This window comes from Gopherus flavomarginatus, chromosome 1, assembly GCF_025201925.1.
Source record: "Gopherus flavomarginatus isolate rGopFla2 chromosome 1, rGopFla2.mat.asm, whole genome shotgun sequence".
Lineage (NCBI taxonomy): Eukaryota > Metazoa > Chordata > Testudines > Testudinidae > Gopherus > Gopherus flavomarginatus.
The window spans coordinates 4,316,667-4,388,151 of record NC_066617.1 but is presented as its reverse complement, the minus strand read 5'-3'; the positions used below and the strand labels follow the sequence as shown (position 1 = coordinate 4,388,151).

General features: G+C 46.6%; 2 protein-coding genes across 2 annotated transcripts; both read left to right on the top strand.

Moving 5' to 3' along the window:
- The first annotated feature begins 8,645 nt into the window (after positions 1-8,645).
- On the top strand, positions 8,646-11,720 carry LOC127039213 (outer dense fiber protein 3-like). Its single transcript, XM_050932538.1, has 4 exons — positions 8,646-8,802; positions 10,413-10,534; positions 10,725-10,865; positions 11,646-11,720. The coding sequence occupies exons 1-4, from the start codon at positions 8,646-8,648 to the stop codon at positions 11,718-11,720; spliced, it is 495 nt and encodes a 164-aa protein (XP_050788495.1).
- Positions 11,721-23,008: 11,288 nt separating this feature from the next.
- Positions 23,009-47,055, top strand: LOC127032842 (claw keratin-like). The gene is made up of 3 exons (XM_050920447.1): positions 23,009-23,262; positions 23,301-23,405; positions 46,747-47,055. Exons 1-3 carry the CDS (start codon positions 23,018-23,020, stop codon positions 46,913-46,915), a joined length of 519 nt encoding a protein of 172 aa, XP_050776404.1. The 5' UTR covers positions 23,009-23,017; the 3' UTR covers positions 46,916-47,055.
- Positions 47,056-71,485: the final 24,430 nt, after the last annotated feature.

Here is a 71,485-nt window from a genome sequence, read left to right as displayed (position 1 = left end):
CAAATCCTTTGAGTCTTACAACAAAGGGAAATAAACCTTTTCCCTTCCCCCCTCCAGGTGTTCCTGGAGAGATACACAGAAGCAAACTCCGTGAATCCAAACAGAGGGAGTCCACCCTCTCTATTTCCAGTCCTGGAAACACAAGCACTTCCCTCTTCACCCAGAGGGAATGCAAAGTCAGGCTAGTAAATCTAACACACACAGATTTCCCCCTGACTTCTTCCTCCCACCAGTTCCCTGGTGAGCTGCAGACTCAATTCCCTGGAGTTCCCCACTAAAGAAAAACTCCAACAGGTCTTAAAAGAAAGCTTTATATAAAAAGAAAGAAAAATACATAAAAATGGTCTCTCTATATTAAGGTGACAAATACAGGGTCAATTGCTCAAAAGAAATATGAATAAACAGCCTTATTCAAAAAGAATACAATTCAAAACACTCCAGCAACTGTAGACATGTAAATACAAAACAACAAACCATCTTTGTACTCACAACTTGGAAACAGAAGATTAGAAAGCAGGAAATAAAAAAATTCACTCCTCATAGCCGAGAGAGTAAAGGCAGAAGACCCAAGAACAAAAGGCTCCCACACAAACTTCCCTCCACACAGATCTGAAAAAATCTGGTTTCCTGATTGGTCCTCTGGTCAGGTGTTTCAGGAACTTCTTTCTAGGTGTAAGAAGCATTAACCCTTAGAGGAGTTTGAGGTGGGACACTGGACTGAACTCGTTCGTCCATAGAGATTATGGGCTAACAAGGAAACTAGCACTATTAATGCTATTCCAGCCATGTCCTATGTGACATTTTTTTAAGGGACTGGAAATCCCAAGCTGTGATAAAGGAAGGGGCGGGCGGGGGGGGGGGTGTAGCTCCCTTTTATGGACACCCCACCAACCAGGAGCTATAAAATGCCTCTAAGTAGCTGATCTCTAATTTATCTCCCTAAAAAGGGTAAAAAAGTCTCACTGCTCTGCATAGGTAAAGAGAAGTGAGTGGACACCTGGCGAAAAGAGCCAATGGAAAGGTTAGAACTTTTACAAATTGAAACAAGACTCCCTCTTTTCTCTGTTCGTTGTTGTTCTCAGGGAGAGGCAGACAGGGGACAGTTATGCTGTGAGAAGCTTGGGCCAGGTATGAAAAATCATCAGTATCATACCTAGAAACTATTCATCTAAACCCCCAGATATGTAATTAGATCAGGAAATGTCTAGTATGACACAATTAGGTTTGTCGATTTTATTTCTTTTTGGCCTGTAGATTGCTCAGTGCAAACCCCAAGTGCTTTTGTTTTACTCGAAACCTTTAGTCTGGCTCTCAAGAGCTATTCCTGATGCATAATCTTTGTAGTTGTGGTTTTTTTTTAAATCGAGCGAAAACCTGAGTTCCCAGATGTATTTTCTTCTTTTTTATTAATAAAATGTGTCTTTTTTAAAGAACAAAATTGGATTTTTAAGTGTTAAGAGGTTTGTGCACATGTTGTTTAATTAGATGATGGCAACAGCTGATTTCCCTTTTTTTCTCCTCAGTTCTTCCCAAGAGGTCTTGAGAGTATCCCACAGGAAGGAATTCCAAGTGCGCCTTCCCGGGTTTTCAAAGCGGTTTTGCTTTGTCAGTTGTGATTGAAACATACTTTGACCAAAGAGTGGGTGTTTCTGCTGGCCAGTAGATGAGCACATGTGGGCAAAGAGCCAGAAAAAGATTAATGTCACTGAGTTACATAAAGCTAAAGCTAAAGATACATATTGGTGGAAAGGATAGAGCAGACGGGGTCTAACTCTCCTTCCTAGCAAAGTCTCTTTCTTCCCACTCTCAAGCGATATAAAATAATAATAAATGGACCTGATTCCCATCTTAAAGCCCTATTTCCTTTAAACTGCGGAGTGACTGTTAACAGCCTGCCTATAATTCAGGTCGAGTCCACAGGTGAAAGCGAGAATCAGCATGCGAGTGGGAAAGCCTTGGCAGAAAGAGTCATAAAGCGTAACATTAGAAATGCAGCACGGCTGTCAGCCCAAGCTGCTGAGCACACACAGCTGCCACTGAGTTCATCTGGAGCCCTGTTTGCCCAGCACTTCTGAAAGCCATGCCCAAAAGCTCAGGGTTGAAGATGTATCTTGCTGTTCATTTCCTGGTTCTTCCTTGTTCAACAAATATTCCTGATAGGTTTAACATGGCCCACACTTTCCACGGAGGTACCTATGGCAAGATACGCCAGAGCACATAATCCCCCATAACCATAACAGCCGCTGTAACCAGCGTATCCCCCTAAACCATACAATCATCCGTAAAGGCGTCAATAGCCATACAATCCCCCATGACTGAATGAGCCCCTGAAATCAGGTACTATCACAGGTGCTCCTACAGCTTCCACTTCACTCTCCTAAGAGAAATGGTTGAGAATTGGTCCTGGGAGGGTCATGACAACCGGTGAGGGTCTGATCACCACTTCGGAGACAGGGCACTTCCTAACACGTGGTTTGTTGGAGCTGCCAGTGACTGGACTGGGGCGGGCCACCCCGCCTTCTGGATAGCACAGGCTGGCGAAAGTCGTCTTTCTCGGATGGAGGTAAACCTGAAACACACAACAGGGACTAGAGTCAAGAGAAGGTACAAGGGCTGGTGGAAGAAAGGCTTCATAGCTCGGGGTGGCCCAAGAGAGAAAGGAAGAGTGGACTATGTCCTCTGTGTTCATGGCCATGTCTTTCTTTCTATAGCCTCTTTCTACACCTCTTGTCCACTCGCACTAAACTTCCCTCCCAAACGTCCCCCCTTGTACCCCTTGAAACGGCTTGGTCTGAAAACGTTGAATCAACACACAGGTGGGAAAGCCTTGGCAGAATCCCCTCTGTAAAATCGGGACGGTAAGTACTCAATGGAATAGCATGAGGAATGCAGTTGGCCAGTACCATCTGATGATGAAAGAAAGATGAAGGGTGCAACATGCATGTCATGCCCTCTGAGGCTCAGATTCAGCCTAGAATCGCAACTCCTGAGGAAAACAGCTGCATCCAAAGGAGGATTTTGCAAGACAATCAAGTTTATTTGGTAATGAATTACAACCGCCTCCACAAACACAATCCCAGAACCTCCAGGTAGTGCTATGAACCATGTAAAAGCACTCATCACTCTGGGCTCTTCTACACCCTTCTCTGGACTTCAGCTCCTCATTGAACTGGGTAAGTCCAGTTCAACTCAATCGCTTTTGAACTCTAAGGATGTGATAGTAGGGGTTATTTTCAGGGATAATCGAGTCTTACATGTAGTCATGGTGATATTAATCAAGGATCAGGGTGTTCTTCCATAATTATCTTGGTGTAGTGATTTAGTTACAGGAGCTGGTGGATTCATGATTTATTTTAGAGCAACATATGCAATTGGGAAAACTATTTCCTCTTAACTGGAAATAGATTTAGGGTACTGAAACTTTTTCATAACTTTAGAAAGTTAAAGCTTTAGAAAGTCATTGAGCCATTTTCACTTAGCCATATTAGGAAGAAAGTTTCCCAGGTTAGTGCAGAAAAGGACTCTTCGGAGGTCTTTTACTTTCTCAGATGGCAGTTGTTACTGATCACTATTGGAGACAGGAGAATGGATTAAGCTGACAAGTGGTGAGATTCAGTCTAGCAATTCTTATGCTCTTTTCAGCAGAAATACCCATTGAAGGTGCTTTTCCTCAGATGGTGTAATTTAGTGTCCCTCCATGGAACTCAGTGGACCTGAACCCACCAACTGAGGAGCTTGTCCTTAGTGATTTCTTTGGAGAAAAGTAAAGCTTTCTGTGTGTTGATTGACAAGTACTGTTGACTCACAAGCTTTGGAAACTCAAAGAAACAACGCTGGGATACCAGACTCAACTGGTTTGCATGCAGAGGTTAAATCCTCAGACGAAAGGATACAATTACCATTATCCCGGTAATGTTCTCTTTGAGAAATGTCTAAAATGGGCACAGAATCCCTGGAGTCCAGCATAGAAATAGTGACACTTATTCCAGTCAATGTTTTTCCGACCAAGCCATTTCAAGGAGCACAAGGGGACCGGTTGGGAGGGAAGTTAGTGCGAGTGGACAAGAGGTGTAGAAAGAGGCTATAGAAAGAAAAGACATGGCCATGAACACAGAGACATAGTCCACTCTTTCTTTCTCTCTTGGGCCGCACCGAGCTTTGAAGCCTTTCTTCCACCAGCTCTTGTACCTTCTCTTGACTCTAGTCCCTGTGTGTGTTTCAGGTTTACCTCCATCCCAGAAAGACGACTTTCTCCAGCCTGTGCTATCCAGAAGGCGGGGTGGCCCGACCCAGTCCAGTTACTGGCAGCTCCAACGAGCCACGTCTTAGGCAGTGCCCTGACTCTGAAGTGGTGATCAGACCCTCACCTGTGGTCGTACCTGCTTTCAGGGGCTCATTCGGTCATGGGGGATTGTATGGCTATGGATGCCTTTATGGATGATTGTATGGTTTAGGGGGATACGCTGGTTATGGCGGCGGTTATGGTTATGGGGGATTATGTGGTTATGGGGGATTAGGAGGTTACCCGGGCGGTTATGGTTATGGTTATGTTATGGTGTATAGGGAGCCTCCCAGGGGAAAGAAGAATTCCCAAACGGCGGCTCGCAAACAGCTTGTGGTACCGGAGAGTTGCCGCAATGAGTTGTTAAAGTTGGCTCATGATGGTCCATTTGCAGGACATCTGGGAATAGGCAAAATGTGTGACAGGCTGGAGCAAAATTTCTACTGGCCTCACCTCTTTGAGACGGTGAGAGATTACTGCGAAAGCTGTAAACTGTATCAAAACATAGGAGGTTGAAGGGACCTAGCAAGGTGCCCCTCCAGTCTCTGCCCATTATAGGGGAGGCTTTTGCCAGAGTGGCTGTGGATATTGTGGGGCCATTCCCAAAACCTTCCAAGAATGGGAAAAAATACATCCTGGTACTGGTAGACTTTGCTACCCGATATCCTGAGGCTGTAGCCTTGGCTAACATTGAGGCAGAGACAGTGGCAGTGGCCTTGTTCTCTGTTTTTAGCAGAATGGGTTTTCCCAAGGAAATACTGTCTGATCGTGGGTCTAACTTCATGTCTGTGGTTTTCAGGCAGTTGTGGGAATTATGTGGGGTGAAGCACCTGAAAGCTGCTCCCTACCACCCCCAGACTAATGGCCTAGTGGAAAGGTTCAATGGGATCCTGAAGTCTATGTTGAAAATGTACATGGATAGATGCCAGAATGACTGGGATGTTCTACTGCCATATCTATTGTATGCATACAGGAGTGTACCCCAAGAGTCTACAAGGTTTGCTCCCTTTGAACTGCTCTACAGAAGGCAGGTCCGGGGGCCCCTAGATTTGGTTCGTGACTCATGGGAGGGTCAGGTGGAGGATACAGAGCAGCCGGTGGCTGAGTATGTGGCTCAGTTCAAGGAGAGTTTGCAGCAGATGATGAAGTTGGTTGAGCAAAATCTGAAAGAGAGCCAAAGATGCTCAGAAAGCCTGTTATGACAGAGATGCTTAGGAGATAGCATTTGAAATAGGGGGTATGGTGTTGGTGCTAGATCCTGTCCGGAGGAACAAAATGAAGGATGTTTTGACTGGATCCATGGAGGTAGTGGAAAGAATTAATGAGGTAACCTACCTGGGTCAAAAGGTGGGCAATGGGCGACTGCGCCCTGAGCCTTCAAAGGTGGAGGCCATTAAGAACTGGCCTATCCCAAGAACTAAGAAACAGGTCCAATCATTCATTGGTCTAGCCAATTATTACAGGAGGTTTGTTCAGGGATTCAATGACATTGTTGCGCCCATCACAGACCTAACGAAAAAGGAAAAACCAGACCGGGTGCAATGGACGGAGGCCTGTGAGCAGGGATTTCAAAGCATAAAAAGTGCTTTGGCCAAAGAGCCTGTGCTGGCCAACCCAGATTTCAAAAAAACTTTTTTGCTATGTACAGACGCTTCCAATATTGGGCTGGGGGCAGTGCTAATGCAAGAGGGGGCGGGGGGTAAGAGGCATCCCATGGCATACTTAAGCAAAAAGTTATCCCCCACTGAGCAAAATGACGATACCATTGAGAAGGAATGTTATGTCATTGTCTGGGCTGTCAAGCAACTTAAGCCCTATTTGTACAACCAAAAATTCACGATGTTGAGTGATCACGCCCCTCTGGTCTGGCTGCACAGGGCCAAAGGTACCAACTCGAGGTTGCTGCGCTGGAGTTTAGCCCTTCAAGAGTATGAAATGGACATAATCCACATAAGGGGGAAGGAAAATATTGTAGCTGATGCATTGTCCCGAATAGGGAATCCTTAGGATGCAGTCAGAGATGTCTGTGTCATCCCTTCCTGCATCAATTTTGCATTGGAGGTATGAAGTTATTGATATAAACTGGGACCATACAGAACATGGTTTGCAACCAAGGTCCTGTAGTGGCACCATATCTTATGTAAAGGGGGTCATATAAGGTGTCTAAGACCAAGTTATGACTTACTGATTATGATTATGCTGTCTGTATATCTGTATCATTTTGTAGTTGAAGTTATGAATATTGGCCGTATACTGTCTATATTTCAAACTTGTGCTGTGTTACTGCGAGAGATCCCAGAAAAGTTGGTGTTAGCTCTCCTTAGCCTGCTTGATGGCCCATTAAGGACCATCAGCTACACAACTGACCCATTGAGAGGAGGCAGATACGCCTTGTGACTCAGCAGGGTGTGCAGAAACTGGCCCATGTGACTCCAAACTCCATTTTGCTGTAATTTTCCACAGTAAGAACAAAGAAGTGTTCTTACACTTGGAAGTGCCTATATAAGGCTGATGCCTCATCTCCATCTTGTCTTCAATCCTGCTTCCTACCTCTGGAGGGACTTTGCTACAAGCTGAAGCTCTACACAAAGGACTGATGACCCATCCCAGCAGGAGATGTTCTCCAGAGACTTGATTTAAACCTGCAGTTTACTCCATCACTGCTACAAGCCTGAATGAAGAACTTTGCCATTACTGTATGGAATTGATTCCATTTAACCAATTCCAGCTCTCATCTCTATCTTTTTCCTTTGATGAATAAACCTTTAGATTTTAGATTCTAAAGGATTGGCAACAGCGTGATTTGTGGGTAAGATCTGATGTGTATATTGACCTGGGTCTGTGGCTTGGTCCTTTGGGATCGAGAGAACCTTTTTCTTTTACTGGGGTGTTGGTTTTCATAAGCATTCATTCCCAGGACGGGTGGCACTGGTGGTGATACTGGGAGACTGGAGTGTCTAAGGAAATTGCTTGTGTGACTTGTGGTTAGCCAGTGAGGTGAAACCGAAGTCCTTTTTGTCTGGCTGGTTTGGTTTGCCTTAGAAGTGAAAAAACCCCAGCCTTGGGCTGTGACTGCCCTGTTTGAGCAATTGGTCCTGAATTGGCACTCTCAGTTGGGTCCCGCCAGAACCGCATCGTCACAGTGTCGTGCTCTCTTATTTGTCAGTGTCTGATTTTGCAAAGGGACACATTTCTGTTTAGCCAAAGTGAGCAGAGATGCCTCATACTTGTGTGAAGAGTGCAGATAACATCTGCTATGTTTGTGGTGAAGTGACTTTTGCATCACAAAAGCGCAGTCTAACCACTATGGTTAAGAAAGCCTTTCACCTTTCTTTTGGCTGCAAAATTGGAGATCGGGACAAGAGGTGGGCCCCACACATATGCTGCAACACTTGTGCAACAAATCTTCGCCAGTGCTTGAACAGGAGAAGGAAATCTATGCCTTTTGCAGTGCCAATGATTTGGAGAGAGCCAACAGATCATACCAGCAATTGTTACTTCTGCATGGTGCCTCCAGTTGGGAAAGGTGTGTCAAAGAAGAAAAAGTGGACTGTGCGTTATCCAAACATTCCATCAGCTATATGCCCAGTACACCACGGAGAAGGACTGCCGGTTCCTGATGCACCAGAATCCTTCTCACTTGAGTCAGACGAGGAAGAGGAAGAGGATGAAACTTCTGGTCCTGAACCATCAGTGACACAGGACCCACATTTTCTCCCATCCTCCTCCTCTGAAGCACACCTCAGAACACAAGGTGAACTGAATGACCTTGTCAGGGATTTGGAACTACCCAAGAGTAAGGCAGAGCTGTTGGTCTCCAGGCTACAGCAGTGGAATCTCCTGGCAGGCTCTCAGGGCAAATGGAGCCCATCAATGCTTGCAGACTATTGCTGGACAGTGACAAGAGATGCTCCATTTAATGAATACAAGAGACAAGCCAAAAAGCGCCAAGTAGACACTGAATAGGACTAAACTATGTACATAATAGTTTTTTGCCTTTTGTTTCATAATAAATTTTATTGTTATAACCCTTTTGCTGATTTTTAAAGTGTTACATAAACAGGACAGGTGAAATATTATCATGTATAGCAACCATAAACACATGAAAAGACCTAGGTTTACAATTTATGATTAAAACTCTACTATCTATACAATAGACATAGACATAAAATGTAAAAACTTAAATATCTTAGAAACAGTAGGCAATCAGTTGTTTTAATTGTCATATTTGAATTCAGCACTTCAAAATACATAATAAATATCACATTTTATCTCTGAAGCAGATGACTTCTCAAAAATTGTAGACCAGTGCTATCAGTGAGCTCCCAGCTGCTTCAGTCCACGGTTTGCCAATCAGTGTGGTATGGGGCGTGTCCCCCCTCTCCATGCTCCAATATTATCCTCCCTCTTTGTTTCATGTCGATATTCTCCAGAGAAGGCAGGGAAATGGACCTATCGCTCCGCGCCCATCTATTCGCTCGCCTCGCGCATGAAGGAGTTTGCGAATGACCAGACTCCAGGTAGGAGAGCTCATGACCTAGCTCCTGCCCCCATCGCCCCACTGCATCACTGGCCAAACACCTCGAGGTTCCCAGGCACAAATCAGTGACCGATGGCTCAGACATTTGTCTGGATTTGTCCCCATCCTCCCCTTCCCATTCCCGGGAGCTCTGGCTCCCGCACGTGCCTATCTCCGCACGCAGGGACCCTAGAGCCAGTTCACTGCTTTTCCAGCCTCTTATCCAAAGTGGGTGCTACTGGGCAGGGTGGCAAGAGACTGTCAGAGGGGGGGATCAACCCACTGGTTTGGGGTGCGAGTGGACCCTGAACCTGGCAACTGCTACTGAATGCTGAACAGAGGCCAGAGCCGCTGGCTACCTGAAAGGGGGTCCAAAGAGGATGGATCTACACTGTTCTCAGTGGTACCAGATGACAGAACAAGGAGTAATGGTCTCAAGTTGCAGTGGGGGAGGTTTAGGTTGGATATTAGGAAACACTATTTCACTAAGAAGGTGGTGAAGCACTGGAAGGGGTTTTACTTGACTAACTTAAACTTAAAATTCAAACCTAATAAACAAAGTAAGAACAAAACTTAGGGAAACCGAGCTCTGCTTAGTTTTTTTTAAACTTAAAGTTTCAGAAGAACAAGTGCAGCCTCCTAATAGTAGTAGTTCTTGTAGCTAGATAGACTCACTAGAGATCAAGTAGAAATAGAATGGAAGTGAGAATGACAGAGCAGAGCGCTGTAGCGAGGTGAGTTACCTTTTCTACAGGGCACATGTGCTGGGGGAAAAAATTATGCCCAAAGTTTACTTTTTAGCCACAAAATGTTGGGGTGCATTTACCCCATAGGCTAGTATGTTTGTGTGTATTGATGACATGTACATACACACAGAAGTGTCCTTGGGGTGCACCAGTTAAGTTTGTGGGTACAACATTGAAACCCCCTGTGCCATTTTTCATTGTTTATTGGTCTAGATAAAAGGTCACAGACATTGGCGGGGGTACTTATCTACTTAGGTAACAAGCTGTAGGTTCACTTTAATTTTTGAGTAAAAGGTTTTATTATCGATATGCTCACTTTGTCTTACCTTAACATACAGGAAATGGCCTGTAGGTTTTTTGCATTACCGCCAAACCTACTTTAATATAAATTTATAAACCTATTACAATGCATCAAACACTTAAACTATAAGAAAAAAAAATATATATATATATGCAACCAAGCAGGTTAGTCCTATAGGCTACACTTCCTCGTCTCATCTCACTCCTGCCCTCCCCACCCCTCCCCATTCTCTTCTGCCCTCAGCCCCCCGAGCCCTGCCCCTCTCCGTCTCACCTCACTCCTGCTCTCCCCACACATCCCACCCTTCTCCTTCTGTCCTCACCCCCACTGAACCCTGCCTCTCCCCAGTCTCACCTCACTCCTGCCCTCCCCACACATCCCACCCTTCTCCTTCTGTCCTCACCCCTAGTGAACCCTGCCTCTCCCCAGTCTCACCTCACTCCTGTCCTGCCCTCCCCTGCCCTCCCCCGCTCCCTAGAGCAGCCCTGTCAGATTTCTGATTTGTCCAAAGTGGTGGTTGAATGTCAGTTCTTTCCCTCGCTGACCCCTCTTCCCCCATCCCAGGGCCTGCCGCCTACGGGGTCCCCCCAGTGATCGGGCCCAAGGTTGTCGGCAAGAGCTCTGCCCCAAACTATTCCCTCCTGGGACGCAGCTTGCTTGGCAGCTTCTATGAGGACCTGAGCAAGGTGAGAGGTAGCCGCGGAGCTGGGGAGGGGGGTACTCAGATGGAAGGGGGTGAGGGAATGGGGTGGGGGACACACTGGTGATGGGGAATGGGGGTGTAGGATGCCAGCTGGGTTGTGGCTCGGCCTGCTTGGGGGGAGCACCCCTGGGAATGGACTGTTGGCGACTGAGCTCTGCTCTCCTTGTGTGCAGACGCCAGGGCCCTGTAACTACCGTGTGGTGGAACCCAGCGTGTACAAGACCCGGGCCCCCCAGTACAGCATGCTTGCCCGCAACATGCTCCCTGGGGACAACACGCAGAAACCAGGGCCCGGGGCACACAGCCCGGAGAAGGTGAGGTGGGGGCCGGGACCCACACACACATGGGCTCACAAGAGTTGTTGTGACAGGGAGGTGCTGAGAACGTGTTGGCTGGGGGAGAGACTGGAGATCTCATGGAGAGATTTCCCTGGCAGTGAACAACCCGTGTGTGTGTGTGGGGGGGGCGATGCAGTATGTGCGGGGGTGATGCAGTGTGTGTGTGGTGGGGGGTGATGCAATGTGTGTGAGGGGGTGATGCAGTGTGTGTGTGGGGGTGATGCAGTGTGTGTGTGTGGGGGCGATGCAGTATGTGTGGGGGTGATGCAGTGTGTGTGTGGTGGGGGGTGATGCAATGTGTGTGAGGGGGTGATGCAGTGTGTGTGGGGGGGGTGATGCAGTGTGTGTGTAGGGGTGATGCAGTGTGTGTATGAGGGGGTGATGCAGTGTGTGTGAGTGCATGTGTGTGTAGCGGGAGAGCTAAGGTCTCACACAGGATTGTAGTCATGGGGGATGTTGAGATCTGATGGGGGGCACGTGTGTTTATAACATGGGGGGATGTATGTGTGGGATGTAGTGTATGTGAGAGGGGGGATGCAGTGTGTGTGTGTGTGTGTGCGCATGTGTAGTGGGGGAGCTAAGGTCTCATGAAGGATTGTAGTCGTGGGGGAGCATTGAGCTCTGATGGGGGGGGCGGGGGGAGTGTGTGTTTCTAACGTGGAAGCCAGGATCTCCGTAGGGTGCCAGCAGGTGCTGGGGGGAGGAGCTGAGATCTCATGCGCTGATCCTGCGGTGTTCTGCTCCCTCTCCCTGCAGTACGTCCAGCAGCGTGGCCAGACCTTTGGGATCCGCCACTCCGACTACCTGGCGCCCCTTGTCATAAACAGATAGCTAAGGGTTAATGTCTCTCTCACCTGAACCACCTGACCAGAGGACCAATCAGGAAACAGGATTTTTTTCAACTCTGGGTGGAGGGAATTTTGTGTCTGAGTCTTTGTCTGTCTGCCTGCTTTTCTCTCAGCTTTGAGAAGTGATTTCTGTTTTCTAATCTTCTGTTTCCAAGTGTAAGTACCAAACATGGTTTTGTTGTTTTTGTATTTACATGTCTATAGTGGCTGGAGTGCTTTGATTTGTATTCTTTTTGAATAAGGCTGTTTATTCAATATTCTTTTAAGCAATTGACCCTGTATTTGTCACCTTAATACAGAGAGACCATTTTTTATGTATTTTTCTTTCTTTTTTATATAAAGCTTTCTTTTAAGACCTGTTGGAGTTTTTCTTTACTTCAGGGAAATTGAGTCTGTACTCACCAGGGAATTGGTGGGAGGAAGAAATCAGGGGGAGATCTGTGTGTGTTGGATTTGCTAGTCTGATTTTGCATTCCCTCTGGGTGAAGAGGAAAGTGCTTTTGTTTCCAGGACTGGAATTACAGAGGGTGGACTCCCTCTGTTTAGATTCACAGAGCTTGTGTCTGTGTATCTCTCCAGGAGCACCTGGAGGGGGGAAGGGAAAAAGAATTATTTCCCTTTGTTGTGAGACTCAAGGGATTTGGGTCTTGGGGTCCCCAGGGAAGGTTTTTCAGGGGGACCAGAGTGCCCCAAAACACTCTAATTTTTTGGGTGGTGGCAGCAAGTAGCAGGTCCAAGCTGGTAACTAAGCTTGGAGGTTTTCATGCCAGCCCCCATATTTTGGATGCTAAGGTCCAAATCTGGGACTAATGTTATGACACCCCTCATCGTGGACGTAGTGGATTAAGCGAACGCGGTCGGAGAAGCAGAGGGAGCGACTGGTTGTGGGCGTTAGAGAGAGGGACGGACTGGACAAGAATTTTGCATTTGAAAATCTTTGCTGACTTAACACTCTGTTCAGTCGCCTTTGGCAAGTCAGCCTCCAGCTCCTCAGGCCCTGGGAGATCCGGGGAGCTTGGGCCTGGCATCTTCCCAGACCCTCAAACTACATTTCCCTTTGTGCAGTTTGAGCCCACTCCTCCATATCACCCTCCCCCTTTATCATGCTGATTCCTCTCCCTGTTCTCCTGCTGCCCCTTGGTTATCCCTTAGCCAGCCTCGGCAGGGTTAGTGCTTTCAGCTTCCCCACCCCACAACTCAGTGGCCCCTGGCCCTCAGCAGTGTATCTGCTCTTATCTGAGTTCCTGCCACTGTGTTCACATCTTTTTGGCGCTCAGATCCCTGGAGCTGAGCACAAGCTGGGCTCTCCCTGGAGCTGCGCAGAGAGGGCCCCTGCCTGCATTTGGATGAGAGGCCCAGAGCTGAGCGTTTCTCCTGCTGAGCTGCGTTTGCAACTCCCTGTCCCATTCTGATTTCCATGTGCTGAACCTTTTCTGTCTTCCTTGTGTCGGGACGGATCCCATTGCAATGTGCTGCACGGTCTGTGCTCCATGCTGAGGTCACTCAGGATAGAACTTGGATCCTCCTGCTCCAAAAACACAGACTGCACCCACGTGAGCTACAGGAGAATCACCCCTTAGCTGTCCCTGTAATGGGCTCACCACACGCTATTGTGCAATTCTGATTCTGTCCAGTAGAGGGCAGTGCTCTCGCCATCATTCTCTGTGTCACACACTAGTTAGTTCATTACAGACACTATATATTTATACCCAGATGTGGTTATAATAACCACATCCCCATCTCTGCAGGGAAACTGAATGCAAAAACGAGCTCCAGGCGAGGCACAAACCACCTTAGAGGGTTCTGGAGAGGCAGAACCTGCTCTAGCTCACAGAGCAGTGGGGTTACCTAGGCCCAGATGCTAGAGAACAGACAGCTCAGTCTGGAGTGGGAAGTTACAAATATTCCATGAGAGCAGACTCCCACTCCTTCCCTGGGAGACAATTCACCAGCCCCATAGATCATAAACATTAAGACCAGAAGAGACCCAGCCTCATGCAATTGTTTCTGCCTCACGCCCAGATCTCCTGATTGAGCTGATGCATATCCTTTAGAAAGGCATCCAGGTTTGACTCACTGCGTCCCTAGGTCAGATTTTCCAATGGTTAATTACCCTCACTGTGAAAACATGGCAGCTTATTTCTAGTCTGAATCTGTCTGCCTTCAGGTTCCTCCTTTGTCTGCCAGCTTAAATAACTGTTGACAGCTAGAAATGTCTTCCCCTTGGGGGTAATTGTAGATCATGGTCAAGTCCCCTCTTAACCTACCCTTGGATAAACTAAAGCGGACACGTTTCCTTAGTCTCTCACTATAAGCCAGATTGTCCAGAGCTGAGATCCTTTTCCTGGCTCTTTGTTGAACTTTCTCCAATTTTTCAACATGTTTTTTGAAGTGTGAACACAGAACTGAGCACAACATGCACTAAGGTGGAGAAGCCATGACTGTATCTGCCATGGGTCAGCATCCTGCCTCCTCAGCCGTGGGCAACACAAATCCCCCCCTCTCAGCCTACGCAGGCTCCGCTGTCCCTCTGCTGGTTAGCAACAGGCACACCTCAACCTCTGAGCCCTCCGAGGGGCTTCTTGGAGCATCCCGCCCTGCTCCACTGGACACTCACAAGATTCACTGCTCCCGAAAGAACAGCCCAGCCCACCTCACCAGCTCCACCTGAGATCTCAGCACCATTGCTTCACACGCAGCCCTTGGGCACGTTTAGCTTGAAAACAAGCCGAGTTTATTTAACAAAGAGAATCAAATGGTAGCAAATAGAAATCCTGGAAACAAATGGTTACATATAAAATAAAAGCAGAACCTGCATTGTGAAACCTGGATGTATTTAACTAACGCTCACCCAAAGACCTTGCAGTGCTCTGCAGCCAGGCCGTGCTGTGCTCTGTTTTTCACGAGGGAAGCCACACTACCAGCTTGTCTCCTCGGTGAAGGGTGCCGGAGGGGAGGGGTAACCTCTGCCCCCCTGGAATGCTCCAATGCTCCCTTCTCTTTACTCATTGACAGGGTGCTGCCCTGCTGGTTGCTGGAGGCTTTTTCCCTGCGTGTCTCTTTCTTGTCGGTTTGACAAACTCTTGATCAGCATTCAGCTCAGTCTGTGGACAGTCTGTGAACAGGCCTCCTTTGTGAAGCGGGCAATACCCAATACCCAATACCTGCCTGAACTCCCAGACCTTAAGAATATGGTTTCTGGTACAGATACGTAATTCCAGAAACAGTATCTGTCCGTACGCTTTGCAATGAGTATGATGACCAGCTCTGGGCAGAGCCCTCACATGCCACCCTTTGGTAAATTTAACATGTACACGTCCAACCCAAGGTATCTCTGTAAAACACCATGCAACTCCGTGCCTGCTCAGGCTCCTGGATCACACCTCCCCTCCTACGCTGACTCTTGATTCTGCCACTGGCTAATGTATATGTCAGCTTGGAACTCTCTTGCCCAGACAGTGCATCTGCCACCACATTTCCTTTGCCTTTAATATGGACAATTTTCATATTATATTCCTGCAGCGCTGTGCTCCAGGGCATCAGCCTGGAGTTGGACCTTCAGCCCTGTGTACCTGTACCAAAGCAGAGGGGGCTCCTTTGGAAGCTTATTCCAATACTCAACTATCTTTATAGCTAGCAGGTTTTTCCCAATATCTCACCTAAATCTCCCTTGCTGCAAATTAAGCTTGTATTGTCCAGGAGAAGCTGAGCAGTACAGGACATCCATTTCTGAGGGAAATAGAAGACTGGGTCTGTGCTGGCGTCACCCTGCAGTATGAACAAGGCTGGGAAGAGCTGAGCTGTGCCTAGCTGCAGATCACACACGCACCAAGCTGGAAGTGGCTGACATGCTGGAGCCTGTTGGGGAGCAGCCCAGGACTGGAGGCTGCAGAAGCAGAGCAGTGTGCAGGGCACCCCAGGTTAGAGCCCGGGTGACACAGCTACTCACTAGTCTAGACTGTGCCCTGGGTCTGTCACACTCTCATGGCTTTGTCCTGTTCAGGTACCATTACAATAGGAGAGGCCCAGGGGCTTTCTGACTCAGCGATTACCCCCGTTTCACGCAGGCTTTCCACCTCCTCCAGAACTTGTTGCTGCATTTCCCCTCCAGCCGGGGATGCTCTGCTAGGAGAGGGCGGGGCCCTGAGGTTTGCCTGGAGTCTGCAGTCTTGGCAGTTAAAGCTGGCGAGGAAAATCCTGTTTGTGGTGCCTGGAAAGGGCCGGCGTATCCTGCTTTGGGGGTGGATCTAAACCCGCCCTGAACTCAGGGCTTTCCAGGGGATTCTCTGCCCTGCTCTCCCTGACCAAATCCATTAAAGGGATGGGGACAGTTTCTTCATCAACACAACAAATCATATTTACTGCCATCTCCTTTGGACGGTAAGTTTTACTCTATCGATATGCACAATTTGCACCATTCCTCTGCTGCTGGGCTTCCTTACATCAAATGTGACGACCTTCACCCCTTCAATCTCCTTCCAATGTCCTTCCTATAATCCTGCCTTTTGCTTCCCCTCACTGGGGTCAGCACTAACAGCAGCTCAGCAGAGTCAAATGATCTTTCTGCAGTTCGCCCATCGTACCAAGTGTGCTGAGTTCCCTGACCTTTTTCAAGAGTCTGTCTCCCTCAATTCCTCATTACCTGTAAATTCTCCTTAAAACGAGTGACATACTCCCCTCCAGGCTGTCCTCTTTCCTCAGTGCTGCCCTCCCCAGAGCCTCCAGTCAAATCTAAGGGCTTCTTGACACTGGCACTTTTCAGCACTGCAACTTTCTCACGTAATGGTGTGAAAAAACACCCCCTTGAGCGCAGCAAGTTTCAGCGCTTAAAGCGCCAGTGTAAACAGTGCACCAGTGCTGGAAGCGCGGCTACGCACCTCATTGAAGTGGCTTTTTAGAGTTGCCAGTGTAAATTAGCCCTAAGGGTCCCCTCGCCTGCTTCCCACACAGGAGATCAAAGGGGGAAAGCCAGTAGATTCTCGGGGAACACTTCTGTCCACACTGAGCAAATGATTAATTAAAATGTCCCAATCATTCTCATGCCTAGTGACGTACGTTCTTAGCACAGCTTTTACAGTTCCAAGACATCTTTCCGTTAACCCATTTGGTTCTGGGATATAGGGAGCAGCCTTTATATGCTTTGCTCCACGTCAGTCCCGTGACTTTTGAAAGACTACAGACGTTGAATTTGCACCACAGTCTGTCAAGATTTGTCTGGGAAAACTAATCAGCTAAAAATAGTGAATAGAGCTTTACCCACTGGTTAGCCTATTCCAGAGCTTAATTACCCTTACAGTTAGGTTTTTCCTGATAGCTAACCCAATGGTCTCCAATCTTTTTACACCCAAGATCACTTTTTGAATTAAAGGGCAATGCAAGATCTACCCCGCCCCTTCCCTGAGGCCCCGTTCTTTCTGCAAAGCCCTGTCCTGCTCACTCCATCCCTGCCTCTCTCCGTCGCCTACTATCCCCCACCCTCACTCACTTTCACCAGGCTGGGGAGGGGGTTGGGGTTTGGGAGGGGTGCGGGCTCTGGTTTGGGCCTGAGGGATTCCCTGTGTGCACTGAGCCTGGGGCAGAGGGTTGGGGTGCAGGAGGGGGTGAGGGACTCAAGCTCTTGGAGGGAGTTTGGGTGCAGGAAGGGTCTCCAGGCTGGGGTGGGGGGTTGGGATGAAGAATGGTTTACAGGGTGCTGGCTCCAGGAAGGGTCTCAGCGCTGGGCGTTGGGATGTGGCCTCAAGCCGAGCAGCTCTTACCTTGGGCGGCTCCCGGTTGGCTAAGGCACCCTGCCCCCCACACCCCTGGGGCCTCGCTGGCCACATATAGGAACAGTATGGGGCCAGGGTAGGCAGGGAGCCTGACTTAGCAGCAGCCCTGCTGCGCCACGAGAGTGCGCAATTGACTGGCAGATCCTTAGGATTGAGCAGTCCATCACCATGGACCAGTTGGTGACCCCTGATCTAACCTAATCCTCCCTTGCTGCAGATTAACCCATGTCCCTAACAGGGAGCTGTCTCTTTAAGAGCTCTCTGGTGTGGGCAGGGTGGATAGGAGCGAGTTGTGTCTGGGTCGTTGTTGCTAGGCAGATTTCGCACTCCCCAGCCAGAAGCTTCTGGAATTGGTTGCGGTCGTTTAGGGGCTGCTCCAGTAGGTTCCCTGGTGCTGGGATCAGACCCCATGAGGGCAGCAGTCAGGGCAGCTGCTTTGCGCCAGGCCCTGTGCTCTGTGCGGCAGGGAGAAGCTGGGCCCAGGAGCAGGAAACAGGCTGTTTGCCCAAACTCGGAAGCATGTTGCAGCAGGTCAGTGATTTTGTTACAACCCTCCAAGAGGGAAGCCTGAGGAATGTAAATTACAGGGGAAACTGGGAGGGAAAAGTTATTCCTTTTATTTTAATTATACACTTTGAATTTTTGATTTTAGCCAAACACTTTTAATTAAATTGTCTCAACGTGTGTGAGTCACCAACTTTTCTGTAAATGTGATCGTAGGGAAGAGTCATTTATATTTTGCTGTTTTCAGTTTTGCATTGACTTGTAACAGAGTTGGGTTTTTTTAAAATCTATATACTTAATGGGGTAGTTGGTTAATCAGTTATCTGATTGGCTAACAGTATTTTCAGCAGAGGAGGAGAATGAGTCTGCCTGGATTCCAATGGAAGATTCCTGAAAACAATTGGAAGGAAGATGTTGCTTTTGACTCAGCAGACTGTGTAGATTTAGTGATCAGAGACTTTAACTGAGACTCCAGAGAAGTCAGCCTAAGCTTTAGGGAACCCAAGATCCTTTTCAGCTATATTACCACCTAACCAGTTGTTCCCCATTTTGTAATTGTGCTGTGATGCTGGTAAACCAAGTGTCAGCTGAGAACTGACAAACTCACAGCTGGAAGCCAGGCCAGTTCACTTGTGTATAAGTATAAATGAAAGTGATTGTTCAATATCTAAGAATCTATTTGGTGTTTAAACATCCTGACAACTAATGGGATGGTGCATGCATTGTTTTCACTTACCTGTACCCAGTTAGAAGGTAATAGCAAACATTTACATTGCATATAGCCCTGTAACTAAATCACCCATCCAATGAGAACGAAGGCTTGTGTAATGCAAATGAAGACATTTAACGGGAAGGTGGGAATTCTTGTGCATTTGAAGACAAGTGGTCACTGTGTGTGCTGATCAAAGACCTTAAATGCATCCTTCTCCCTCTGCCAGAGAAGGAGCCCACATCAGTAGTGACTCAATGAGCTTCTTTATCTGAGAAGAAACTATAAGTATGGACACAAGGGAAAATTCTTCATCTCTGGACTGGTTGGATTCTCACAGGCAGAATAACCAAATGAGAAGAAGAGTTACTCTGAGGAGCCTGAAAAGACTTTTGGGAAACTACCAGTTTCCCAAATCTCTGCTGCCTTTAGGAATTCTAGACTGTGACTAACCTGTACATATATTTTTATCTGCTTTAACATCTCAATAACTCTCATTCCTTTCTCTTAGCTAGTAACTTTAGTTAGTTTAGTGTCGAATTGGCTATCAATGTTTTTCATGTGAGATCTGGGATGCAAATTGAGCTGGGTGAGTGTGGAACTAGATACAATGTGACTATTTTCTTGATTTTTGCAGGAAGTCACCACCATTTAGCACACATTCCAGCTTGCCGGCAAGGCAAGACAGACTGGAGAGTGTAAGAGGACTGTCTGTCACTCCATTGTCAAACTATTATAGTACTTTGGAAGTTTCACACTTGATACTTATAATTATAGACATAGCACCAGCTAGGATCTCTGCCCTGGTTTTTGACAGTCTACCCTGAGGACCAGGAGTCTCTCCAGACAGTGTCTCGTGCACTGGATTTTTTTCCTAAGTGAAGTACTTTGCACTTGTATTTACCTTTCTCCTTTTCCCTCTCTTTAATCAGAGTGTGCTGATGGCTGCTCTGAGAAAACCGTCTCTCTGTCCTTGCCTCCCTCAGGTCTTCAGCGAGAGCCTGCCCCAGGGACCATCTGATCACCTGCAGAGTCTCGGGCTCCTCGTTCCCCAGCCACATGCAAGCAGGGCAGATGACCAGGAGACCACCCTGTGATGGGTTTGGTCACAGAGACCTCCTTGGGATTGTCATCTGATTTGCTGAAATTAGCTTTGATCCCATTTTCCCTGTCAGCTTGGGACTTCCAGAGCCCTGTCTTGTTGAGCCAGAGACACTAGCCTGCTGCAACCCAGATCCAGCGTCTGGTCTATATCCCCAAAGCTGCAGAATTCACTGAAAACAGCTCAGCAGATTATTTGTCTCAAGCCGCAAACCGTGCAGTTGCCAATGTACCTCAGTCCAGTTCCATACTTCAGTAATATTTTGTGCCCTACAATTATGGAGAGGCATTTTATGCTGTTCAGGTTAGAAGAAATCCTGGCGAGGGTCAATTTTGCACTTTGAAATCATTCTAATTCTGGCTGAAAAACTTTGTCGGAGAAGGGACTTCCAGAATGCCCTAGGTTGATCAGACTTGCAATTAATCCCACTGCAATCTGACCATTGAAGAAGTTCCCCTTAACTCAGTCCTTTTCTTTATTAGCTGAAGTCTCTCACAAGACCCAGTTCTCTTGGCTGCCCATGCATGGAGATGCAATGGCTGATGGTTCCCATTGATTTCACTGTATATTAGATATGAGCAGCTGAAGGTGGAGGTGCAGAAAGGTTTTCTCTAATCCAAGGAGGGTAAGGTGCCTTCCTTCAATCTCAAATGGATGGAACTGTCCTCCTTTACGCTGGTTCAGCATCTACCCTTCAACTGTCAGATATATATAAATGGGAAATGCAAAGTTTCATTGAATGAAAATCAAAGAGCCCCAATTTCAGAGGTTAAGACTCATGAACTGAGCACTGGAATGACATCTGAGACCTTGACATGCATCTTTAAAGAGAATCTCATCTTCATTATTGGAACATTTAATCCCATTAAAAAGTTACTACTATTATAATAATACATCTCTTTGGCCTTATAAAACATGATGTGTGTTTGTAAAGTGCTTTGAAATGCTTAGATCAGAGGACACTTCAGATGATCCACCCTGCATATTACAATTATACCTGTTTACCATGGCACATTTTAGTGAAGGTCAGACAGGGAGTGATTGGCAGAGTCAAAAATGAACCCCCACTTTTTCAGTGGCATCGTCTAACATGTGTACTCCTCTAATACATTACATTTCATGGCTTCCAAATAAATCACTAACCTGAGAGCAACTCTTAGAGAGGCTCATTCTGGATTTTTTCTTAATTTTTTTTGATGTTTTTTTGGAGGATGCTTGTGGTGAAACATCTTCTCATGTAAGACTGAACAACAATCAACCACCTAAAGTGTTGCCATGGACTTTAATTCTCTTTGTTTGAAGATTTAGCCTCAGTGGTGGGTATTTACACTCCGGCAGACACATTGTATTGTCCCCAAAATTTTTCTGTTTGAATTCTATATTGAGATTTGTATTCCTATACTGCATATGAACAAGCTTGAATTCCATCGGACAATTATTATCCTCATATGTAAGGAAGGAAATATTACTGAGATAACCTACCCTGTGCCTCGTTTCACAAACCTAGAAGAATTCATTACCATTGCGTTCCTGTGACCCATTAGAGAGACGTGTTTCCAAGGAAAGAAAAAGTAGCGCACATAGACCACCTCCCAAACAACATTCTGGATCTAAATCCACACAATCTGGTGCTATTTAATTTTCATTCAAATATAGTTTTGCATGTGGTATTTTGTGAAACATTTTTATTTGAAAGTGCAGGCTCTCTCTTGGTGTAAATCAGCAGAGTTGCTCCAACTTCAAAGATGTTCAAGCCCTTAAAATTAAAGGAGGATCCTTCTGCCCTCTTCCCTGGCTGTGGAACCCTCTCTTGGGGATATCTTTTACGTTCTAAACAATATTCTGGTTCAGAGAGAAATGCTTTCTGCAACTTAAACCTTATCTACAAAAGAAGATTGAATCCTTTCACTCGCCATCATCCCTACTTTGACCCGTGAGCAAATCTGTTCTAGGCAGCCCTTTGTGACCTCATTAGTGACACAAGTGGAGGTCCAATATTAGGTAAAGTTTTACTCACCGTAGAGTAAGATTCACCCCAGCAGACGACCATCACAAAGGCCCATGCTCCGCTTAGGTCCCTGCTAAGTTCCAGTTTAAAAGTGTAGTGGGACTAAAATAGTTCATAGGGCATTTTACTATACCCCTGCCAGCAGGTGAATTTCCAATGTAAGGTCCTGACAGGAAACATGCTGGAGGAATTGGAATGATTCCGACTGACTTCAAAAGGAATTGGATCTGACCCAGTGAGATGGAGAAAGGTGAGAATGCAGAAAAATGGCTCCCTCCTTCCTAGCAGGTTTACAATGAACGACCCAAAGCCCCTAACCACGATCAGCAAGAATTGAAAGGACCAACCTGGATTCCTTCCATCAGAGCCAGTTGTGCTATTGAGGCCGCTCAAAATCACCTTCACATTCATTCTCACTGCAGGCACAAAAAAGTCAGTAAAATGACACAAGGAATGCAGTTGGCCCATACAATTTTAAGAGGAAAGAAAGATGAAGAGTGCAATGTGCATGTCACATCCTCTGAGGCTGAGATTGGCCCAATGATCAAAGCCCCTCAGGAAAACAGCTCCATCCAAAGGAGGAGATAACAAGACAATCAAGTTTGTTTGGTAACTAATTAGGACCTTCACCACAAACAGCATCTCAGATGTTCCAGGCAGTCCTAGGGACTGTAGAAAAGTGCTCACGACTCAGGGCTCTTCTAGTCACTCCTCCAGACTTCATCTCCTCAGTGAACTCGGTAAGTCCAATTACACTCAATTGCTTTCGAACTCTAGAGATGTGACAGTAGGGGCTATTTTCATTGAAGACTGAATCTTGCTTTTACTGATGTGATTTTTATGAGGGATCAGGATGTTCTTCCATAATTACCTTGTGTAGGTATTTAGTTTCAGGCACTAGTGGATTCATGGGAAACATATTTCCTATTAACCGGAAAAAGAATTAGGGCATTTCAATCTATTCAGTAACTTGAGAAAGTCACTTAACCATATTTCACTTATCTGAATTATGAATACATTTCCCTAGGTTAGTAGAGAAAGGGCCAGTTCAGTGCTCTCCTACTTTATTCTGAACCAGCTGTTACTCCTCACTATTGAAGACATAAGCTGAAGTCTTTGACCGGCACTTGTACCTTCTTTTGACTCTAGTCCCTGTTGTGCATTTCAGGTTTACCTCCATCCCAGAAAGATGACTTTCTCCAGCCTGTGCTATCCAGAATGTGGGGTGGCCCGACCCAGTCCAGTTACTGGCCCCTGCAACGAGCCATGCGTTAGGCAGTGCTCTGACTCTGAAGTGGTGATCAGACCCTCACCGGTTGTCGTGACCCTCCCTGGACCAATTCTCAGCAATTTCCCTCAACACAGTGGAGTGGGAGCTGTAGGAGCACCTGCGGTCGCATCCAGTTTTGGAGGCTCATTCAGTTGGGGGGGATCGTACGACTATGGAGTTTAGGGGGGTTATATGGTTACAGTGGCCATTACGGTTACGGGGGATTATTGGGCCATGGGGGATACGGCGGTTACCCAGGTCTTTATGGTTACGGGGGATTATGGGGATATGGGGGATATGGCTGTAGGTATCTTGGTGGATACTGTGGGCCATGCTAAACCCAGCAGCAACATCCGTGGAAGAAGGAAGAACCAGGAAATGAACTGCCAGATACAGATTCACCCCGATCTTTTGGGCATAGCTTTCAGAAGTCCTGGGCAAACAGGGCTCCAGTTGAACTCGGTGGGAGCTGTGTGTGCTCAGCACCTTGGGCTGACAGCCATGCTGCATTTCTAATGTTACGCTTTAGGACTCTTTCTGCCAAGGCTTTCTCAACATGAATTACACGCAGGCTGTTTACACTAACCCCACCGTATAAAGGGAGTCTTAAGATAGATATCACTTACATATATTGTTAGTTTAAGTCCCTTTAGAAAGGAAAAAGAGACCTTGGTGTGAAGGAGAATTAGGCCCCACATGTTCTATCCTTTCCATCACCACGTATCTTTAGCACCTCATTTTGACCTTCTCTGTGGCCGACATACAGGGAGAAGTTGCATAATTCTCTGTTCTTATTTTGTTTTGTCTCATTTCTCACCAACTTGGGTAAAACAAGGACCTTAAAGTGGTTGTAAAGGGGACTTGTTTGTCAACCTCTGCAGCTGCACCAATGCAAACAGAACATCTTGTCTGAAATACACCCACTGAGGCCTGCGATCGGTCATGGCCCTTCTTGAAACACTGGAAATACATTCTTTCTGCTCTGTAATATTACTTCCTGTAACTGTGTACTGCCAATTACATTTGCATTAAAAGCTCTGCTGCATCATAATATCGGTCTTCTGGTTCTCCTTGTTCCTCCCTCTTTGCTTAAAAATTGCAAAATTCCTCCCTGTGGAACCGGCAGCACCGGACATTTCTCCAGTTGCAATTTTCAAAGATCTGGAATGATGGGAGAATCCGCCCCTTGGAGTGGCTAATAGCTTTCTGCAGGCCCTGGGTACCAGGGTGCAGTTCCTCCTTGCATTACCTATTTTAGCACAGAGTCTTTTCCTGGAAATACCTAGACCGATTTTCACTTCAAGAATGTAAGCTTTTCCTTTGGTATCAAGAAGACTAATCATATGGTTCATGGTGAGCATCTGGGTGAAGCATTGAAGGACAGTGACCCAGGTTTTTGTAAGTGTCACCTGGCCTCAGTGGGTCACAGCTGAGAATATCAGATTCAGGACAAACTGCTGAGGGATATGGCAGACTCACCTCATGCTGGTGGTTATTCTGACGTTAGATACCAAGCTAGTAAAAAAGTAAATTTCTGTCTCATCACAGTGGTTAACAAGAACTCAAAAATGCAGTCTCCAGCCCTTATTTCACACCCCAACGGTTTATGATGACTGGCTATTAAAAACCAATTTCACCGTATAGAAGGTTCTGCTTATCCTAAGAGATCAGCCACGTAGCCAGGCCAATATATAGCTCAGATCTAAAGCAGTTCCCCACCAATGGGAGGAGCAGAGTCAGTGCTGAGGGTGGGGGCAGCGCGCAGAGCACCCTGTTCCTTCCCCGAGGGCTGCCGGAATATGCTGGATGCTTCCTGGAGTGGCGCAGGGCCACGGGCAGGCAGGGAGCCTGCCTTAGATTCACTGTGCCACCTACCGGGAACTGCCTGAGGTAAGGCCAGTCGGAGCCCACACCCATTATCCCCCCTGCGCCCCTGCTCCAGTCCAAAACCCCCTCCTGCATGGAACACCCCCCACACACAGTCTGGAGCGCCATCCTGCACACAAATTCCCTTCCAGTGCTTGTACCTCGCATCCCTACTGCACTCCAGCCCCCTGCCCCAGGTTTAGTCCCTTCCCACGCTTCCATCCCCTCGGCCGCAACAGAGCCTGCATCTGCTCCAGTACCCCAACTCCCAAGCTCAGCCCCATCAAAGTGAGTGACGGAAAAGGAAAGCAAGTCATAGAAGGAGGGAGGATGGTGTGAGCGGGGTACAGCTTCAGGGAAGGAGTGAATTGGGGGATGGGGCATTGGGGCAGGGGTAGGGCAACAGTGTTTGGGTTTTTGTTACTGGAGAGTTGACAACCCTATTAGGAGCCCTCGTACCAAATGAAACCCCATTTCCATCATCACCGCTCTTCCAGACACTAAGGGTAAATGTAAAAACCAATGTATCTCTGGCATGTCATTTGAGAGCATTTTGGATAATAAATTCTCCAACAGAGACTCTGCATAAACGTAATTATGGAGTCAGCAGCCGTCTCTGAATAATTCCTCTTTTTCCAGAACATTCTTCTTTTCTCCTCTGATGTCCAGTGACATGGAGCATGTAGCATCCATCTGGAAAGCCGTCTTTTAGGGCAATCTACTGTGTGTCGGTGAAGGCGGAGATTAAATTCAACTGAGTGAGGGTCTTGACATGAGCTTTGAACTTACTTTGCAATGGTGGAGCTGTAGGACAATGGGGCAGAAATAGATCAGCCTCATATTGAGATTTTTTTGATTTCATTGCACCAATATAACTCAATGAAATTAATCTTCCTCTCATTCTTTGCCCTGATGTGTTCATCAACTGGTTAGCAGCAATCTCCACTCTTTGCTCAAATGACACGACCAAAAGTTGATTTCACAAGTATGTTGCAAACACGCCTTTTCTTTTCTTTAAAGTGGAATGGCTAGGAAATCTCATCCTTTGAATTCCAGGGAGAGCATTTCACACAAGAATTCAGACCTAAGGGAATTGCACCTGGGCTAAATAAGACAAACGTCCAATGATCTCACTTCCGGATGGAGCTAAGCCAACCTCTTTCCAAAGGAGCCTTTGATTTTATATAAAAGCCCATTTTTCTGAAGTGCTGAGTACTCAAAAGTCCCACTGAAGGAAACCAGAGCAGTTCATGCTCAACATTTATTTATAACAGGCTACAAGGTTTCCTGAGTTGTGCGCGAACACTGGAGGTATCCAAACCTGGAGGACATTTTTGGCCAAACGATGTGGAAGCCTTTGGTGATAGGAAAAGATAACGAATGGAAGAGCAATTAAATTAGAAGACCAGTACTATGAGGTAGTATATATTTGAATTTGGAATAAAGGGGAGTTAAAAATTGTCAAAATAAAGAATAAAGAAAGAGAGCAGAATAGCAAAACTAGATTTCCATGGTTTCAAGAAAGGCCGTGTGCTATCACCAGCTCCAAACTGATGTATTTCTCACACAGTTCTCTTACTTTTTTATTGCTGTTGCAGAGTTTGACAATCAAGTCTGTCTGCCACCATTTTTAATTACTTATTTCACTCTGGTCAGTCTCAACTAAAGCAAAACACAATAAAAGAAAAAGTTGAAAAACTTCTCCATTATGCAGATTCTGTTAGTAATTTAAAAGGCAGAAACGATCCGTATTCATGGATAGGAGATCACCTAGCATCATTCAGATTGACAAAGATCTGCACCTAACATTACTCTTGTGCATAAGAAGGTAGCAGTTGCCATGCTAGAAGAGAAGAATGGCCCACCTAATGCAATATCCTGTCTCAATGAATGTCATTCACCAGCTGCTTTAGAAGAAAGCAGAAGAACAATGAATTGTTTTTTTATGGAGGAAACATGGAATTTTGTTGGATCTAGTTAAAATATAAAAGAATAAAAGTAGAATATAGTTGTTAAAAGAAATGTCTGTCTTAGATACTTGAATTTCTCTCTGTTCTCTGCTGAAATTTGTTGAATGAATCTTTGTAAGAAGCCCAAGGACAAAATACCAATTATCTAAGGCCTGTAGACGGATTGAATATGCAAATAACTGATAAGAATGCTGTTATGCCTTGTAAATCTTTTAGCAATAAAAAGAGGGAGAGAAGAATTAAATCATACCTATTAAATCTGGATGTAAGAATGCTGAGTGCATGGGAGTGAGTGTTTGTGACAGGTAGATAATTGATCAGAAACTAGTACCAGCTGAAACCTAAGACTCACAACCATCAACGGGCTGAAGATAATGCAGGGAGGATTCACGAATTCAGCATGATGAAGCAACTTCCATAGACATACATTGGGGCAAAGACCTATAAGAACAAGACCAGGGCACTGAGCTCTTTGAGTCTGGTTCTGCAACCATCCTCCAGGAGCATCAGAGGCACATCTGGCAAGGACTCGGCTCCACCCTCGTGAGCAGGCTACCTGGCCAGTACTCTGCCACGAGCATCCTCTAGGCTGGTAACTATAGCAATCATTGCAGAACCTGTGTGAATGTTTGTGTGAGTGAATGATTATAAAAGCTATCAAAACTATTTTCCTGAGGGCCTAATTAGCTAGAAACAAATCTTTGATAACACCATCAATTGATACAATTTTTTTCTCTTTGTTTTTGATGATTAATTTTTTCTAGGGTTGTTGATTAATTACTGTTAACTCACGAGATAATCTGAAAAAAATAATCGTGATAAAAAAATTGCCGTTTTAATAGTACTGTTAAACAGTAGAATAAGAATTGAAATTTATTACATATTTTTGATGTTTTTCTACAATTCAAATATATTGATTTCTATGACATCACAGTATACAATATTATTTTTGATCACATATATTTGCACTGTAAGAATGGAAAACAAAAGAAATAGTATTTTTCAATTCACCTCATACAAGTGCTATAGTGGAATCTCTTTATCTTGCAATGCCGGCTACAACAATGCCATGTGAATGCCTGTTTTCACTTTCAGGTGATATTGTAAACAAGGAGCGGGCAGCGTTATCTCCTGCAAATGTAAATGACCTTGTTTATCTGAGCAATTGGCAGAACTAGAAGTAGGACTGAGTGGACTTGTAGGCTCTAAAGTTTTACATGGCTTTATTTTTGAATGCAGTTATTTTTTGTGCATTATTCTACCTCTGTAAATTCAAGTTTCATGATAAAGAGATTGCACTATGGCACTTGTATTAGGCGAACTGAGAAATACTATTTGTTTTGTTTCTTTTTTACAGTGCAAATATTTGTATTCAAAAATAATAATATAAAGTGGGCATTGTACACTTTGTGTTCGATGTTGTAATTGAAATAAATATATATGAAAATATAGTAAACATACACAAATATTTAAATAAATGGTACTCTATTATTGTTTTACAGTGTGATTAAGCTCCATTAACTTTTAAAATGTTTGATAGGCCTAATTTGTTCCTAACTCTACGTGGTGTAATGTACACGCAGGACCGGCCCTAGACCAAATGGTGCCCCGGGTGAGGAGCACCTTCGCTGCTCCCTCCTCCAATTTTTAAACTTTTGAACACCATTTGTAGCCCATTTCATGACCTTGCTGTATGATTTGTATGCATGATTTTTCCCTGTCACATAAGACTATGTATTTGCATGCTATGATCTGTAAATCTATATTTATTCATGCCATATATAAGCAAATAAAGAAAGTCACTTTCTCTAAGCTTATAGATTTTTTTTTTAATTTTAAGTATAACTGAACTGTACTAACATCCAGCAATTGAACTGTGCACCAACACTGGCTAGACCAGTATTAAATAGTATTACTGCAGGTGACAGCCTTAGAATGTTACCCTAGTCCTTTAGTTCAGAAGGTCGCTTTTCTCACCTTTGCTCTTGCAAACTGTAGCACAGCGTCAGAGAGATCCAAACGCTGGCCAATGGCATTTTCAAGTGATAAAGAGCAAGCAATGTTAGTCTCTTATCGGCCATCATCGATTGAAGATATGTTTTAATGAGCTGGAGCTTGGAAAAACTGCACTCATCCCTAGCCATTGTGACTGGCAGTGTGAGCAGAATCCTCAAAGCTGTCCACACATTAGGAAAAGTGTCCTTCAGCTCTTCATCATGATTGAACTAGAGAAGTTGGATTGGAGAGTGCTTCCCATGTGGCAAAATGTCATGGATGTTGTCCAATTCGACACACAGGTCTTTATCATTGAGGTCAGAATATTCCCCATGCGTCAGCATTCACTGATGATCTGTACAATTGATCAAGAGTCTTTTTGTGTCTGTTGGTAGCTTATTAAGATCATACAAAAAGCCCCAGGTCTTTTTGCTGTGCTTCATTTGTCTGAACCTTTCTTTGATGAACACTTGAGCAGTCTTGACGAGGGAGCAAAGAAAACTCCCTCTTGAAGTTTTCTTTGAGCTTCCCATCACCTCGTCTCTGCATTCATAACCAAACTCTCTTCTTCCAATGAATACGAATTTCCTCGAAGACTGTTCAGCTCCTAAGTTTTCTGCCATTTCTTTGGCAACAGTGAGGACCTCTTCAAATCTGTTGTCTCTGTAGGCCACAACGAAATCAAGACAGCATCTCATCAAAGTAGTGGTGGTCATGATGTCCATCAACTGAGTTTTTATTGTCTTTCTTACAACGTTTACTGGGAATGGGATATTGTGCTAAACCACTGAAATCAGTGATCTGGTTTGCCAACTTTTGCACCTCATGTTGGATTCTGGCCTGTGAAAGAAGCTGATTGGAACATCTCTGAGGGTGAAATTTACTTGTACTCAGTTTCTTAATGTATTAGGCTTAGACTTGCATCTTTTGTTTTACTTTTGCTTGGTAACTTACTTAGTCCTGTCTGTTATTACTTGGAATCACTTAAATCCTACTTTTTATGCTTAATAAAATCAGTTTTAAACCAGAAACAATGATTACTAGCTGGGGGAGCAAACAGCTGTGCGTATCTCTCTACCAGTGTTATAGAGGGCGGACAATTTATGAGTTTACCCTGGATAAGTTTACACAGAGTAAAAGAGATTTATTTGGGGTTTGGATCCCATTGGAAGCTGGCTGCTGGCTGCTGGAGACAGGAGCACTTCCTAAGCGGTTTTCAGTTAAGTCCACAGCTTTGGGGACGTGGTTCAGACCCTGGGTCTGTTTTGCAGCAGGCTTGTGTGCCTGGCTCAGCAAGACAGGGTACTGGAATTCCCAAGCTGGCAGGGAAAATGGGCTCAGAGGTAGTCTCAGCACATCAGGTGACAGTCCCAAGGGGGTCTCCGTCACCGAACCCGTCTCAATGTTCCTTTACTTGGACACAGCTCTCTTCCTCGTCCTTACAGTAAATGACATCTTTTCACTGTGACTAATGTTGAGAGTCCAGTCCATTATTACGGCATAGTACTTCACTTTGCAGAGTCGTATCAATGTTAGCAAGCACCTTCCTTGCCATAAGGTCAATCGATTTGTTTTGAATTGTTCTCCTGCAGTAATGGTCCATAATTTTTCTATGAACTAAACAACTTAGCTGGTCACACATTGCCTTATTTTCTACAGAACTCTACCACATCAAGGAAATTACTTTTAGAGAATAAGACTGAGAATATATTATTGCCCTTCTATAAATCCATGGTATGCCCACATCTCAAATACTGTGTACAGATGTGGTCTCCTCACCTCAAAAAAGATATCCTGGCATTAGAAAAGGTTCAGAAAAGGGCAACTAAAATGATTAGGGGTTTGGAGAGGGTCCCACAAGAGGAAAGATTAAAGAGACTAGGACTCTTCAGCTTGGAAAAGTGGAGACTAAGGGGGTATATGATAGAGGTATTTAAAATCATGAGTGATGTGGAGAAAGTGGATAAGGAAAAGTTATTTACTTATTCCTATAATACAAGAACTAGGGGTCACCAAATGAAATTAATAGGCAGCAGGTTTAAAACAAATAAAAGGAAGTTCTTCTTCACGCAGTGCACAGTCCACTTGTGGAACTCCTTGCCTGAGGAGGTTGGGAAGGCGAGGACTATAACAGCGTTTAAAAGAGAACTGGTTACATTCATGGAGGTTAAGTCCATAAATGGCTATTAGCCAGGATGGGTAAGGAATGGTGTCCCTAGCCTCTGTTTGTCAGAGTGTGGAGATGGATGGCAGGAGAGAGATCACTTGATCATTGTCTGTTAGGTTCACTCCCTCTGGGGCACCTGGCATTGGCCACTGTCGGTAGACAGGATACTGGGCTAGATGGACCTTTGGTCTGACCGGGTAAGGCCCGTTCTTATGTTCTTATGTTCATCGAACAACTTACCCGATGAGCTCTGGCAAGCCAAATTATTCTTTTCAAGGAAGAGGGTAGTTGAGATCAGACACTTGAGCACATTCCTCCAGTGCTGGGTTTCTACATTAATAATGTACTGGTTTTCTGTGTCTATGCATTTGTTCAGCTTGGGCCTGGACTTTACCTCCATCCGTTTGGAGTAGGCCATAACATGGCCGGGTGACTTTTCATGTTGCTTCAGAACATCAGCTAAGTTATGCCAGTAATTGTATCTGAAAAGCTCAAGCAGAGATTTGGCATTCTTGTCAACTATTTTGCAACAAAAGCGGAAGACACTGTCAGTTCATTTTGAGTAACTAGCCCAGGCCAAGTTGGTTTCTCACCATTGGTGAGTATTCTTTTGCTCTGTGATCTGCCCGTTTACTGGAAACATATCCTCCATTTTGCCAGGGCCCTTCAAAACTGTATGATCAATATCACTAGAGATTAGGATCGCTGATGATAAACCAGGATCTGAATCATTGATTTGATAAATGAAGCACATTACATTTGTCCTTATTGAATTTCATCCTATTTACTTCAGACCATTTCTCCAATTTGTCTAGATCATTTTGAATTTTAATCCTATCCTCCAAAATTCTTGCAGCCTCTACTAGGTTAGTATCATCCACAAACTTTGTAAGTGTACTCTCTATACCATTATCTAAATCATTGCTGAAGATATTGAACAGAACCGGATACAGAACTCATCCCTGCAGGACCCCACTCATTATGCCCTTCCAACATGACTGCGAACCACTGATAATTATCATCACTCTCCTTTATTCTGCCAGGAAAACTGGATGATTCTCCGTCACTTTCCTCACATTTGCATTCCTTATCTTCAGCTAGATCTGCTCATTCCTTAGTAATAAGACTTTCCTCATTTATGCTTTGCTCTTTGATTTCTTCTGCACTGGGAAGATGGCTAATGTCCAGTCTATGCTGTTTTGTTTCAGATATTTTCCCATCAAATTTGCCCCTTTCTGCAGACTAGATTGTAACTGAGCTTTTTGCTTCCTCTACTGAGCACCTGAAGGCTTCTTCGGGGGCATCTTTTATTTTCTCTGAAGGAAAACAGTGAGTATTAGGGAGAGCAAAGGTCTATGTTCTGCAATCTTAGAAAGTCATCAAATATTACAGGTTAGGTATGGCAAAAGAAGTAATGGTATTTTTTTATATTGTTGCGTAGAGAAGGGTTCGATAGATACCACATGCGTCTAGTTAAATATGGCCTCTATTAGTCACTACTTACACTCTTCACCTCTTAAAACACAAGTACATTTTCACAATTACACAATAAAAAAAGGTTGACAGTATCGCAACTGGGCTCTCACTTTGCTTCGTTCTTATAGCTCACTGCCTGACTAGCAAGACCCCACCCCTTATACACCCATGAGGGCCTGGCTGACAAGATTGTAGAAGGTTTGAGGAAAACATAGTTCTGAGGAGGTTAGTGAAAATGAATCCACATTCGGAATACCTGAAACATTTTACTTCAAACATTCTACTTTCCTTTCTGCTGATAACAACAAAAACAACACCCCAAGCCCAGCACCTCCCTAACCCGGCACCCAAGGTGGCCACCTGGGTCATCTGCCCCTAAATCCAGCCCTACATGTACATTATATCCTGCAGTTACGAGCCAGCTACATTCCTGAGATCATTCTACTGATTTCACTCATGCTGCAGTCGGATATTTGGGTGCCTTGAATGGGAACTGTCCAATGCAGCTCAGGAGAAGTGGTGAATATGGGGTGAGTAATCACTATGATTGGTTTTTTTGCTGACTCTACCACTTGCTCCCATGTAACCTTCAAGTCAATGTACCTGTTCACCTCAACATAAACCAGATCTCTTAGTGATATTATGCTTGCCAATCGGAGGCTTCCTCAAATCAAAGGACTTCAAAGCACTTGAGGCTCATTGAAGTTGTCTGTGTGCACAGGCTCATTAAAGATATCTGTGTTATGTGAGGAGATAACTCGGTCTGTGGATGAGGGGAAAGCAATGGATGTGTTATTCCTTGTCTTTAGCAAAGCTTTTGATACGGTCTCTCACAGTATTCTTGCCAGCAAATTAAAGAAGTATGGACTGGGTGATTGGACTATAAGGTGGGTAGAAAGTTGGCTAGATCGTCAGGCTCAACAGGTAGTGATCAATGGCTCTATGTCTAGTTGGCAGCCGGTTTCAAGTGGAGTACCCCAAGAGTCAGTCCTGAGGCCAATTTTGTTCAATATCTTCATTAATGATCTGGAGGATTGCGTGGATTGCACTCTCAGCAAGTTTGCAGATGACACTAAACTTTGGAGGAGTGATAGATACGCTGGAGGGTAGGGATAGAATACAGAGAGACCTAGACAAAGTAGAGGACTGGGCCAAAAGAAACCTGATGAGGTTCAACAAGGACAAGTGCAGAGTCCTGCACTTAGGATGGAAGAATCCCATTCACTGTTACAGACTAGAGACCGAATGGCTAGGAAGCAGTTCTGCAGAAAAGGACTTAGGGGTTACAGTGGATGAGAAGCTGGATATGAGTCAACAGTGTGCCCTTGTTGCCAAGAAGACTAATGGCATTTTGGGCTGTATAAGTAGGGGCATTGCCAGCAGATCGAGGGATGTGATCACTCCCCTCTATTTGACACTGGTGAGGCCTCATCTGGAGTACTGTGTCCAGTTTTGGGCCCTACACTACAAGAAGGATATGGAAAAATTGGAAAGAGTCCAGCGGAGGGCAACAAAAATGAGTAGCAGGAGCACATGAGGGGGGATTTGATAGCTGCTTTCAACTATCTGAAAGGGGGTTCCAAAGAGGATGGATCTAGACTGTTCTCAGTGGTACCTGATGACAGAACAAGGAGTAATGGTCTCAAGTTGCAGTGGGGGAGGTTTAGATTGGATATTAGGAAAAACTTTTTCACTCAGAGAGTGGTGAAGCACTGGAATGGGTTCCTTAGGGAGGTGGTGGAATCTCCTTTCTTAGAGGTTTTTAAGGTCAGGCTTGACAAAGCCCTGGCTGGGATGATTTAGTTGGGAATTGCTCCTGCTTTGAGTAGGTGGGTTGGAGTACATGACCTCCTGGGGTCCCTTCCAACTCTGATATTCTATGATTCTAGGGCTGCATTATTTTAATAGTAGATTTTTTCCCTTTGATTAGATGCCCCCAAATTATGGATTAGGATTCAAGGGTTCTCACAATATTTTTTTGGATGGTTACTGACAAACCTGACTCTCTGTTCCTGCCTCACAGACCATTTCAGCGAGAGCCTGCCCTGGGGACGTGGGTTGGGAACTCACTGGCCACCTGTGGAGTCCCAGGCTCCCCATGCTGTGGCTGGGTGGGAGTGGGGCACCTCCCCAAGGGCTCGCCCCAGTGACTGGATGCTGCATCTGCCTTCACTGACGAAAGGATGCTGAGCTAGTGTACATCATTACAGCTCCATAGACCAGCGATATTCTGTGCCCTACAATTGAGGGGAGGCATTTTCTGGTGTTCAGGTTAGAAGAAATCCTGGTGAGGGTCAATTTTACACTTTAAAAAGATTCTAATTCTGGCTGAAAAACTTTGTCGGAGAAGGGGCTTGCAGGATGCCCTAGGCTGATCAGACTTAATCCAGTCTCATCCCACAGAAATCTGACTGTTGAAGAAGTTCTCCTTAACTCTGCAAGTCTTCTGCTTCTGCCTTTTCTTTATTAGCTGAAGTTTCTCAAAAGACCCAGTTCTCGTGGCTACTCATGGATGGTGATGCAATACCTGATGTTTCCCATTGATTTCACTGTATATTAGATATTAGCAGCTACGGGTGCAGGTGCAGAGTATGCTCAGAAAGATACACTCCAAACAAGGTTGGGTAAAGCACCTTTCTTCAATTTGAAGTTGATGGAACTATCCTCCTTTACACTAGTTCAGCATCTACCCTTCAACTTTAAAATAGGTATTAGGACTGTTGATTAATCACAGTTGACTCACTCGATTAACTAAACAAAAATTAATTGCAATTTAAAAAATTAAGCATGATTAATCACAATTTTAATCGCACTGTTAAGCAATAGAATACAAAGTAAAATTTATTAAATATTTTGGATGTTTTTCTACATTTTCCTATAGATTGATTTCACTAAGAAAACAGAGTCCAAAGTGTACAGTGCTGACTTTATATAATTAATTTTGATTTGTATTTGCACTCTAAAAATGAAAAAAGAAATAGTATTTTTCGATTCACCTCATAGAAGCACTGTAGTGCAATCCCTTTATCGTGAAAGCGCAACTTGCACACATTGATTTTTTTGTTACATACCGCACTCACTATTGGAGGCAGGAGAATGGATGAAGTTGACAAGTGATGTCATCCAGTCTAGCAATTCCTATGTTCTTCTGAGCAGAAATACCCATGAAAAGTTCTTCTTCTCAATTGGTGTAATTGAGTGTTGCTCCATGGAAGTCAGTGGACCTGATCTCTCTTTTCCCCTGCTGAGGCGCTTGTCCTTAGTGATTTCTTTGGAGAAAAGTAAAGTTTTCTGTTTATTCATCAGCAAGTTTTGTTGACTTTCAAGCTTTGAAAAATCAAAGAACTACACTGGGATATCAGACTGCACTGGTTTACAAGCAGACATTAAATCCTAAATTAAGGAAGAGATTACCATGATCCCAGCAATATTCTATATCAGAAATGTCTAACATGGACACAGAATCTCAGATATCCAGGAAAAAAATAATGACATTTATTCTCATTGTTGTTTTTCAGACAAAGCCATTGAGAGAGACCAGTTGGGAGGGAAGTTTAGTGCGAGTGGACAAGAGGTGTAGGAAGAGGCTATAGAAAGAAAGATAGAAATTGACAGACACGTATTTCCTTTGGAGAAGTATTATATTCACATGTAAGGACAGTGAGAGTCGATCACAACATTAGCCAGCTTTTTATTGTTGATGCTTAAATCCAAGGATGCAACTATATTTTAACCAGACATATTACTAACCTTGTCTTGTAACACGGTGTAACAGGGATCACCCTGGAGCTCAGCCCGTGGTAGGAGGAGTCAAAAGGATTGAGCTGTGTTTTTTTCTGCAACTGACCCCCATTTGTGACCTTCACCTCAACATGCCTCTTTTTCCAGGCCTATCAACCACAGAGAGTAAGCGTATTAAGGCTGGAAGTTCTTCAGTGTACTCCAAACTCAAAGAGTTCAAAGCACCTCACAAACACTCGCTGGTGTTTCACACGTGGAAATGGTTTTCTTCTTAGAATATTCATAGATTGTTGTTGGAATTAGACATCTCTGCACTGAGTCCTGCAATCACTTTAGACAAAATGGAGGCCAACCTCTCATGCCATACTGTTAATAAAGTCATAACTTAAAGCCACACAATCTGGGGATGTTTCATTTTCATTTGAATGTAGTTTTGAATGCATAAAAATATTATCAATATAAAATTACATCACTTGTCAACTTCATCCATTCTCCTGCCTCCAATAGTGAGAAGTAACAGCTACTTCAGGTGAAAATAAAAGACCACTGAATTAGCCCTTTCTGGACTAACCTGGGAAAGTTTCTTCCTAATCCAGCTAAGTAAGAAATGTCTAAATGACTTTCTAAAGTTACTGAAAAGATTTCAATGCCCTAAATCTAGTTCCAGTTAATAGAAAATATGTTTCCTAATTGGATAGATTGCTCCTAAAAGACCCCTATTAGTTCCAAATCATGAATCCACCAGCTCCAGTAACTGAATCACTACACAAGATATTTATGGGAGAACATCCTCATCCCTAATAAATATCACAGCGAGGACATGCAAGATTCCATCTTAAATGAAAAGAGCCCCTACTGTCACATCTCCAGAATTCAAAAGTGATTGAGCTGAATTGGATTTACCAAGTTCACTATGGAGATGAACTCTGGAGAAGTGTTTAGAAAAGGTGTGAGTCATGAGCGCTTTTATACAGTTCCTAGGACTGCCTGGAGGATCTGAGATGCTGTTTGTGGGGTAGTGTCATAAACAGATAGCTAAGGGTTAATGTCTCTTTCACCTGAAGCACCTGACCAGAGGACCAATCAGGAAACCGGATTTTTTCAACTTTGGGTGGAGGGAATTGTGTGTCTGAGTCTTTGTTTTCTGGCTGCCTGCTTTCTCTGAGCTTTGGAGAAGTAGCTCTACTTTCTTATTTTCTGTTTCTAAGTGTAAGGACAAAGAGATCAGATAGTAAGTTCTATGGTTTCTTTTCTTTGGTATTTGCATGAATATAAGTGCTGGAGTGCTTTGATTTGTATTCTTTTTGAATAAGGCTGTTTATTCAATATTCTTTTAAGCAATTGACCCTGTGTTGTATCATCTTAATACAGAGAGAACATTTGTACTTATTTTTCTTTCTTTTTATATAAAGCTTTCTTTTAAGACCTGTTGGAGTTTTTCTTTACTTCAGGGAAATTGAGTCTGTACTCACCAGGGAATTGGTGGGAGGAAGAAATCAAGGGGAGATTTGTGTGTTGGATCGCTAGCCTGATTTTGCATTCCCTCTGGGGGAATAGGAAAGTACTTTTTGTTTCCAGGATTGGGAACGGAGAGGGGGAGTCCCTCTGTGTAGTTTCACAGAGCTTGTGTCGGTGTATCTCTCCAGGAGCACCTGGAGGGGGGAAGGGAAAAAGGATTATTTCCCTTGGTTGTGAGACTCAAGGGATTTGGGTCTTGGGGTCCCCAGGGAAGGTTTCTCAGAGGGACCAGAGTGCCCCAAAACACTCTAATTTTTTGGGTGGTGGCAGCAGGTACCAGGTCCAAGCAGGTAACTAAGCTTGGAGGTTTTCATGCTAACCCCCATATTTTGGACGCTAAGGTCCAAATCTGGGACTAAGGTTATGTCATGGTGGCAGCGGTGGGATATAGATAGAATCCAGAAGCCAGTAGGAATATTATATTTTTCTTTTCTCTGCTAAGGGCTTTTTAGCAGAGAGAAACAGTTGGTTTTAAAAGGGAACCAGAGAGAATTTTTTTTTTCTGCTCTCTCTCGCAGTTTGTGGCTTGCATGTTAAGGGTCTTTTGTCATGCAATAGCCCTCCCATTAGGAGGCAAGTACCAGCACTTATAGGCATGCAAATAAAGTGGTTTTTCTGGTTTCCCTTCATTGAACATTAGCTAGAGAGAGAAAAGGAAAATTAGCTAAAGGCACTGTTGCTAGGCAGCCTTCAGGAGGCAACAGAGAACCTGCAGTTCAGAAGATAAACACCGGAGGGCACCCCAACACAAGAAAACAGGAACCATGACTTCTAAGGCAAAAATTGGCGCCGAAGAACAAATCAAAAAAGCTGAACACAGGCAACAACTGGAAATAAAACAAAAAGAGATGGAGATGAAAGAAAGAGAAGAACAGATCAAAGAGGCAGCCTACCAAAGAGAACAGGCAGCCAAAGAGGCAGCCAAAGAGGCAGCACACAAAAGAAAACTAGAAGAAGAAGAGGTGGCCTACCGAAGGAAACAAGCAGAAGAAGAGTTGGCCCACAGAAGAAAGCAAGAAGAAGAAGAGGCGGCCCACCACCGAGAAATGGAAAAACAACAAAAAGAGAATGAAGAGAAGGAAAAACAGAGAAAACATGAACTGGAGTTGGCAAAAGCTGGGCTGCCTGTGCCAGCCAACCCTAACAACCCGGCGCCAAATATTGCTCCACAGCCCAGGAAATTTCCCACCTACAAGGCAGGTGATGACACCGAGGCCTTCTTGGAAAATTTTGAAAGAGCCTGTCTTGGGTACAGCATTCCCGAAGACCAGTACATGGTAGAATTGAGGTCACAGCTCAGTGGACCTTTAGCAGAGGTGGCAGCTGAAATGCCTAAGCACCAAATGAATGACTATAAACTTTTTCTAACCAAGGCCAGATACAGGATGGGGATAACCCCAGATCATGCCCGTCGGCGCTTCAGAACCCAAAAGTGGAAACCAAAGGTGTCATTTCCCAAACACGCCTACTACATTGCAAAAAACTATGAGGCCTGGCTAACAGGAAACAACATTCAAACCTTGGAAGAACTGCACCTCCTCATACAAATGGAGCAGTTCTTGGATGGTGTTCCTGAAGACATCACACGGTACATACAAGATGGAAACCCCAAGAATATCGCTGAGGCGGGGGAGATTGGAGCCAAATGGATGGAACTAGCAGAAAGCAAGAAAGCTACTGTCAAGGGGAACGATTACCCCAGGGGGCACACAGACCATAAACCCTACAACCGAGGACAGCCAAAGACCCCACATACCACCCAAGTAAAGCCACAGATACCCTACCCTTCAACCTCACCAGTCTCCAGTAACTCACCTCGGCCCAGTGACCCATCAGATGGAAGATGCTTTAAGTGTAATGAACTGGGACATATCAAGGCCAAGTGTCCCAAGAACACCATGCGAGTGCAATTCATTACACCACCATCACACCAAAGATCCCCTGGCCCAGATGCCTCTCAAATACCCTTGGAGCGAAGGGAAAATTTGAGAGTGGGCGGAAAGAAGGTTACTGCGTGAAGAGACACGGGGGCACAAGTGTCAGCTATCCACCAATCCTTCGTTGACCCCAAATTCATCAACCCAAAGGCCAAAGTTACAATTTACCCCTTCATGTCACAAGCTGTAGACTTGCCTACAGCTCAACTGCCTGTCCAGTACAAAGGCTGGTCAGGAATGTGGACTTTTGCAGTCTATGACAATTATCCTATCCCCATGCTACTGGGGGAAGACTTGGCCAACCAGGTGAGGCGGGCCAAGAGAGTGGGAATGGTTACACGTAGCCAAACCAGGCAAGCTTCCAGACCCATTCCTGTTCCTGAACCGTCCACAGAGGCCCCGTCTGTGTTACCAGAGACCCAGACAGAGGTAGTGGACCCGGATTCCATGCCTACCACTGAAACAGCCACAGCATCTCCAGTCCCAGGCCCGGAACTGGAACAACAACCAGCACCAGCAAGTGCAACTACATCTTCAAACTCAACGCCAGAGGGCGCCAGCGAGCCAAAACTGGCAGAAGCAACAGACAGCCATACCCAAAAGGCTCAGCCAGAGCCTGAAATACCCTCAGGTGCACCAGCGGAGAGCGGTTCACCAGCAACGGAAACAACCCCATCACCTACATCGCTTCCAGAGGGACCAAGCCCAAGTCCACAGTCTGAGGAAGAACTGGTGACCCCAGCCTCAAGGGAACAGTTCCAGGCTGAGCAGGAAGCGGATGACAGCCTTCAGAAAGCTTGGGCAGCGGCACGGAGCACCCCACCGCCTCTCAGCTCTTCTAATCGATCCCGGTTTGTTATAGACCAAGGACTTTTATACAAGGAAATTCTTTCTGGTGGACACCGGGAAGAATGGCAGCCGCAAAAACAGTTGGTGGTTCCAACTAAGTACCGGGAGAAGCTCTTAAGCTTAGCCCATGATCATCCCAGTGGCCATGCTGGGGTGAACAGAACCAAGGACCGGTTGGGGAAGTCCTTCCACTGGGAGGGGATGGGCAAGGATGTTGCCAAGTATGTCCGGTCTTGTGAGGTATGCCAAAGAGTGGGAAAGCCTCAAGACCAGGTCAAGGCCCCTCTCCAGCCACTCCCCATAATTGAGGTCCCATTTCAGCAAGCAGCTGTGGATATTCTGGGCCCTTTCCCAAAAAAGACGCCCAGAGGAAAGCAGTACGTACTGACTTTAGTGGACTTTGCTACCCGATGGCCAGAAGCAGTAGCTCTAGGCAACACCAGGGCTAACACTGTGTGCCTGGCCTTAACAGACATCTTTGCCAGGGTAGGTTGGCCCTGCGACATCCTTACAGATTCAGGGTCTAATTTCCTGGCAGGGACCATGGAAAAACTGTGGGAAACTCATGGGGTGAATCACTTGGTTGCCACCCCGTACCACCATCAAACCAATGGCCTGGTGGAAAGGTTCAATGGAACTTTGGGGGCCATGATACGTAAATTCATCAACGAATTCTCCAATAATTGGGACCTAGTGTTGCAGCAGTTGCTGTTTGCCTACAGGGCTGTACCACATCCCAGTTTAGGGTTTTCACCATTTGAACTTGTGTATGGTCACGAGGTTAAGGGGCCATTACAGTTGGTAAAGCAGCAATGGGAGGGGTTTACGCCTTCTCCAGGAACTAACATTCTGGACTTTGTAAGCAACCTACAAAGCACCCTCCGACACTCTTTAGCCCTTGCTAGAGAGAATCTAAAGGATGCTCAGAAAGAGCAAAAGGCCTGGTATGACAGACATGCCAGAGATCGGTCCTTCAAGGTAGGAGACCAGGTTATGGTCTTGAAGGCGCAACAGGCCCATAAGATGGAAGCATCATGGGAAGGGCCATTCACGGTCCAAGAGCGCCTGGGAGCTGTAAACTACCTCATAGCATTTCCCAATTCCTCACTAAAGCCTAAAGTGTACCATGTTAATTCTCTCAAGCCTTTCTATTCCAGAGATTTACAGGTTTGTCAGTTTACAGTCCAGGGAGATGATGCTGAGTGGCCTGACGGTGTCTACTACGACGGGAAAAAAGACGGTGGCGTGGAAGAGGTGAACCTCTCAACCACCCTGGAACGTCTGCAGCGGCAACAAATCAAGGAGCTGTGCACTAGCTTCGCCCCATTGTTCTCAGCCACCCCAGGACGGACTGAACGGGCATACCACTCCATTGATACAGGTAATGCTCACCCAATCAGAACCCCACCCTACCGAGTGTCTCCTCATGCCCAAGCTGCTATAGAACGGGAGATCCAGAACATGCTACAGATGGGTATAATCCGCCCATCTACCAGTGCATGGGCATCTCCAGTGGTTCTGGTACCCAAACCAGATGGGGAAATACGCTTTTGCGTGGACTACCGTAAGCTAAATGCTGTAACTCGTCCGGACAACTATCCAATGCCACGTACCGATGAGCTATTGGAAAAGTTGGGACGTGCCCAGTTCATCTCTACAATAGACTTAACCAAGGGGTACTGGCAAGTACCGCTAGATGAACCTGCCAAGGAGAGGTCAGCATTCGTCACCCATGCGGGGGTGTATGAATTCAATGTCCTTCCTTTCGGCCTTCGAAATGCACCCGCCACCTTCCAGAGGCTGGTAGATGGTCTACTAGCTGGACTGGAAGAATTTGCAGTTGCCTACCTCGATGATGTGGCCATTTTTTCAGACTCCTGGCCCGAACACCTACTACACCTGGAAAAGGTCTTTGAGCGCATCAGGCAGGCAGGACTAACTGTTAAGGCCAAAAAGTGTCAAATAGGCCAAAACAGAGTGACTTACCTGGGGCACCAGGTGGGTCAAGGAACCATAAACCCCCTACAGGCCAAGGTGGATGCTATCCAAAAGTGGCCTGTCCCACGGTCCAAGAAGCAGGTCCAATCCTTCTTAGGCTTGGCCGGATACTACAGGCGATTTGTACCCCACTACAGCCAAATCACTGCCCCACTGACCGACCTGACCAAAAAGACCCAGCCAAATGCAGTTAAGTGAACTAATAAGTGTCAAAAGGTTTTTACCCAACTTAAGGCAACGCTCATGTCTGACCCTGTGCTCAGGGCCCCGGATTTTAACAAGCCATTCCTAGTAACCACCGATGCATCTGAGCGTGGTATAGGAGCAGTGCTCATGCAGGAAGCAACAGATCACAACTTCCATCCTGTCGTGTTTCTCAGCAAGAAACTGTCTGAGAGGGAAAGTCACTGGTCAGTCAGTAAAAAGGAATGCTATGCCATTGTGTACGCCCTGGAAAAGCTACGCCCATATGTTTGGGGACGGCGGTTCCAACTACAAACTGACCATGCTGCACTAAAGTGGCTTCATACTGCCAAGGGAAACAACAAAAAACTTCTTCGTTGAAGTTTGGCTCTCCAAAATTTTGATTTTAAAATTCAACACATCACAGAAGCTTCTAACAAAGTAGCTAATGCACTCTCCCGTGAGAGTTTCCCAAAATTCAGTAGTTAAAAAGTGTTCTTAAAATGTAAAAGTCTATTAGTTATATACTTAGTAGTATATGTAAAGGTGCATGTGTTGTAGTAATCTGTTTATTTTCAAGTTCTAGAAGGAAATCGCCGCCAGTGAGCTTCCCCACTGTCTGCAATTTGGGGGGCGTGTCATAAACAGATAGCTAAGGGTTAATGTCTCTTTCACCTGAAGCACCTGACCAGAGGACCAATCAGGAAACCGGATTTTTGGAGGGAATTGTGTGTCTGAGTCTTTGTTTTCTGGCTGCCTGCTTTCTCTGAGCTTTGGAGAAGTAGCTCTACTTTCTTATTTTCTGTTTCTAAGTGTAAGGACAAAGAGATCAGATAGTAAGTTCTATGGTTTCTTTTCTTTGGTATTTGCATGAATATAAGTGCTGGAGTGCTTTGATTTGTATTCTTTTTGAATAAGGCTGTTTATTCAATATTCTTTTAAGCAATTGACCCTGTGTTGTATCATCTTAATACAGAGAGAACATTTGTACTTATTTTTCTTTCTTTTTATATAAAGCTTTCTTTTAAGACCTGTTGGAGTTTTTCTTTACTTCAGGGAAATTGAGTCTGTACTCACCAGGGAATTGGTGGGAGGAAGAAATCAAGGGGAGATTTGTGTGTTGGATCGCTAGCCTGATTTTGCATTCCCTCTGGGGGAATAGGAAAGTACTTTTTGTTTCCAGGATTGGGAACGGAGAGGGGGAGTCCCTCTGTGTAGTTTCACAGAGCTTGTGTCGGTGTATCTCTCCAGGAGCACCTGGAGGGGGGAAGGGAAAAAGGATTATTTCCCTTGGTTGTGAGACTCAAGGGATTTGGGTCTTGGGGTCCCCAGGGAAGGTTTCTCAGAGGGACCAGAGTGCCCCAAAACACTCTAATTTTTTGGGTGGTGGCAGCAGGTACCAGGTCCAAGCAGGTAACTAAGCTTGGAGGTTTTCATGCTAACCCCCATATTTTGGACGCTAAGGTCCAAATCTGGGACTAAGGTTATGTCAGGTAGGTCCTAATTGGTTACCAAACAAACTTGATTGCCTTGCAAAATCCTCCTTTGGATGGAGCTGTTTTCCTCAGCATTGGTGATTGTTGGGATAATCTCAGCCTCAGAGGTTGTGACATAAACGTTGCACTCTTCATCTTTCTTTCATCCTTAAATGATATGAATCAACTGCATTTCTCGTGTCATTCCACTGACTTTATTGGTGCTGCAATTATAATGAATGTCAAGGTGATTCTGAGCGGCATCAGTAGCACAACTGGCTATCATAAAGGGAATTCAGTTTGATCCTTCAATTCATGCTCGTCGTGCTTATGGGCACTGGGCAGTTCATTCTAAACTGGCCAGTAAGGAGGGAGCCATTTTCTGCATTCTCTCCACCTCCTTTCCCAACAGGTTGACCCAATTTCCTTTGAAGTCAATGGGCATCATTCCATTGCCTCCAGCATATTTCCTGTCAGGACCTTGAATTTGAAATTCACTCTTTGGCAGGGGGGATAGTACAACCTCTGTAGACAATTTTAGTCCCACAGTGAACTTATAACTAGGTCTTAGCGGGGATTTAAGTGGAGCAGGGGCCTTTGTGATGGCCCTATGCTCTCGGGTCAGTATCATTGTATGGTGAGTAAAACCTGATCTACAACTGGACTTGGGTCACCAATGCCGTCTCAAAGGGCTGCCTAGAGCAGATTTGCTCATGGATCAAGGGGAGAGATGGCAGTGAGGGAAAGGAAGCAGTGCTCATATATGGAAAGGGTTTGAGGTAATTCTTGAAGCCTGTACTCTATCAGAAACTTTCACTCCATCCATGAGAAGCCGGGAATAGAATGTCTTGTGAGACAATGCAGCTGCCTGAGCCCAGCAATGAGCCTCAGCAAGAAGCCAAAGAGAGATGAAAATTGCCCCTTCTTGAGGAAAGAGGAAGTGGCTGTGGGATGAGATTTTACATAAATGCTGCGCAGCCATAGGGCATGTTGCAGAAAACACTCCTGCCACAATCAGAATGTTGTTTAGAGTGTGACAGATACCCCAAGGGTGGGGGTCCATATTCAGGGAATGAAGCAGAGGAGTCCATCTTTGATTATGAGGCCCTGAACCTCTGTGAAGTTGAAGCAACTGTGCTGATTTACACCAAGCAGCACCTTCATTTTCTAATACATTTTTAAAAATATATTTCAAAGACATGCTCATGAACACAGCGACTTAAACTACTCTTCCTTTCTCTCATGGGCCGCATCGAGCTTTGAAACCTTTCTTCCACCAGCCCTTGTACCTTCTCTTTACTCTAGTCCCTGTTGTGTGTTTCAGGTTTACCTCCATCCCAGAAAAATGACTTTCTCCAGCCTGTGCTATCCAGAATGTGGCGTAGCCCGACCCAGTCCAGCAGTGCCCTGACTCCGAAGTGGTGATCAGACCCTCACCGGTTGTCGTGACCCTTCCAGGGCCTGTTATCAGCCATTTCCCTCAGGAAAGTGCAGTGGAAGCTGTAGGAGCACCTGTGGTCGGACCCAATTTTGGGGGCTCATTCGGTTAGGGGGGATTGCATGGCTATGGAGGCCGTTATTGTCATAACCTATTCCCAGATTGGGACTTTAGCGTCCAAAATATGGGGGTTAGCATGAAAACCTCCAAGCTTAGTTACCAGCTTGGACCTGGTAAAGCTACCACCACCCAAAAAATTAGTGTGTTTTGGGGCACTCTGGTCCCCCCAAAAACCTTCCCTGGGGACCCCAAGACCCAAATTCCTTGAGTCTCACAACAAAGGGGAATAAACCATTTCCCTTCCCTTCTCCCTTCCAGGTGTTCCCTCCCTGGGTTCCTGGAGAGATACACAGAAGCAAGCTCCGTGAATCTAAACAGAGGGATTCCACCCTCTCTATTTTCAGTCCTGGAAACAGAAGTACTTCCCTCTTCACCCAGAGAGTATGCAAAGTCAGGCTAGTAAATCTAACACACACAGATTTCCCCCTGACTTCTTCCTTCCACAAATTCCCTGGAGTTCCCCACCAAAGAAAAACTCCAACAGGTCTTAAAAAGAAAGCTTTATATAAAAAGAAAGAAAAAATACATAAAAATGGTCTCTCTGTATTAAGGTAACAAATACAGGGTCAATTGCTTAAAAGAAATATGAATACACAGCCTTATTCAAAAAGAATACAATTGAAAACACTCCAGCAACTATACACATGTAAATACAAAAAAAAACATATAAATCACTATCTGATCTTTTCTACTTACAACTGGGAAACAGAAGATTAGAAAGGCAGGAGACAGAAAAATCACTTCTCATAGCCGAGAGGGACAGATACAAGATAAAGAATAAAGGACTCACACACAACTTCCCTCCACCCAGATTTGAAAAAGTCTTGTTTCCTGATTGGTCCTCTGGTCAAGTGTTTCAGGTTACTCCTTTCCAGGTGAAGGAGACATTAACCCTTAGCTATCTGTTTATGACAGTTATGGAGGATTGTACGGTTTAGGGGGATACGGTGGTTACGGCCACCGTTACAGATTATGTGGCTATGGGGCATTAGGCAGTTATCTGGGTGGTTATGGTTATGGTGGATTATGTGGTTCCAAGGTATCTTGCCATAGGTATCTCAGTGGAAGCTGTGGGCCATGCTAAAGCCAGCAGCAACATCCATGGAAGAAGGAAGAACCAGGAAATGAACAGCCAGATACAGATTCACCCCTGATCTTTTGGGCATGGCTTTCAGAAGTGCTGGGCATACAGGGCTCCAGTTGAACTCAGTGGGAGCTGTGTGTGCTCAGCACCTTGGTCTGACAGCCATGCTGCATTTCTAATGTTACGCTTTAGGACTCTTTCTGCCAAGGCTTTCCCACCCGTGTGCTGATTCTCGCTTTCATGTGTGGACTCATTTTGAATTACATGCAGGTTGTTTACACAAACCTCACAGTTTAAAGGAAATAGGGGCCTTAAGACAGGCATCAGTTATATTTATTATGATTTTAAGTCTCTTGAGAGTGGGAAAAAGAGACCTTGGTGTGAAGGAGAATTAGACCCAGTCTGATCTATTCTTTCCATCAATACCTATCTGTAGCCTTTCACTTTGACCTTCCCTCAGGCAAATGTTTAACTGAGAAGCGGCGTAGTCCTCTGCTTCTGTTTTGCTTTCTCGCTCTTCCGTCCAACTCGGGTAATAAAAATAACTGAAAATGGTTGCAAAGGGAACTTGTTTGTCAACATTTGCAGTAGCAAAAAAAAAAGAACATCTTGTGTGAAATAGAGCCATTGAGGTTGGTGATTGGTCCCAATCCTTCTTGAAAAACTTAAAATATGTTCTTTCTGCTCTAGTATTTTTCCTGCACTGTGTACTGCAAATGTCACTCACATTAAAAACTCTGGTGCATCTCAATATCTGTCTGCTGGTTCTCCTTGTTCCTCCCTCCTTCTTTAAACATTGCCCTGGACAAGATTCATCCCTGAAGAACCAACAGCATCAGGCACTTCTCAAGATGTGACTTTTTTGAAGCCCTGGAGTGACAGGAGAATTCAGCCCTTGAAGTAGTTTACAGCATTCTGAGGGGCTTCCACACTGGGGTGCAGTTCCACCTTGCATTAACTGCTCTAACAAAGTAAAGGTAACTCTGGCCCGAACTCCTTGAATGGCAGAGCAACTCTCAGGACAAGATGCCTTTGCTTCTAGAGCACTTTGAAAGTTTCCTCTTCACTAGAAAGCTCTTCCCAACATGCACTTGTCAAATCACCCTCCCTGCTCTATGGAGCTTCCCTTCCCCAGGGTTTGGGTGTTTCAACAGGGATTATTCGTACAGATGAATGATGGGAACAACTTGACTCACCTGAACATTTGTTATGGGTACTTTATCTGGAGGCGTCAGACCAAATCAAATATCATTTCCATCACTACCTCTCCTCCCAGTGCTAAGGATGAATGATTAAACCAATGGATCTCTGGCATGTCATTTGAGAGCATTTCCAGTAATAAACTCTCCAAGAGAGACTCTGCTAAAACATCACTATGGAGTCAGCAGCCCTTTTTTAGAATAATCCTCCTTTATCCAGGACGTTCTTCTCTTCTCCTCTAATGGAACCTCCAGTAACATGTAGCACGTAGCATCCAGCTAAAAAGCAGCCTTTTAGGACAATTAAGTGAAAAGGGTAAATTCAAGCACCTCTGCTCCCTGACACCAACTTTGCACTCACTTTGCAGTGTTGGAGATGAGCTGAAATTTAGGGCAGCTTCACATTGAGATTTTCGATTTCATTGAGTCAATAAATCTCAGTTAAATTAATCTTCTGACTCTTTGCCTGCACTTGTTCATCTACTGGCCAACAGAAATGCCCACTCCCTGGTGAAATGACATGACCAAAAGTTGATTTCACAAGGATGTTGCAAACACAACTGACTGCCTCCATTCTACCCTCCTCAGTTCTGCCCTTATAGAAAAACTATACTACACTAAAGGCATCTGTAGGAGTCATGAAAGACAATGGAGCAAATAATTGAGGAATCAATTTGCGGGCTGCTAGAAGATAATAAGGTGATAAGTAACAGCATGGAGATATGAAAAACAAAATCTGTTGTAACAATCTCATAGATTTCTATCACTGGATAACAAGCCTTGTGGACAGTGGGCAAGCAGTAGATGTGGTATAGCTTAATTTTTACTAAGGCTTTTCATACTTTCTTGCCTGACCTTTACTATAATATGGAGATACATCCATCTCCTAGAACTGGAAGGGACCCTGAAAGGTCATTGAGTTCACTCCCCTGCCTTCACTAGCAGAACCAAGTACTGATTTTACCCCAGATCCATAAGTGGCCCCTTCAAGGATTGAACTCACAACCCTGGGTTTAGTAGGCCCCTTTTTATGAAATATTGAGTTCTCAACACTCACTGAACTGATGGGAGCTGTTTGCACTCAACATTTTTTGAGAACAGGCCACAAGCTTTCCTGAGTTGTGCACAAACCCTGCAGGTATCCAAAACTGGTAAAATGACGAGGAAGCCTTTGGCGATATATAAAGATAACAAATAAAATAGCAAGTAAATCAGAAGACCAATAGTATGAGGTAGTATAAAAAAAAAGGGAGTGGAAAATGGTCAAAAGAAAGAAAGAAAACAGAGTAGCAAGACTATATTTCTGTGGTTTCACGAAGATCTGCATCCTATCCCCAGTTCCAAAGTGGTGTATTTCCCACACAATGCTCTTACTTCTTTAATGCAGCTGTAAAGTTTGACACTCAAGTCTGTTTACCACCATTTTTAATTCCTTGTGCCACCCTGGTCAGTCTCAACTAAAGCCAAACACAATAAAAGCAGAAGTTCAAAAACCTACTCCATTATGTAGCTGCTGTTAGAAAGTTAAAAGGCAGAAAGAAACGGTCCATATCCATGGACAGGAGATCACCTAATTGAATTCGCAATGACACTAAAGGATTTTGACACTGCTCTGGCATGGGAGAGAGGCATTCCAATTAATGTAGATGTAGGCAACAGCCTCCTTTTGGTTCCTGCTCCATTTGCACTTTACAGAGAGGTGTAATACCCATCATGTAGTTGAGAGTCAGGCCCACTGGACTGATAATGGAGGAAGCCCATAGCCAGGAAGGCATTTGACAAAACCCATCAAGGGTAACATGGGAAACATGAGGAATGTTTGCAGAGGTGCTGATAAAATGAAGCTCTCTCGTTATATCACACTGAGTTCGGGGTACTCTACAGTTCTCAAAGTGCAGCCTACGAACTCAGACGTGAATCTGTATCCTGCCATTCATTTCCTGGTTCTTCCTTTTCCCATAGACATGCCTGCTGGGTTTAACATGGTCCACAGCCTCCTCATTGAGCTAGTGCATATCCTTTAGAAAGTCTTCAAGACTTGACCGACCATGTCCCTAGCTCAGCTGTTCCAATGATTAACTACCCTCACTGTGAAAACATGGCATCCTATTTCCAGTCTGAATTTGTCTGCCTGGCAGCTTAACAGGGTGCTGCCCTGCTGGTTGCTGGGTTTTTTTTCCTGCCTGTCTCTTTATTGTCAGTTTTACAAACTCTTGATCAGCATTCTGCTCCGTCTGTGGCCAGGCCTCCTTTGTGAAGCGGGTAATACCCAATACACACAAGACCCGCTCAAGAGTGAGAGAACCAGGTCTCTTCCCTCCTGCCTGACTGGAGCAACTTCATCCCTTTGTGTGACCTGCCTTAACTCCCAGACCTTAAGCACATGATTTCCATTACAGATACATAATTATCTGTGCAATGATCTGATAATTAAACATTATCTGTCCGTACACTTTGCAATGATTATGATGACCAGAGGGCGTTTGGTTTTGGGCACAGCGCGCACATAGCACCCGTTGTAAACTGAACCTGTACACATCTGATCCCAGGGTATCTCTGTAAAACGCCGTGCAACTCTGTGTCTGCTGAAAGTCCTGGGTCACACCTCACCCTTTACACTCTCTCTGCTACTAGCTAATCTGTATGCGTCAGCTTGGAACCCTCTTGCCCAGACAGTGCATCTGCCACCACATTTTCTTTGCCTTGAATATGGACAATTTCCATATCATATTCCTGCAGTGCTGTGCTCCAGGGCATCAGTCTGGAGCTGGTAACTTTTCTGCTGTGTAGCTGTATCAAAGGAGGACGATCTATTAGGGTCTCCCTTGGAAGCTTGTTCCAATACTCAACTACCATTACAGTTAGCAAGGTTTCCCTAATATCTCACCTAAATCTCCTATGCTGCAGGTTAAGTTTGTGCCATCGGATGTTACCGATGTGATGCTCTGCTCTTGTCCAATGTTGATATCAATCGGCTGTGTGTGTGTTCCCTCTTTGTGCTGCCCTAGTTCTGCAGATCGCTGGCACAGCAGACCCCGAGAGACCCCCAATGACCACAGACGCTGATAAGGTACGAAGGCACCCGCCCAGTTTATTGTCAAATGAAGCACAGTAATAGTTCCCAGCAGACTCTACTGGACATACTACAAATATGTGTCGCCTGCCAAGGGACCGGCTCAGTCAGTGGCAGGACTCTCCACTGCCCCCTTGGCAAGATAAAGATATCCACTCAGGGACGCATTCTTACACACAGGTACAAACAAGTTACACATCACTCCTGATGTAGAGAGGTACAACCCCTCTCCGTGTTGGGGTGCTGCCTCTCTCCTGGTACATGCTGGTCGGAACAAACAACTCATTCCATCATATTACCCTTTTGACCCTGTCTTTTAGGCTGGGTCAGCCTATTCCTTATTATCTCTGAGAAATGCGTTCGTACAGGATGGTTTTGGTGCCATCCTGGCCCATGTTTATCTTATTAGTGCTTGATACCCTTTAGATATGTGTATACGTCCAATTACCAGCCTTCTCCTTGCCAACATAAGAAAATGACGCAAAATTCAGGACTATGCCTATAAAATTGGGACATCTGGTCACCCTAGGCTCACAGCTGAACTTTGCGTTTTGTTAGCAAACTCTTGACCATTCCTTTGGCTCAGGCTCAGGCCTCATAACAGGTCATTGATACCAGGGGTTCAGGTTTCAGGGACTCATCTTACTACAGGTTGTATTGTCCGGGAGAAGCTGAGCAGTCAGGACATCCATTTCTGGGGGAAATAGAAGACTGGGTCTGTGCTGGCGTCACCTTGAAGTATGAACAAGGCTGGGAAGAGCTGAGCTGTGCCTGGCTGCAGATCACACACACACCAAGCTGGAAGCGACTGACGTGCTGGAGCCTGTTGGGGAGCAGCTCAGGACTGGAGGCTGCAGAAGCAGAGCAGTGTGCAGGGCACCCAAGGTTAGAGCCCGGGTGACACAGCTACTCACTAGTCTAGACTGTGCCCTGGGTCTGTCACACTCTCATGTCTTTGTCCTGTTCATGTACCATTACAATAGGAGAGGCCCAGGGGCTTTCTGACTCAGCGATTACCCCGTTCTACGCAGGCTTTCCACCTCCTCCGGAACTTGTTGCTGCATTTCTCCTCCAGCCGGGGATGCTCTGCTAGGAGCAGGGCGGAGCCCTGAGGTTTGCCTGGAGTCTGCAGTCTTGGCAGTTAAAGCTGGCGAGGAAAATCCTGTTTGTGGTGCTTGGAAAGGGCCGGCGTATCCTGCTTTGGGGGTGGATCTAAACCCACCCTGAACTCAGGGCTTTCCAGGGCATTCTGTGCCCTGCTTTCTCTGACCAAATCCATTAAAGGGATGGGGACAGTTTCTTCATCAACACAACAAATCAAATTTACTGCCATCTCCCTTGGAGGGTAAGTTTTACTCTATTGATATGCACAGTTTGCACCGTTCCTCTGCTGCTGGGCTTCCTTACATCAGATGTGACGACCTTCGCCCCTTCAAACTTCTTCCAATGTCCTTCCTGTAATCCTGCCTTTTGTTTCCCCTCACTGGGGTCAGCGCTAACAGCAACTCAGCAGTGTCAAATGATCTTTCTGCAGTTCGCCGATGGTACCAAGTGTGCTGAGTTCCCTGACCTTTTTCAAGGGTCTGTCTCCCTCAATTCCTCATTACCTGTAAATTCTCCTTAAAACGAGTGACATTCTCCACTACAGGCTGTCCTCTTTCCTCAGTGCTGCCCTCTCCGGAGCCTCCAGTCAAATCTAACGGGTCCCCTAACCTGCTTCCCATACAGGAGATCAAACGGGGCAAACCCAGTAGATTCTCAGGGAACACATCTGTCCGCAGTGAGCAAATAATGACATAAAACCTCCCCATCATTCTCATGCCTGGTGACGTATGTTCTTAGCATAGCTTTTGAAGTTCTAATAATCTTTCTACTAACCCAATAGTTTGTGGGTGATAGGGAGCAGCCTTTATATGCTTTGCTCCACGTCATTCCCATGACTTTTGAAAGACTACAGACATGGAATTTCCACCACAGTCTGTCAAGATTTGTCTGGGAAAAGCTAATCGGCTAAAAATGGTGGATAAAGCTGTAGCCACTGGTTAGCCTATTCCAGAGCTTAATTACCCTTAGAGTTTTTCCTGATATCTAACCCAGTGGTCTCCAACCTTTTTATACTGAAGATCACATTTTGAATTTAAGGGCAACCCACGATCTCCCCCATCCCTTCCCCAAAGCCCTGCCCCGCTCACTCCATCCCCCACCTTCAATCACTTTCACCAGGCTGGGGCAGGGGGTTGGGGTGCAGGATGGGGTGCGGGGTGCTGACTCTGGGAGGGAGCTCAGGGTGGGGGTTGGGATGAAGGAGGGGGCTTGGGGTGCAGGAGGGGTATGGGGTGCTGAAGGGCTGGGGGTTGGGGTGTGGCCTCCCGCTGGGTGGCACTTAATTTGGGCAGTTCCTCATTGGCTGTGCAGCGAGGCTAAGGCAGGCTCCCTGACTACCCTGGCCTCATGCCACTCACAGAACGGCCAATGCACCCCTGCAGCCCCAGAGGGGGGAGGCAGGGAGTACATGGCTCCACGCACTGCCCCTCTCTGCATCCACCGCCTCCACAGCACCCATTGGCCACAGCTTCCCGATCCCAGCCAATGGAAGCTGCGGGGGCGGTATGTGGGACCGGGGACCTCCCGCAGGCAAGCCGACAAATCCGCGGGACCAGGGACCTCCCACAGGCAAGCCGCCGAAGGCAGCCTGCCTGTCGTGCTTGGGGCGACAAAAGTGCTAGAGCTGCCCTGGCATTCCAGTGCTCAGTTCATGATCCCTAGCCTCTGAAATTGGGATTTGTAGTGAGGCGGACAGACCTCCCTCCTCCAGAGTGAGTGAGGGAGTGTTACATGCCCCTTGGAGGGCAGAGCCTAGGCCACTCCGCCTCCCCTCGCCGGAAGAACGGGGGCGTGGCCAGCAGTATAAAAGACCAGACCTGCAGCCCGTTCAGGGGGAAGCCTACAGAGGGGAAGAACATCCCGCTGGTTCTGGAGCAGCACGGAGCAGATCCCCCGCCCGGTTGGCCCCCGCCGTGGATGCGGATGACAACTGGCCCGGAGTGCCTACTGCCGCTTACCCGGAGGAGCTGGACAACGAGTGGATGCCAAACGTACCCACCCCAGAGGAGGCAGGAAGTGGCCCAGGGGCAGCCCAGGAGGACTGGTTGCAAAGCCACGAGCTCCCACGTTGGCGTGTTGCAGTCGCATCCCCTCTGGCCCTGGGACATCTGATTTAGCCCCTACCAGGGCCCTGGGCTGGGAAGCAGTGGAGTAGGGAGGGCCCACGTTCTTCTGCCCCCCCAGGTGGCCGGCCCTTGTGCCTCTGCCAGGGGCTCTTGCTCTGAAGACAAGTGGCATCAGCCCCCTTGAGACTGTGTTGTTTGCTGGCTGCTGGAGCCCCACCCAGGTTATAGCCAGCCCCCCGAGACCGTTGTTTGCTGGCTGTCAAAGCCCTGCAAGCCCAGGCCCAGGCCCAGGTAAACTGAGACAAGAGTGGAGATAGGCTACCACCAGCCTTAAGTGACCTCCTTCCTCCCGACTGAGTGAGGGAGTGTTACACGTGGTACCAGAAGTGGGGATCGATCCCCTCCCTCTGAGACAAGGGGAAGCCCTGATAGCCAAGGGGTTTAGAAGCCTCCCCTCTTCCAAGAGACGCAGAAGATGGAGGTGGAGGATTAAATGGCTCATCGTAAGCCAACAGCAGCAGCAACAGCAGCTGCTACAACAGCTCGGCAGCCAACAGCAGCAGCTGGGGGCCCAGAACCGCGAGCAGCAGCAACAATATCTGCATCAACTCATGGCCCTGTGATCGACCCCAGGACCTACCAGCCCCAGCACGGCCCCGGGATCCCCAGACCCCGTCGTACCCGTGCGTCTGACCAAGATGGGGCCTGAAGATGACCCTGAGACCTTCCTAGTCACCTTTGAGAGGGTGGCCTCCTCCGCTAATGACTGATGGCCCAATGGACCACATTACTAGCACCGTACCTAACCAGCCCGACCCAGATCACCTACAGGGCACTTCCAGTGGCCAAGGCCCATGAATATGAGCAGTTGAAGGCCGCGATCCTCAACACCCTGAAAATCACCTCTGAGATCTTCTGGCAACAACTCCACGAGAAGACCTACCCTCCCGGAGCTCATCCAAGGTGATAGCCCAGCAGATGAAAGAGGTCTGCTGGTGATGGCTACAACCAGACCAACATACTGATGTTGAGGTAGCGGAACAGGTGGCACTGGAGCATTTTCTGCATATCCTGCCAGCTCGCAGGAGGACTTGCATCATGCACCATCGGCCGGCAACGCTGACCCAGGCTGTAGTCCTGATGGAAGACTTCCTAGTGGCAGAGACCCTCATAGGACTGGGGCCCTGGCATCCAGCCACCGGACCCATCCAGCCCCAGGGGAAGAAGGTTGAGGCCAGAGGAGTGAGCCCCAACCGGACCTACAACTCTTCAAAGAATGGGTCATTGGCAAAGCCCGATGAGTAGTCTGGAGGGAACGGGGGCCACAGTTTGATGCCTCTCCAAGGGGCCGACCCACAACCGTGGAGACGTCCACCATGATACCTACAGTGTCGGACCAGCTCCAGTGCCTGGAGATGGGCCCGTGTTTCACCTGTGGCCACTTTGGACACCTCCTCTGGGAGTGCCCCATGATGGACTGCAGTTTTGGGGAGGTCTGCTTGGGAGAGATCCATGCCCGTAATCAGCCTGTGGGAAAACAGACTATCTTCATTGTGCTGAATGAAGCCCCCATCTCAGCCCTTGTAGATTCGGGGTGTGGTCACCACCAGAGCCCGGTCCTGCTCCCTGCCCTGCCACTGGGGGTTATTCAGCTCTGGTGCATACATGGGGATGTGACACCTTATCCCAAGGCCACTGTAACTAAACCCATAAAGGGAAATACCCAGACCCTGACAGTCGGGCTGGCCCCGAGGTTGGCATATCCAGTCATCCTGGAGCAAGTCTGGAGGGGCTTTGCGAAGATCCTCTGGGGCACACAAGGCAGGGCCCAACTGTGAAGGAGGGTCTTCAAGGGGGAACCCATAGCGAGAGCCGACGTGAACTCGGCAGACCTCAATTGGGAGGACTCGAAGGCAGGCATCCCAAACCCCGACTGCCTGAAAGAAGATGGGGAATACAAACACCCTAGCCACGAGGGGGTGGATTTCAGTCACAACCAGTGGGAGGATCCGACCCTTAGTCAGGCCTTCAAACAATTAGTAAGGGTTAACAGAACCCTGACAGTGCCCCATCAGGCCACCACTTACCCCCATTTTGAGTTGATGGGGGACCACCTATATTGGATCACCTGAGAATCCCAAACAAATGAGGCTCGAGCCCAGCTGGTGGTTCCCCGCTGCCACTACTGAGGGATTTTACAGCTGGCTTATGATGTCCCCGCAGCAGCCAACAAGAAAACCTTAGCCCGGATCTTGTCCCGATTCTACTGGCCTGGGGTGCATAGGGAAGTCGGAGACTTCTGTGACTCGTGCTCTGACTGCCAATAAGTGTCCCCAAAGGGAATACCAAAGGCACGTCTCATCCTGCTGCCCGTCATGAGCACTCCATTCGAGCAGATCGCCATGGACATTGTGGGGCCCCTGTCTAAGAACATTGCAGGGTTCCAGTACATCCTGGTGGTTCTGGAGCCATTCTGCTTTGGAGTATCACCTCCTGGACATTTGCTGCCGAGCTCCTGAAAATCTTTGCTTAAGTCGGCCTCCCTTGAGAAATCCCGATGGACCAGGGAATGAACTTTAAATCCAAGTTCCTCCACCAGGTCTGCGACCTCCTGAGGATAAAAAAGTTGCAGACATCCATCTACCAACCTCAGACTGACAGGCTAGTGGGGCACTTTTATCGAACATTAAAAGACATGCTACGGAAGTTCCACTCAAAAGAGATGAGCCGGGGGACCAGCTGATCCCTTCCCTGTTATTAGCCCTCCAGAAAGTACTACCGTCCTCCACCAAGTTCTCCCCCTTTGATCTGTTCTGTGGTTGGTAGCCCAAAGGGCTACTGGACCTCATGCGGGAGAACTGGGAGTAAATGCCATCTCCCACGCACAACCTCCTCCAGTACGTCCTTCAACTCCAGGGGCGACTGACCTGGGTTGGGGACCTGGCAAGGGGAAACTTACGGAAAGCACAGGAGGCCCAGGAATGGACTTACAATAAGGGGTTCTGGGAAAGGACATTTGCGCCAGGAGACAGGATCTTGCTCCTCCTCCGGGAGGAATCGAAGCTGCTAGCATGTTGGCAGGGACCATACAACATTCTTCGCCAGGTCGGACCCATCATGAATGAGGTATCCCAACGTGAACAGAAAAAGAAAAAACAGATATACCACGTCAATCTCTTAAAGGCCTGGTGGGAGTGCGAAGAGCTCTTTATCACCCCATCCCCCACCCAACCCAAGTTGGGACCAGAATCACCAGGTCCCACCGACTCAGAAGAGCAATGGTTGGGGGATATCCTAACCGAGGAACAACTGAAATAGGCCCAGGGCCCTAGTAAAGTCCTTCCCGAAAACTTTCTCCACAAAGCCAGGTCAAGCTGCTTTGGTACAGTATGAGATACAGACTACTCCAAAGGATGTTATATGTGAGACCACTAGGCTGTTACCACACCGAATGCGGGACCTCATCGAACAGGAGGTACAAACCGTGCTCGAGCTGGAAGTCGTGGAAAAATCGCAAAGTGACTGGTGCAGCCCCATCATCCTGATCCCCCAAAACCAGATGGGATGGTCCGATTCTACATCGATTTTAGAAGGGTCAACAATATTTCAAAGTTTGACTCCTACCCAATGCCACAGGTCGATGAGCTTCTAGATCGTCTTGGAGATGCCCAGTATATCAGCACGCTGAACCTCACAAAAGGATACTGGCAGATCCCTCTGAGTTCGAGCGCACGAGAGAAGATGGCCTTCGCAACCCCAACTGCATTGTATCAATTTACTCAAGTGCCTATCGGCCTTCATGGCACCCCTGCCACCTTCCAGAGGCTAATGGACAGGATCCTCCGGCCGCATCAAGCCTATGCGGCAGCCTATCTCAATGACGAGATGATTTACAGCCGCAATTGGGGGGATCACCTCAACCAAGTTGCCGCCATCTTATGAGCCTTGCGGGATGCTGGACTGACCGCCAATCCTAAGAAGTGTAAGATTGGCTGGTGCAAGACGACCTATCTGGGGTACACCCTAGGGTGGGGCTAAGTACAAGCCATAGTGGGGAAGGTGCAGATGCTACATGCCTACACCGCGCCCACAACGAAGAGGCAGGTGAGGCAGTTCCTGGAGTTAACTGGCTACTATCACCACTTTGTTCCCAGGTTTGCCTCCATAGCCGTTCCACTAACCAAACTCCTGAAAAAAGACAGCCCCCAGCGTATCCGGTGGACCCCCGAGTGTCAACAGGTGTTCCAAACCCTTAAAGACCGGTTGTGCCAGCCCCTGATGCTCTTCAGCCCTAATTTTGACCGGGAGTTCCTCCTACAAACCGACACCTCGGATATGGGCCTGGGGGTGATCCTTTCACTGGAGGCAAATGGTGAGGAACGCCTCTTATTATATATCATTCTGAAGTTGTTTACCCAAGAGCAACACTACATCGTGATTGAAAAGGAAGCTCCGGCCGTAAAATGGGCTATGGACGTCCTATGATACTATCTCCTAGGCAGCCCCTTCGTGCTGATCACAGACCACGCACTCCTTAGGTGGCTACACACAGCCAAGGAAATGAACCAATGAATTATGCGTTGGTATCCAACCCTGCAGCCTTATGCCTTTACTATCTGGCATCGGCCAGAAGGGACCATGTGAATGCGGACTTTTTCTCCCGTTTTAGGGGACGAGGAAGGAGCCGTCTTTGGTTTCCCGGAGACGGACTTAAGGGGCACATGTGTAGTGAGGCAGACAGACCTCCCTCCTCCGGAGTGAGGGAGGGAGCGTTACATGCCCCTTGGAGGGAAGAGCCTAGGCCACCCCACCCCCCTCACCAGAAGGACAGGGTCGTGGCCAGCAGTAAAAAAGACCAGACCCGCAGCCCATTTGGGGGGAAGCCTGCAGAGGGGAAGGACGTCCTGCCGCTTCCGGAGCAGCACAGAGCAGATCCCCTGCCTGGTTGGCCCCAGCCCTAAACACGGACGACAACGGGCCCAGAGTGCCTGCTGCCACTTACCCAGAGGAGCCAGATGACGACTGGACGCCAGAGGTACCCACCCAGGGGAGGCAGGAAGTGGCCCGGGGCAGCCCCTGGAGGACTGACTGCAAAATTTACCCTCACCAGGATTTCTTCTAACCTGAACAGCATAAAATGCCTCCCCTCAATTGTAGGGCACAGAATATCATTGCAGCAGATGGAACTGTATTGATGTACCCTAGAGGAGACTTCTTTACAAAGCAATGTTTGTTAAGTAAAGGGAAATGCAAAGCTTTCTTGAATGAAAGACTAAACAGCCCCAAATTCAGAGGCTAGGAATCATGAACTGATGACTGGAACGACATCAGAATCTTATCATGCACTTGTAAAGTTCATCTCATCCAGCATTTCTCAAATGCAGCCACCAATGGAGTTTCTTGCAGCCTCCGAAGCATGGGCAGGGGTTGGGGGCAGGGAAAGCAGCCGTCCCTCCCTGCAGTGCCCAGCTGTTGCTGCTTGTTAAGGGCCTTCCCTTTGCTCTGTTCCTGGTTCCTGTCACGCAGACAGAAAGCTGAGAACCGGAAGGCTGAAGTGCAGGCAAGATGATGTTTACTGGGTTCATTCAAGCAAGCATGTCCATAGCTCTGTGCCCTGGAAGAACCTTTTTTCCCAGTGGATCAGTTCCCCCTTCCTTAGAAGGCATCGTTATACCTGTAGTGCTCGCACTTGTCTCTCCTTTTACAATTTATGGGAAGTGTTGGGTCTGGGGGCTTCGGTATCACCTTTTCTGTATCCCAAGGCAGGGGGAAGGAGTGAGATTGTGCTTCAGTCAGGGACAGGCATTTCTTTGGCTTTTTAGTGTTTCCGATCCCCATCCCCCTCCAGGCAGGCTGCTTGACCTTATCTCAGGAGAGGAGTTTGAGGTGGGACTGTCCTTCAAGTGTACACTCATAGGTTACACTCCCAGCATAGCCAGCAACACTTTAGCTCCATCTCTTCCCCCTGCCATCTGCTTGTGGGTAGATGTAACACACAGTGTCTTTATTGACACATATTGGTAAGAATATAAAAAATATCAAAATTCAATGAGCAAAAAAGACCCAAAATTCTCTCTAGGCAAATAAACAGGACTGAATACAACATTATCATCACTATCACATTAACACTGCTGAAGAGCTGTTACCAAGGGCAGTGAGATGTGCCACCTTGTTGTTTGCACTGGTGCATCCAGCATTGATCAGCACCATACACTGTGCAGCTTCCTCAGGGACTCTGGGCAGTGCCTGTGGGTACATGTGGGGCCAGTGTGCATGGCACCGGAGGCAGCTCTTATGGCATTTGGTTGCTGGGTCTTCTCCTGGCCTCCTGCCCTGCTGGCACCTGGCTGGGGCACAGGGAGCCTGGGACTCTGCAGGTGATCAGATGGTTCCTGGGGTGGGCTCTCGCTGAAGGGCCGGGGGAGGCAGGGACAGAGAGACAGTTTTGTCAGGGCAGCCATCAGCAAGAGTGAGTGGCTGCACTCCGAAGTGGCAAATGCACCAATTATTTCTACCAGCCAGAGGTTTGTTTAGGGTATTACTTTCAGCTGTCTTGCTGGTCATGGTTCACAGTTGTATTGTGAAAGAGACAGCTTGGCTGGTTAAGCCAGAATTCTTTTAAAGAGGGCAAAAGGAAAAAGGTCAAGACAAGTGCAAAGTACTTCATGTAGAAAAAAATCAAATGGACATGAGACGCTGCCTGGAGAGACTCATGGTCATGAGTGCTGTCCTCAGGGCAGGCCGTCAAAAAGCAGGGCAGGGACTCTAACTGGCACTATGCTCTATAGTTAGATTTCTCCATCCCAGTACCAAGTGTGAACTTCCAAAGCACTACAATAGTTTTATACCAGAGTCACAGGAATCCCCTTAGACACTGCAGTCTGTCTAACTTCCCAGCCAAGCTGGAGTGTGTGATAAATGATGGTCAGTTCCAGCAAAATTCACAAAATAGTCATGTTCCACCCAGTCCCACACTCACCCAGGTCGATTTGCATCCCAGATCTCCCACCCAACAAAACACTGATACTCAATTCTACGGTAAACTAACTAAAGTTCATTAGCTAAGAAAAAAGAATGAGAGTTACTGAGATGCTAAAGCAGATAAAAATATATGTGCAGGTTAGTCACAGTCTATAATTCCTAAAAGTGGCAGAGATTTGGGAAACTGGTACTTTTCCAAAAGTCTTTTCAGGGTCCCTGGAGTAACTCTCCTTCTCATTCGGCTATTCTGCCTATTAGAATCCAACCAGTCCAGAGATGAAGAATTGTTCCTTGAGTCTATACTTATAGTTTCTTCTCACTGAATAGAAGCTGACAGAGTCACTGCTGATGTGGGCTCCTTCTCTGATGGCAGAGACGGATACATTTCAAGGCTTTGATCAGCACACACACTGACCACATGCCTTCAAATGCACAAGATTTCCCACCTTCCTGTTAAATTTCTTCATTTGCATTACACAAGACTTCTTTCTCATTGGATGGGTGATTTAGTTACAGGGCTGTATACAATGTAAATGTTTGCTATTACCTTCTAACTGGGTACAGGTAAGTGAAAACAATGCATGCACCATCCCATTAGTTGTCAGGACGTTTAAACACCAAATAGATTCTTAGATATTGAACAATCACTTTCATTTATACTTATACCACAAGTGAATTGGCCTGGTTTCCAGCTATGAGTTTGTGAGTTCTCAGCTGACACATGGCTTACCAGAGCTGTCTCTTGGCTTACCAGCGTCACAACACAACTATACAATGAGGATAACTGGCTAGGCAGCAGTATGGCTGAAAAGGATGCTGGGTTCCCAAAAGCTTAGATTGAGTCTCAGTTAAAGTCTCTGATCACTAAATCTACACAGTCTGCTGAGTCAAAAGCAACATCTTCCCTCCACTTGCTTGCAGGAATCTTCCGCTGAAATCCAGGCAGACTCATTCTCCTCCTCTGCTGAAAACACTGTTAGCCAGTCAGATAACTGATTAACCAACCATCCCAACTCTGTTACAAGAAAATGCAAAACAGAGAACAGCAAAATATACATGACTCTTCCCTACGATTACATTTACAGAAAAGTTGGTGACTCACACACGTTGAGACAATTTAATTAAAGCAGTTTGGTTAAAATCAAACAACATTCAAAGTGTACAATTAAAATAAAAGGAACAACTTTTCCCTCCCAGTTTCCCCTGTAATTTGCATTCCTCAGGCTTCCCTCTTGGAGGATTATAACAATATCACTGACCTGCTGCAAAATGCTTCCATGTTCAGGCAAACAGCCTGTTTCCTGCTCCTGGTCCCAGCTTCTCCCTGCCGCACAGAGCAACAGGGCCTGGCGCAAAGCAGCTGCCCTGACTGCTGCCCTCATGGGGTCTGATCCCAGCACCAGGGAACCTACTGGAGCAGCCCCTAAACTACCACACCCAATTCCAGAAGCTTCTGGCTGGGGAGTGCGAAATCTGCCTAGCAACAACTATCCAGACACAACTCGCTCCTATCCACCCCGGCCCCTACCACAAACCTCTTAAAGAGACAGCTCCCTGTTAGGGGAGGTTTAGGTTAGATCAGGGGTCACCAACTGGTTGATCGCGATACGTGGTCGATCCTAGAGAATTTCCTAATTGATTGCGATCTTCGGTGGTGTAGTGCGGCTGCTCCTACGGCAGGATCCCTGCCTGCCCCAGCTTCACACCACTTCTGGAAGTAGCGAGTGCAGCCCATGGGCCCCAGGGGCAGGGCTCTCCCTCTGCTGCTCCTGTCTACAAGCATCATCCCTGCAGTTCCCATTGGCCAGGATCGGGAAGCTGACCCCAGTGAAGGAAAACAAAAGGCAGGATTAAAGGAAGGACCTTTTAAAGAGATTGAAGGGGTGAAGGCCATCACAGCTGATGTAAGGAAGCCACTTGTCTCTTCTAGTCTGGCAATTTCTACACTCTTGTGTGCAGAAGTAAATCTAAGTGCAGAGCCTCGTCTGCTCCAAGTGTGGCTCCAGCGAAGCCGGTAGAACAGAGCAGATTTACACCAGGGCATTTATATTTTGTTTGGGTCAAAAAATTCCACCTTTGTTATTTCTTCAGCAACTGTTGGTGACTTGCTGAGGTTTCCAAACCAAAGTACCCATCTTATGACGCTGGATTGAACTCATTCGTCCATAGAGATTATGGGCTAACAAGGAAACTAGCACTATTAATGCTATTCCAGCCATGTCCTCTGTGACATTTTCTTTAATGGACTGGAAATCCCAAGCTGTGATAAAGGAAGGGGCGGGTGGGGGGGGGGGTATAGCTCCCTTTTATGGACACCCCACCAGCCAGGAGCTATAAAATCCCTCTAAGTAGCTGATCTCTAATTTATCTCCCTAAAAAGGATAAAAAAGTCTCACTGCTCTGCATCGGTATAGAGAAGTGAGTGGGCACCTGGCCAAAAGAGCCAATGGAAAGGTAGAACTTTTACAAATTGAAACAAGACTCCCCCTTTTGTCTGTCTGTTGTTGCTCTCGAGGAGAGGCAGACAGGGGACAGTTATGCTGTGAGAAGCTTGGGCCAGGCATGAAAAATCATCACTATCATACCTAGAACCTATTCATCTAAACTCCCAGATATGTAATTAGATCAGGAAATGTCTAGGAAGACACGATTAGGTTTGTCGGTTTTATTTCTTTTTGGCTTGTAGATTCCTCAGTTCAAACCCCAAGTGCTTTTGTTTTGCTTGTAACCTTTAGTCTGGCTCTCAAGAGCTATTCCTGATGCATAATCCTGGTAGTTGTGGGTTTTTTTTTAAATCGAGCAAAATCCTGAGTTCCCAGATGTATTTTCTTCTTTTTTATTAATAAAATGTGTCTTTTTAAAGAACAAAATTGGATTTTTAAGATTTAAGAGGTTTGTGCACATGTTGTTTAATTAGATGGTGGCAACAGCTGATTTCCTTTTTTTTTTCCCTCAGCTCTTCCCAGGAGGGCTTGAGAGTATCCCACAGGAAGGAATTCCCAAGTGCACCTTCCCGGGTTTTCAAAGCGGTTTTGCTTTGTCAGTTGTGATTGAAATATACTTTGACCAAAGAGTGGGTGTTTCTGCTGGCCAGTAGATGAGCACATGTGGGCAAAGAGTCAGAAGAAGATTAATGTCACTAAGTTTTACTGGTGCAATGAAATCCAGAATCTCCGTGTGAAGCGAAACTAATTTTGCCCCATTGCCGTAAATCTTGTCAGCTCATCTCCAGCAATGCAAAGTGAGTGCAAAGTTGATGTCAAGGAGTAGAGCTGGTTGAATTTACACCTCTCCCTAGGTTGTCATGAAAGCCTGCTTCCGAGATGGGTGCTACGTGCTACATGTCACTGGAGGTCTCATCAGAGGAGAAGAGAAGAACGTCCTGGATAAAGGAGAATTGTTCTAAAAAAGGGCTGCTGACTCCATAATGATGTTTCAGCAGAGACTTTGTTGGACAGTTTATTATTGGAAATGATCTCAAATGACATGCCAGGGATCCATTGGTTTAAACATTCAGCCTTAGCATCTGGAGGAGCAGTAGAAATGGAAATGGATTTGATTTGATCTGATGGCTCCAGATACAGTACCCATAACAAGTGGTCAGGTGAGTACAGTTTTCCCAGCATTCGCCTGTATGGATTGAAACCCCCAAATACTGGAGAAGGGAAGCTCCATAGAACAGGGACGAGGATTTGTGTAGTGCACGTTGGGAAGAGTTTTCTAGCGAAGAGCCAAACTTTCAAAGCGCTCTAGAAGCAAAGGCATCTTGTCCTGAGAGTTGCTCTGCCATTCAAGGAGTTTGGGCCAGAGTTAACTTCACTTTGTTAGAGCAAGTAATGCAAGGTGGAACTGCACCCTAGTGTGGAAGCCCCTCAGAATGCTGTAAACTACTTCAAGGGTTGAATTCTCCTGTCACTCCAGGGCTTCAAAAAGTCACATCTTGAGAAGTGCCTGATGCTGTTGGTTCTTCAGGGATGAATTTTGTCCAGGGCAAGGTTTAAAGAAGGAGGGAGGAACAAGGAGAACCAGAAGACAGATATTGTGATGCATCAGAGTTTTTAATGCGAGTGACATTTGCAGTACACAGGACAGGAAAAATACTAGAGTGGAACAAACAGATTTTCACTTTTTCAAAAAGGGCTGAGACCGATCACCCACCTCAGTGGGATCTATTTCACACACAATGTTTTTTGTTGTTGTTGCAGCTGTAGATGTTGACAAGTCCCCTCTGCACCCATGTTAAGCTACTTTTATTGCCCCAGTCAGTGAGAAGTGAGACAAAGCAAAACAGAAGCAGAGGACTAGGCCGCTTCTCAGTTAAACATCTGCCACAGAGAAGGTCAAAGCAAGACGCTAAAGAAACGTATTGGTGGAAAGGATAGAGCAGACGGGGTCTAATTCTCCTTCCTAGCAAAGTCTCTTTTTCCCACTCTCAAGCGATATAAAATAATAATAAATGGACGTGATTCCCATCTTAAGGCTTTTATTTCCTTTAAACTCCGGAGTGACTGTAAACAGCCTGCCTGTAATTCAGATTGAGTCCACAGGTTGAAAGCGAGAATCAGCACACGGGTGGGAAAGCCTCGGCAGAAAGAGTCCTAAAGCGTAACATTAGAAATGCAGCACGGCTGTCAGCCCAAGCTGCTGAGCACACACAGCTCCCACTGAGTTCAGCTGGAGCCCTGGTTGCCCAGCACTTCTGAAAGCCATGCCCAAAAGATCAGGGGTGAAGATGTATCTTGCTGTTCATTTCCTGCTTCTTCCTTGTTCAACAAATATTCCTGATAGGTTTAACATGGCCCACACTTTCCACGGAGGTACCTATGGCAAGATACCCCATAACCACATAGTCTCCCATAACCATAACAGCCGCTGTAACCAGCATATCCCCCTAAACCATACAATCATCCGTAAAGGCCTCCATAGCCATACAATCCCCCATGACAGAATGAGCCCCTGAAATCAGGTACGATCACAGGTGCTCCTACAGCTTCCACTTCACTCTCCTAAGAGAAATGGTTGAGAATTGGTCCTGGGAGGGTCATGACAACCGGTGAGGGTCTCATCACCACTTCGGAGACAGCGCACTTCCAAACACGTGGCTCGTTGGAGCTGCCAGTGACTGGACTGGGGCGGGCCACCCCCCCTTCCGGATAGCACAGACTGGTGAACATCATCTTTCTGGGATGGAGGTAAACCTGAAACACACAACAGGGACTAGAGTCAAGAGAAGGTACAAGGGCTGGTGGAAGAAAGGCTTCATAGCTCGGTGTGGCCCAAGAGAGAAAGGAAGAGTTGACTATGTCTCTGTGTTCATGTCCATGTCTTTCTTTCTATAGCCTCTTTCTAAACCTGTTGTCCACTCGCACTAAACTTCCCTCCCAAACGGCCCCCTTGTACCAATTGAAATGGCTTAGTCTGAAAAACATTGACTGGAATAAGTGTCACTATTTCTATGCTGGACACCAGGGATTCTGTGCCCATTTTAGACATTTCTCAAAGAGAACATTACCAGGATCATGGTAATTGCATCCTTTCGTCTGAGGATTTAACCTCTGCATGCAAACCAGTTGAGTCTGGTATCCCAGCGTTGTTCTTTGAGTTTCCAAAGCTTGTGAGTCAACAATACTTACCAATCAATACACAGAAAGCTTTACTTTTCTCCATAGAAATGACTAAGGACAAGGTCCTCAGCTGGAGGGATCAGGTCCACTGACTTCCATGGAGGGACACTCTGATTCTTGATTAATATCACCATGATTAGTAAGACTCGGTTTTCCCTGAAAATGACCCCTACTGTCACATCCCTAGAGTTCAAAAGCGATTGAGTTGATTGGACTTACCCAGTTCAATGAGGAGCTGAAGTCCACAGAAGGGTTTAGAAGAGCCCAGAGTGATGAGTGCTTTTACACGGTTCGTAGGACTGCCTGGAGGTTCTGGGATGCTGTTTGTGGAGGCGGTTGTAATTCGTTACCAAATAACCATGATTGTCTTGCAAAATCCTCCTTTGGATATAGCTGTTTTCCTCAGGAGTTGAGATTCTAGGCTGAATCTGAGCCTCAGCGGGCATGACATGCATGTTGCACCCTTCATCTTTCTTTCATCATCAAATGGTACTGGCCAACTGCATTCCTTGTGCCATTCCATTGACTTTATTGGTGCTTCAATGAGAATGAATGTCAAGATGATTCTGAGCGGCGTCAGTGGCACAAATGGGTGCCATGAAAGGAATCCAGTATGGTCCTTTCCATTCATGCTGGCCATGGTTCAGGGCATTGGGCACTTCATCCTAACCCCTTCAGGACGGAGGCAGCCATGTTTCTGCATTCTCAACGGCTCAGACCCCCAATTGACTTTGAAGTTAATGGGAGTCATTCCAGTGCCTACGTGCATATTTCTTGTCAAGGCCTTAAGTCTGAATTTCACCCTTTGGCTGGGGGATGATACGATGCCTATGAACAATTTGAGTCCAATTTTTAACTTTCAAACTGAGTCTTAACAGGGTCTCAAGTGCAGTAAGGCCTTTTGTGATGGCTGTTTGCGCAGGGATAAATCTTCCCTTATGGTGAGTAATACTTGCCCTAACATTGGACCTCCACTTGGGTCACCAATGTCGTCTCAAAGGGTTGCCTAGAGTAGATTTGCTCCTAGGTCAAGGGAAGGGATGGCGGACTGGGAAAGGAAGCAGTGTTCTTTCGTGTCAGGATCTCTCCAACCATGAGCAGCCAAGAAATGGACATCTTGTTAGGCAATGCAGATGACTGAGCCCAGCAAGAAGTGGAGGACGGATGAAAATCACCCCTTCTTGAGGAAGGAGGAGGTGGCTGTGGGATGAGATTTGACATAAATCCTGCACAGCCGTAGGGCATGTTGCAGAAGAGATTCCTGCCAGAATCCGAATATTATTTAAAGTATGACAGACATCCGCAAGGGCGGGGTCCATATCCAGGGAAGGAGGCAGAGGAGTCTACTTTTGATTATGAGGCCCTGAACCTCTGTGAAGTTGAAGCAACTGTGCTGATTTACACCAAGGGGCACCTTCATTTTCCAGTTAAAATATTTCAAAAACTACCAAATGAAAAACTACATTCAAATGAAAGGAAAACAGCCCCAGATTGTGTGTCTATAAGTTATGATGCGCTTAACAGAAGGACAAGGGAGCGTGGCCTCCATTTTGTTTAATGTGACTGTATTACTCAGTACAGAGGTGTCTAATCTCCACAACAACCTATTACTATTCTTAGGATAGAACCCTCTGCAGGTGTGAAACTCCAGTGAGCGTTTGTGAGGGGCTTTGAAATCTGGAGTTCTGAGGACCCTGAAGAACTTTCAGCTCCAACGCCCTGACTCTCTATGACTGAGAGGTGTAGAAAGAGAGGGAGGTAGAAATGACCTGGGGGTCAGTGGCAGGACCAGAAGTAGAACCCAATACTTCCGACTCCTCCTACCACAGGCAGGGCTGTCACTAGAGAGGGGTGAGGGGGTCAGATGCTCAGGGTGTAGAGCTACTAGAGTGCAGAAATGGGGCAGGTCAAGGGTAGTGGCCTCCCCTGTCCCGCAGGATCGGACCCAGCCATGTCCAGGTGGAGCTCAGGGTTCACGGGCCACCGGGCCCAGACAATTGGAGGCTCCCAGGAACTAGGACACTGATGGGGTGGCAGGAATGGTGCTGAGCACTGTTTGGCTTCTACTGAGTGTCACGGAGTCCCCGGGCGATGCTCTGGAACAGCTCCCCACCAAGCCAGTCAGGACTTTGGGGAGCCTCCTCTTCCTTGGAGCAGACTTGTTCAGGGCAAGAAACTCACACGGCTTCACCTCCTGGGTCTCTCCTTGGAGCATTCAGCATCCTCTGCCCCTCCGTGCGCTTCCCACAGCGAGTCCACCCCAGCGGGGTCCTGGGGAAGCCACAGGGTCCTGCACCCCCACTTTGCAGTCAGACGTGACTCAGCCAGCCAGTAAAACAGAGGTTTATTCGATGACAGGAACAGGGTCTAAAACAGAGCTTGTAGATACAGCGAACCAGACCCCTCGGCTGGGTCCATTCTGGGGGGCAGTGAGACAGACCCCCAGGTCTGCCCTCCACCCTTGACCCCAGCCAGCTCCCGACTAACAACCCCTCCCCCCTCCTCTCTTCTCAGCCCCTTTCCCGGGCCAGGAGGTCACCTGATCCCTTTGTCTCCAACACCTTCAGCTGGCACCTTTGCAGAGGAGGGGCCCAGGCCATCAGTTGCTAAGAGACAGAGTGTCAGGCATTTAGGTGCACTGGCCCTTTGCTCTGCCAGATACTTAAGAACTGCCATGGGGACACTGAGGCACCAACACAGTATTCAGAGAAAACATTAAGAACTTTCCCAGTTCGTCACACTGAGCATGCTCACTGCTCAGTAACATCTGCTGAAGCAGCTGCACTTACTGGTGATTAAAATGGTGAAAGGGTGCAAGGCAATTGGGGGGGATGGGCAGTGTCTGAGCAGGGGGATCAAACAGCTGGAGGCAAGGGCAGAAGGGGACCAAGGAGCAAAATTGGAACGGGGGGGGAGTAGGAGCCAGGGTTCAGTCTAGGGGGGAGGGTCTGGCAGAGGGCAAAGCTCCGGCAGAGCGTGGGGCAGAGGGGGTAACAGATACCCCCATAGGCTGAGACGCCTGCCCTGTTGGGGGGTGCGGGCAGTCGGCCTCCCAGGCTTAGCAGGAAGTGTTCAGACAGGAGAAATGAAGCAGCCCTGGCCGTCTTAGTCAGCACTCAGCAGGGCTAAAACACGCCCTGCTCCCCCGCTTAGCTCAGTGTTTCTGTTACTGGGACCTCCAATTCCTTGTTGCCGCCCCAGCCTGATTCAATCCTTATTACAGAGAGCAGAGTAAGGAGCCTCCCTCCGACTCCTGGGATAACGCTCCATTAACTGGCCAGCGAGGTGCATTGACACATCAGAGAATTAACAGCTTTAGCGCAGCCTGCCTCACGATGCTGATCACGCCCAGGCATTTCTTTTAAAAGGCCTCTAATTTGGGGCTAGGGACAATTTTCAGTTGTGTCAAGTCAGCTAAAAATCCAGGCTCCTGAGTGTCCAGGTGAAGAGACCATTGTGGAAATCTGCACTGTAGACAGTAGTCTATCTAAAGGTGCATGTGTCTTGTTAATTCTGTTTTCTCCTAGAGTTCCAGGAAGAAATCACAGCCGGTGTGAAGCAGGCTGTCCAGCACTGTCTATGATTCAGGGTCGGAGGGGCATCTCAGAAAGATATAGCTAAGGGTAGCATAAAATCCCTCTTTCCTCTGTAAGGGGTTAATTCCTCTTTTACCTGTAGAAAAGGGTGAAGAAGCTCAGGTAAGCTGGCCGACAGCTGACCAAAAGGATCAATAAGGGGACAAGATACTTTCAAATCCTGGGGCGGGGGACAGGAGAGGCATTATCTGTCGGTTCTCTGTGCTTGTTGGGCACCTCAAGGAAGCAAGCAATCGTTATTGAGCAAGGAAATGCGTTAGTTTACTTTTCTTTTGGCTTGTGCTTTTCTTTGTGTAAGAGGGAGGTTTATACCGGGTTTTGTAACTTTAAGGTTTTGCCTAGAGGGGAGCTCCTGTGTTTTCTTGAGTCTTTTGTTATTCTGTAAAGTACTTACCGTCCCGATTTTACAGAGGGGATTCTTTTACCTTTTCTTTTATTAAAATTCTTCTTTGAAGAACCTGATTGATTTTTCATTGTTTTAAGAGCCAAGGGTTTGGGTCTGTGTTCACCTGAAGCAATTGGTGAGGAGATTATTCTCCAGCCTCTCCAGGAAAGCAGGTGTAGCAGTTTGGGGGATTATTCTCAAGCCTGCCCAGGAAAAGAGGTAGAGGGACTTGGGGTGATATCTGGGGAAGGTAGGGCTCCAAGTGGCCTACCCTAAATGTCTTTCATGTGGGTCCCCACGTCTGTACCCTAAAGTTCAGAGTGGGGAAGGTACCTTGACAGGAGCTAAGGCTTGAATTTTCAGAGTAAGACATGGAGTTGGGACACTAGAGCCTACTAATGTGAGTAGGAACTTTGGCATTCAAATCCCTTCGATAAGTGTGAAAAATCTCCCTCCTCCCCCCAATTTTTAATTGAAGGTTTCAGACGAAATTGTCTAAATTTCCTCCATAAAGGATGATTTCGTTATTTTTCTGCTACCTT

Bases quoted from the DNA above. Each gene is read 5' to 3' on its own strand.
- LOC127039213 (XM_050932538.1), top strand. From the start codon at position 8,646: ATGGGGCGTGTCCCCCCTCTCCATGCTCCAATATTATCCTCCCTCTTT. The intron at 8,803-10,412 runs GTAGGAGAGCTC...CCCCCATCCCAG, and splicing joins TGCGAATGACCAGACTCCAG to GGCCTGCCGCCTACGGGGTC. The intron at 10,866-11,645 runs GTGAGGTGGGGG...CTCTCCCTGCAG, and splicing joins GGGCACACAGCCCGGAGAAG to TACGTCCAGCAGCGTGGCCA.
- LOC127032842 (XM_050920447.1), top strand. From the start codon at position 23,018: ATGACTTTCTCCAGCCTGTGCTATCCAGAATGTGGGGTGGCCCGACCC. The intron at 23,263-23,300 runs GTACGACTATGG...ATATGGTTACAG, and splicing joins TCATTCAGTTGGGGGGGATC to TGGCCATTACGGTTACGGGG. The intron at 23,406-46,746 runs GTATCTTGGTGG...TGTTTATGACAG, and splicing joins TATGGGGGATATGGCTGTAG to TTATGGAGGATTGTACGGTT.